The 71,505-nt window shown below is 45.7% G+C and overlaps 1 protein-coding gene across 1 annotated transcript; it reads right to left on the bottom strand.

Annotated features, from left to right (window-relative positions):
* Positions 1-13,907: 13,907 nt before the first annotated feature.
* LOC129082826 (CD177 antigen-like) lies at positions 13,908-21,664 on the bottom strand. The gene is made up of 9 exons (XM_054588564.1): positions 21,613-21,664; positions 21,398-21,538; positions 20,955-21,140; positions 20,146-20,265; positions 19,876-19,992; positions 15,590-15,730; positions 14,728-14,913; positions 14,447-14,581; positions 13,908-14,203 (listed from the first exon to the last, which is right to left on the bottom strand). The coding sequence occupies exons 1-9, from the start codon at positions 21,662-21,664 to the stop codon at positions 13,908-13,910; spliced, it is 1,374 nt and encodes a 457-aa protein (XP_054444539.1).
* Positions 21,665-71,505: the final 49,841 nt, after the last annotated feature.

The raw sequence follows: 71,505 nt of genomic DNA, 5'->3' as shown, positions 1-71,505 counted from the left end.
CAGTTTCAGGGAACACATTCACATGAAGATGCCCAAGAAACATTTATTTACCAAACATTTGCTTTTGCGTCTCCATGAGAATGGCTTTCTTGTCTTTTGAAGTCTCAAATACAACAGTCTTTTCATTCATATTTCATGATATTTATTCATATCACAGACTTTGTACATTGTTTTATTTTAATCTCTCTTAATTAGTTTATTAGCTTAGCTAAAGGAATTTAAAAGATGAGGAAAAAATATCTTTTGCTTCCATAGCTGGCTGTCATGTCCGGGCACATATAAGAATCCACCAGTGAATGCATAAATAAGTGATAACACAAATCAATGTTTCTCTCTGTCTCTGTGTGTCTCGCTTACTCTCTCTCTTTAGAATCAATTTTTTAAAAAGTAATGAAACAAAAATGACCTGGAAGGTGTGATAGGAGGAAATGCAGATGTGGCCCAAGGCCTGGAGACTTCTGAGGCCAACAGGTTGCAGGTGATGTATTGTCCAAGAAAGAGGAAGATGTAGCTTGCTAAGTATGAGATGGATACACAACATCACTGACACAGTCCCACAGGGGGCTGGGAACCTTTGAGGCATCTTCGAGGAGGAAGACCTCTGGGCCTCAAGACCAAAGCGCCAGAACAGGGTGATATCAGGGGAGAAATAAATCATATTAGGAAGGTCATGAAAATTTGCCCTGGCTGGTGTGGCTCAGTAGACTGAGTGCCAGCCTGTGAATCAAAGGGTCACCAGTTCGATTCCCAGTCATGGCACATGCCTGGGTTTCAGGCCAGGTCCACAGTGGTGGGCACATGAGAGGCAACCATACATTGATGTTCCTCTCCCTCGCTTTCTCCCTCCTTTTCTCTCTCTAAAAATAAATAAATAAAATCTTGGGAGAATCAAGATGGTGGAGGAGTGAGTGGAAGTCACACTGACCTCCTCCCAGGACCAACCTGGAATTACAACTAAATTGTGGAGAAATCACCTGGAACAAACAACTGAACAATAGCGAGAGAGGAGCCTTATAACCTCAGAGACAGAAGAATCAGCTTTAGCACAACCTAACTAGTAAGGAGTGCAGTACAGACTCCAGAAGGCCAGCAGGGCGCCCATGGGCGGCAGCACCAGAAGGATATTGAAAGGGCCAGTTGGATCTCCCTGAGAAGAGCAGAGTATAAACCAAAAGCAGGGATCCCCAGCCTACAGCACGAGAGCCCAAGAAGTACACAGAAAACAGCCAGCTGCAAAAAGCAGCAGGGTTGCTCTCTGCCAGAGGCAGGTGGCTGGAGACACAAAGAGCTGTTTAAAGGACCAACATATAAATTTTTATTTGTAGCCACTTACCCTTGTCTCTGGCAAAAGCAGGGCCAGAGTGGGCTAGAGATGCCTGAAGAGAGACTGGGGAAGGAGGCTTTGGGGAGAGAACTGAGAGAGTAGCCAGTGGGATCTCGGTGCTGACTCATCCCCCATGCGGCAGCAGCCATCTTGCTCAGGCAGAGACCACTCCTCTGAGCAGCAACACCATGAGAGGAAACAATAACCCTGCCCCCAGGAGAGACTCCGCCCCACCCTGAGCTGCCTAATCCAGCTTGCTGAGTGCAGCATGACTAGATTAACAGCTGAAGGAGACAGCAACAGACAGTAGATTCCTGGAGGTCTTGAACAGATAGCCTAAGGTCAAATGCGGTCAACATTTGACATTGTCAGAGGCAGATCCGGAAAGAAAAAACAGTAGTCTCCTACCATAGAAGTTCACACCACAAAGTCAGGAAATCAAGACAGATCAACTTAAGAATCAGAAGCAAAAAAGAAGAAACTCACAAATAGTAAGAAGACAAGGAAATACCCCCCCAACTCGAAAGGAAAGGAGGAATTCCCAGAAAGAGAACTAAATGAAATAGAGGCAAGCAAACTATCAGATACTGAGTTCCAAAAAACAGCTATAAAGGAGCTTAGTGAGCTCAGAGAGAATTACAAAAAACTACAGAGAAACTACAAGGCGCTTACTGCAAACTATATCAGCATGGAAAAGGACATAGAAACTATCAACAAGAGGCAAGAGGAAATGACGAATACAATTTCTGAATTGAAGAACACAGTAGAAAGAATCAAAAGCAGGCTAGATGAAGCTGAGGATCAGATCAGTGAGCAAGGTAGAAAAAAGCTCCCAGAAAGAGCAAGAAAATGAGAAAAGACTCAAAAAGAATGAAGAGGCATTTAGGGAAACTCAAGACAACCTGAAATGTAATAATATCCATATAATAGGGATACCAGAAGGAGAAGAGGATAAGAAAGGGATAGAGAACCTGTCTGAAAAAGTCATGATGGAAAACTTCCCTAATTGGAGGAGAGAAAAAGTCACACAAGTCCAGGAAGCACAGAGGGTCCCATTAAAGAGGAACACAATGAGGCCCACTCCAAGACACATCATCATTAAAATGGCATATATCAAAGACAGAGAATCCTAACAGCAGCAAGGGAGAAAGAGGTAGTAACATATAAGGGAGCCCCGATACGGCTAGCAGCTGACTTAACAGAAACACTGCAATACAGAAGGGAGTGGCAAGAAATATTCCAAGTCATGAAAAGCAAAGACTGCAATCAAGACTGCTCTACCCAGCAAGGCTCTCAATTAAAATGGAAGGCAAAATAAGGAGATCCTCAGACAAAAGAATGCTAAAAGAATACACCTCCACCAAATCAGCACTACAAAATATGCTAACGGGACTGCTTTAAGATGAAGAAAATGAATCTATGAATACCCAGTTCCTTTCAGAGTTGCCAATACTTGATATTACCAATATTTTTAATACTTATTAATATGATTGTGACAATGATATGTTCTTTTAATTATTCCTTTATTATTTGTTGAAACTAAACCTGTTTTTGTATATTTCTTGACTATTTCTATTATTTTTAAAAAGCTTGAAATGCCTTTTTGGTATTCTTTATCCATTTTTTGATTAAAGGTTTGTAGAATTTTTTCTCTAAAAAACCAAAAAACCCCCTATTATCCCTTTTTTAGATGTGTGGCAAATACTTTCCCAATCTATTATTTGTCCTTTAACTGTTTTTATATGTATGTTATTAGATAGTCTTACATTTTAATATAGTCATATTGTCAATATTTTACTTTATAGCTTCTGGGTTGGAATATTTTACTTCAGGGTAAGAAAAATATTAGTTTGTATTTTCTCCTAAAACTCCTTAGATTCTACATATTAATTTTTATCTCACCTGAATATTTCTTGTATAATGTGTGAAATAGGGCTCTATATTTGTTTTATTTCAAGTAATAGTGGTTCATGCACCTTATTTGTTGAATAAGCCTTATTTTACCCATTGATTTGAAATATCGACTTAATCATATATTACATTGTTAGACATATATATACATTTGTTTCTGGAATGCTCATTATATTTCATTGATCTACTTGATTATTTTTGTGCTGTTGTCATGTTTTAATGGCTGAGACTTTTTAATGGTTTTAAATGTTTTAATATTTTATAATTGACTTTGACATTTAAAAAATAAATAAAATCAATCTGCATTTAAGAAGGAAGGAAGGAAAAGAAAGAAAGAAAGGAAGAAAGAAAGAAAGATGGAACTCCTACCTTTTGTGACAACATAGATGGAACTAGAGAATATTATGCTAAGTGAAATAAGCCAGCTGGTGAAAGACAAATACCACATGATCTCACCTATGAGTGGAATCTATTCAACACAATAAACTAATGAACAAAATAAACCACAGGCATGGAAACATGGAGCAGACTGAAAGTGACCAAAGTGGATGGAGAAAGAGGACAATGGTGGAAAGAAGGGGAAGGGACTAGACAAAGAACATGTATGAATGACCCATGGACACAGACAACAGAGTAGGAATTGACTGTGGGAGCAGGGGGTGGGGGTGCGATGGGGGGGTAAAGGGGGAAAAATTGAGACAACTGTAATAGAAGAAACATGATTTAAAAATACAAAAACAAATCTTAAAAAAAGGTCATGAAAATTTACATCATAACCAACTAATTTTAAAAGCCCATGACCCTGAACCCCTTAATCATGATTTTTTCTCTTTTTCTTCTTAAAAGACCCTAAATGTAAACCACTGGGGATTTGGGGTATATGAGCATCAGCATCCCATTCTCCTTTCATTGGGACCTTTAAAATATATGCTTTATATTTTTCTGGCTTGTTTGTTTTGTTGATTAGGTTCCACTTATAGGTGAGATCATATGGTATTTGTCTTTCACCCCCTGGCTTATTTCACTTAGCACAATGCTCTCCAGTTCCATCCATGTTGTCGCAAAGGGTAGTAGCTCGCTTTTTCTTTCTGCTGTGTTGTAGTATTCCACTGTGTAAATGTACCATAATTTTTTGATCCACTCATTTATTGATGGGTATTTAGGTTGCTTCCAGCACTTGGCTATTGTAAATTGTGCTGCTATGAACATTGGGGTACACAGATTCTTTTGAATTGGTGTTTTGGGATTCTTAGTGTATAATCACAGCAGTTGAATTGCTGGATCAAAAGACAGTTCCATTTTAAGCTTTTTCAGGAAATTCCAAACAGTTTTCCACTGTAGCTGCACCAGTCTGCATTCCCACCAACAGTGCACTAGGATTCTCTTTTCTCCACCGCCTCACCAGCACTTGTTGTCTCTTGATTTGTTTATGATGGCCATTCTGACCAATATGAAGTGGTATCTCATAGTGGTTTTAATTTGCATTTCTCTGATGGCTAGTGATGCTGAATATCCTTTCATATGTCTCTGGGCCCTGTGTATGTTCACTTTGGAGAAGTGTTTGTTCGGGTCCTTTGCCCATTTTTTAATTGGATTGTTTGTCTTCCTCGAGTGGAGTCATGTGAATTCTTTATGTGTTTTGGACATCAAACCCTTAGCTGAGGTATCATTGGCAAATACATTTTCCCATATGGTTGGTTCCCTTTTCATTTTGCTGATGTTTTCTTTAGCTGTGCAGAAGCTTCTTATTTTGATCAAGTCCCATTTGTTTATTCTTTCCTTTATATCCCTTGCTCTAGGGGACATATTGATGAATTATTGCTGTGTGGAATATCTGAGAGTTTTCTGCCTGTGTTCTCCTCTAGGACTTTTATGGTGCCACGACTTATATTTAAGTCTTTTATCCATCTTGAGTTTATTTTTGTGTATGGTGTAAATTAGTGGTCGGATTTCAATTTTTTGCATGTAGCTGTCCAGATCTTCCGACACCATTTGTTGAAGAGGCTGTTTTGACTCCATTTCATGTTTCTGCCATCTTTGTCAAATATTAATTGATCACAGAGACATGGGTTTATTTCTGGGCTCTCTATTCTTTTCCATTGATCTATGTGTCTGTTCTTATGCCAGTAGCAGACTGTTTTGATTACAGTGGCCCTGTAATATAGTTTGATGTCAGGTATTGTGATCCCCCCTACTTTGTTCTTCTTTCTCAAAATTGCTGCAGCTATTTGGGGTCATTTATGGTTCCAAATAAATTTTTGAAATGTTTGTTCTATATCTGTGAAATATGTCGTTGGTATTTTAATAAGGATTGCATTGAATCTATAAATTGCTTTGGGTAGTATGGACATTTCAATGATGTTAATTCTTCCAATCCACGAACACGATATATGCTCCCATTTATTTGTGTTTTCCTTAATTTCTTTCTTCATTGTTGTCAATTTTCTGACTACAGGCCTTTTACCTCCTTGGTTAAGTTTATCCCTAGATACTTTATTTTTCCCCCTGATTTCTGATTCTGATATTTCATTTTTGGTGTACAAAAATGCCTTCCATTTCTGAATATTGACTTTGTATCCTGCTGTTTTGCCAATTCACTTATTAGGTGGAGTAATTTTTCTGGTGGAGTCTATAGGGTTTTCTCTATATGCGATCGTGTCATCTGCAAACAATGATAGTTTTACTTCCTCCTTTCCAATTTGGATGCTCTTTATTTCTCTTTCTTTTCTGATCTTTGTGACTAGGACTTCTAATACTATGTTGAATAGAAGTGGTGAAAGTGGACAACCTTGTCTTGTGCCTGATGACAGTGGGAAAGCTTTTAGTTTTTGCCCATTGAATGTGATGTTGGCTGTAGGTTTTTCATATATGGCCTTATTACATTGAGGTATGTTTCCTTTACTCCCACTTTGCTGAGTGTTTTTATCATAAATGGATGCTGTACCTTATCAAATGCTTTTTCCACATCTGTTGATATGATCATGGGTTTTTGTCTTTCCTTTTGTTTGTGTGATGTGTTATGTTTATTGACTTGGAAATATTTTACCATCCTTGCATCCCTGGGATGAATCCCACTGGATCATGGTGGATGATCTTTCAATGTATTGCTGGATGTGGTTTGCCAATATTCTGTTGAGGATTTTAGTGTCTATGTTCATCAGTGATTTTGGCCTGTCATTTTCTTTGTTGTGTCTTTATCTGGTTTTGGGATTAGGATGATGCTGGCCTCATTGAAAGAGTTTGGAAGTCTTCTCTCTTCTTGGATTTTTTGGGAAAGTCTGAGAAAGACGGGGGTTAGCTCTTCCCTAAATGTTTTATAAAATGTGCAACATTCTGGTCCAGGGGTGTTTGTGTGCCAGGAGTTTTTTGATTACTGCTTCATTTCACCAGCTGTTATGGGTCTGTTCAGGCTTTCTGTTTCTACTTCATTCAGTCTTGAAAGGTTATGTTGTTCTAGAAATTTGTCCATTTCACCCAGGTTTTCACATTTCTTGGCATATAATTGTTCATAATAATTTCTTAAAATCCTTTGTATTTCTGTAGCATCAGTTGTTTTTTCTCCTCTTTCATTTCTCATATTATTCACTTGGATCCTCTCCTTTTTCTCTTGGTGAGTCTACTTAAAGGCTTGTCGATTTTTTTTATCTTTTCAAAGAACCAACTCCTGGATTGGTTGATGTCTCTATGTCATCCAGTTCTGCTCTGATCTTGATTATTTCCTTCCTTCTACTCACTTTGGACTTTGTTTGTTGTTGTTTCAACAGTTATTGTAGATGTAGGGTTATGTCATTTATTTGAAATGTCCCTTTCTTTTTTAGGTAGGCCTGTATTGCTATGAACTTCCCTCTCAGGACTGCCTTCACCATATCCCATAGGTTTTGGACTGTTGTGTGTTCATTTTCACTTGTTTCCAGAAACGTTTGGTTTATTCTCTTATCTCATTATTGACCCATTCATTGTTTAATAGCTTGCTATTCAGTCTCCATGAGTTTGAATGTTTTTGAGATTTTCCTTGAGGTTGGTTTCTAGTGTCAGGCCCTTGTGGTCCAACAAAATGCTTGTTATGATTTCAATTTTCTTGAATTTGTTGAGACTTGTTTTGTGTCCTATGATGTGGTGTATTTTTGAAAATGTTCCATGTACATTTGAAGACAATATGTATTTTGCTTCTTTGGGATGAAAGGTTCTACATATATTAGTTAAGTCCATTTGATCTAATGCATTCTTCAGTTCCACAATATCCTTTCGATATTTTGTTTGGAAGTTTATTCATTGTTGACAGTGGGGTGTTAAAATTCCCTACTATCAGCGTGTTGCTGTCTATATCTTTCTTGAAGTCCTCCCAGATTTTCCTTATATATTTTGGTGCTCCTATGTTAGGTGCATATAGGTTTACAATGTTTATGTATTTTGATGGATTCTTCTTTTGAGTATTATGAAGTGCCCTTCCAGGTCTCTTTTTATAGCCTTCATTTTGAAATCTATTTTGTGTGATATAAGCATTGCTACCTCTCCTTTTTTTTTCCTGTCCATTTGCTGGGAATATTTTTTTTCCATCTCTTTACTTTTGGTCTCAGTAGGTCCTTTCTTCTGAGGTGGGTCTCTTGTAGGCAACATACTTGTGGGCTGTGTTTTCTAATCCATTCAGCTACCTATGTCTTTTTATTGGAGCACTTAATCCATTTACATTTATAGTTATTATTAATTTTTATTAATTTTTTATTAATACTTATTAATTTTTTTCCCTTTGTACCTGTGTTCTTCTTTCTCTTTTCCTTAATCTTCTTAAAGCAGTCTCTTTAGCATATCTTGCAGTGCTGGTTTGGTGGAGATGTATTCTTTTAGCCTTCTTTTGTCTGGGGATCTCCTAATTTTGCCTTCTATTTGAATTGAGAGCCTTGCTGGGTAAAGTAGTCTTGGTTGCAGGCCTTTGCTTTAATTACTTGGATTATTTCTTTTCATTCCCTTCTGGCTTGTAGTGTTGCTGTTGAGAAGTCAGCTGCTAGCCGTATTGGGGCTCCCTTGTATGTTACCACCTATTTCTCCCTTCCTTCCTTTAGGATTCTCTCTTTGTTTTTGATATTTGTCTTTTTAATGATGATGTGTCTTGGAGTGGGCCTCATTGGGTTCCTCTTGAATGGGATCCTCTGTGCTTCCTGGACTTGTGTGACTTTTTCTCTCCTCAAATTAGGGGAGTTTTCTATCATGACTTTTTCAAACAGGTTCTCTATGCCTTGCTCCTCTTCTTCTCCTTCTGGTATCTCTATTATATGGATATTAGTGTGTTTCAGGTTTTCATGCATTTCCCTAAACGCCTCTTCATTATTTTTGAGTCTTTTTTCATTTTCTTGCTCTTTCTGGGAGCTTTTTCCTGTCTTGTCCTCCAACTTGCTGATTTGATCCTGTGCTTTATCTACTCTGCTTTTGATTTCTTCTACTGTGTTCTTCAATATTCATCATTTTCTCTTGCCTCTTGTTGATAGTTTCTATGTCCTTTTTCATGCTGATATAGTTTGCAATAAGCTCCTCGTAGTCTCCCTGTAGTTTTTGGTAATTTTCTCTGAGCTCACTGAGCTCATTGAACTTCTTTAGAACCATTGTTTGGAACTCAATATATGATAGTTCACTTGCCTCTATTTCATTTAGTTCTCTTTCTGAGGGTTACTCCTTTCCCTTCAAATGGGAGGGTGTTTCTTTGTCTTCCCATTATTTTTGAGACACTTCTTTTTTGCTTCTGATTCTTAAATTGATCTGTCTTGATTTCCTGACTTTGTGGTGTGAACTTCTATGGTAAGATATTGCTGTTTTTTTCTTTCTGGATCTGCCTCTGATGATGTCATATGTTGTCCCTGTCTGACCTTAGGCAGCCTGATTGAGACTTCCAGGAATCTGCTGTCTGTGACTGTCTCCTTCAGTTATTAATATAGTCACTCTGCACTGAGCAGTCAAGCTTAGACGCCACAAGGCAGGGCGGAATCCCCCCCGGGGGCTGGGTGATTGGGTCTTCTCACACTGCTGCTGCTCAGGGGAGTGGTCTGCCTGAGCCAGATGGCTGTTGCCTTATTGGGGAGAAGTCAGCACCGGGATCCTGCTGGCTACTCTCTCAGTTCTCTCCCCAAAGCCTCCTTCCCTCGTCTCTCCTATGGTGTCTCTAGCCCAGTCTAGCCCCGCCTTTGCCGGAGCCCAGGGTAAGTTGCTGCAAATAAAAGTCTATGCTTTGGCCATTTACCTGCCTTCTCAAGTCTCTACCAAACTCCTTACCAGTTCGTTTGTTCTAAAGCTGATTCTTCTGTCTGTCCAAGGTTATAAGGCTCTTCTTTTGCTATTGTTCAGTTGTTTGTCCCAGGTGATTTCTCCACAATTTAATTGTAATTCCAGGTTGGTCCTGGGAGAAGGTCAGTATGTGACTTCCATTCACTCCTCTGCCACAAAAAAAAAAAAAAAAAAAAAAAAAATCACTGTGCATTTTTTAGGACCAGTCTGAGTCAGGCAGTTCCAGCTTAGCAGGGAAGCATCTTAGAAGTATAAAATTACGCCCCTCCAATGCCTCTTCCCCAATTTTTGATAGCAAGGCTAAAATTGAAAGTAAGTGCACAAAAAAGGAGGCACCCAGTAAAGGCTAAGGAGCAGGGCAACAGTGGTTGTTGGGGTGCCTGAAGAAAGGGTGTCTTTAGAGGTGCTGAATCATTGGGGTTTTGATAGGGATCATATCAAATATGTTCACAACTGAGGCTCTGCCAGTCCCTGAACATGGATGTCTTTCCAATTTTTTTTTCACTTTCTGACAGGAACATTTGGTAGTTTTGAGTGTATACATCTTTCACCTCCTTAGTTAACTTTTTCCAAATATTTTATTCTTGCTGCTGCTATTGTAAATAAACTTGTTTTCTTAATTTTATTTTGGGTTTGTTCATTGTTGTTGCAAAGAAATAAGAAAGATGCTACATGCTGATTTTTTTCCTCCTGCAACTTTATTTATGAGTTCCTACAGTTTTTATGTGTATGTGTGTGTAAGAATCTTTGAGGTTTCCTTTTTATTACATTTTATTAATTATGCCATTACAATTGTCCTAATTTTTCCCCCTTTGCCCCCTCCACCCAGCACCCCCACTCCCTCTGTCAATCCTCCTGCAATGTTCATGTCCTTGGGTCATGTGTGTAAGTCCTTTGGAACCTCCATCACCTCTACTGTTCTTAACATCCCTCAGCCTATTCTGTAACTACCAATTTGTACTCTTAATCCCTTTACCTTTTCCCATATTTCCCCAAACCCCCTTCCAAACTGGCAACCATCCAAACGTTCTCCATATCTATGATTCCATTTGCTTAGCTTGCTTTTTAGATTCAGTTGTTGATGTTTATGTATTTATTGCCATTTTAATGTTCATGGTTTTGATTTTTTTTTTCTTTTTCTTAAATAAGTCCCTTTAACATTTGTTATAGTAATGGTTTGGTGATGATGGACTCCTTCAGCTTTACCTTGTCTGGGGAGCACTTTATCTGCCCTTTGATTCTAAATGATAGCTTTGCCAGGATAGAGTAATCTAGGTTGTAGGTCCCTGCTTTTCATCACTTCAAACACTTCTTGCAAATCCCTTCTGGCCTGAAAACTTTATTTTGAGAGATCAGCTGACAGTTTCATGGAAACTCCTTTCTAGGAAACTATCTGCTTTTCTCTTGCTGCTTTTAAGATTTTCTCTTTATCTTTAGCATTTTAATTATTATGTGTCTAGGTGTGGTCCTGTTTGGGTCCATCCTGTTTGGGTCCATCCTGTTTGGGATTCTCTGTGCTTACTGGACTTATATGCCTCTTTCCTTCACCAAATTAGGGGAGTTTTCTTTCATCATTTTTTCAAATAGGTTTCTAATTTCTTGCTTCTTCTCTTCTCTTTCTGGCACCCCTATGAACCAAATGTTGGTATGCTTGAAGAAGTTGTTCCAGAGGCTCCTTAAATTATCTTCACTTTTTAAAATTCCTTTTTCTTCTTGCTGTTCTGATTGGCTGTCTTTTGCTTCCTTATGTTCTGAACCATTGATTTCATTCTTGGCTTCATGCACTGCTAAGGTGGGGGCAGACTCTGTCCTGCAGAACTGCTCCAGGTCGTTGCAGATGGGGAAAATAAAAATAAGCGATTCCAGACACTTTCTTGGTCTGCCAGGGAAAGGGGGTGGTGATTCCCTCTAGTGGAGAATGCCCTGAGCCCCTGTGCACAATGGCTTTTATTGAGAGGGTTATCAATGGGGACTAGGTAGTAGGAATGAACAGGTAATCTCATTGCATTATTATGTTTATATTTACAGAGAATAGGTGATAGTTGAAGAATACAAAGGGCAGGAACACACCAATTTGCATGGGTCTGAAACGAGTAAACATAAGAGCACCAAATGGTTTAGGGTCAGGGTCTGTGAATAATGTAAAATTCCTTCCCAGTGTGAGCCAGCTATCATAGCTTTGACGGAAAAACAAAGCATGCTTCAAGGAATTTACTTCTAGGTCTAATTTCCCTCAGGAACCACCTAATCCATCCCAGGGCTGCCTCCAGTATTGTTTCAAGCCTGAGCCAGGAAGCTGGAGCAGAGCAGCCAAGAGATAAGGAGACTTCTTTCAGATAGAATGAGGACTCCAGCCATATCAAAGCTGAGGGGTGAGGGTCTTTTTGCCCTTTCTCCGTGTTCTCCAAGTCCTTCCCTGATGGTCCCTAGGCAACTGTGTTTGTCTCAGGTTGTGTCTTCCATCAAGAAGTCTTACCTGTCATTGACTAACCAGCCATCCTCCTGGGCCAAGAAGGGTGATGTGAAGGAGGCAGGGGCTATGCCCCTGCCAGGGGAACAGGTTTTGCCTCCTCAGTGGTCTATTTTCCCAAGACCTCCTTGCTTAGCTCCAGCCTTGGGGCTCTCTCACTTGTTGGCGGGGCTACAGTTCCTGAAACCAGGCAGGATGGTTGCCAACACACTCCACTGTTGATTCCCTGTACATTGTTATTTGTATCAACTAGTGTATCCTTCACTTCTGATTCGATCATTTTTATGCTGTTGACTACCCACTGAGTTTCTCGAGCATCCTTATAACCAGTGTTTTGAACTCTGCATCTGATAGATTGCTTATCTCCATTTTGTTAAGCTCTTTTTATGGAGTTTTGAGCTATTCTTTTGTTTGCGCCATATTTCTTTGTCTCCTTATTTTGGCAGCCTATCTGTGTCTTTTTCTATGTATTAGGTAGAGCTACTTTGACTCCCTGTCTTGGCAGTGTGTCCCAATGTAGTAGGTGTCCAGTGGCACAGCCTCCTCTATCACCCAAGCTGGGTACTCAAGATGAGCCCTCATGCATGCTGAATACTCCCTCCTCTTGTAGTTGAGTTTTGATTGCTGTTGGCAGGTCAATGGGAGAGATTTACCCAATCCAGTCAGCTGGTAGGACTGGCTTGACCACTGGCCACCAACCACCTCTGTCTATAGCTTGTAGAGGTGGTGGTGCTCCAGCATAGTTGAACTGTCTGCAGGGTGCACAGGCTCTGAGGTTTCCTGAGTGGGGTAGGCCCAGGTCAGCCACCACCTCTGTTTTGCCAGGGGCCACTTGGCATAAGCTATAAAGCATATGGCTACTGCTAACCCTGGGACTGGGGCCACTTAGCAAGAGGTACAGGGGCTAGGCTCAGCTGTTGCTTGTTTGAGTGCACTTAGGAAGGCCTGAAGCCTGCACCTAGACAAGCCATTCATATGGAAAGGCCATTGTTAACAGCTTGGGTGGATCCCTAAGTTGCAGGGGGTGGAGACTTAGGTAATTACCAGGACAGGGCAAACTGTGTGAGCCAGAATGATGGAGGCTTAGATATGGTGCCATTACACTGTGGCTCTGTGTTGGGGAGGGTTCAGAAAAGGAACAATGGCCACTGCCTGCAGTTCTGTCAGGGCAGAAGATGTCCCCCAGCTCTCATCCTGATGCCAGGCACTTCAGTTCCTCCCTGTATGTCACTGGTGTCCTTCAAGCTGCTGCCTCAGTGCTAGAGCCCAGAGGGAGTGAGTCTGAGTAAACCCATGTGTGGCGCCCTTTAAAAGGAGATGCCTGAAAATCCTGCCTGGGATGGTAATGGAACCTGTGACATCAGCTTCAGGAAACTGCACACCCTCTTGTTTTTCCACTTCACACAAACCCACATGTGGAGGGATTCAGGTGGGATGAGGCCCCTGTTTGTGCAGGGAGCCTGACTCCTAAGTGGAAGCCTCACTGGTCAAAGTGCACCTTCCCCTCCCTGGTCAGGGCGATGCCCAAGGACCTGCAGCTGCAGCGCCCCGAAGCCTCTGCTGCCACCCCGGCTGGAACAGAGATGTGCACCAGACCCGCAAAGGACGGGCCTGAGATGGAGCGTCTCTCCCCAGGTTGCTCTCCTCCCCACCCCCGATCTCAGCAAGCCCTGCCCTCCCCTCCAATAGAGAAACCCCAGCACTGGGAGAAACGACAATGCCTTTATTTTTCAGACACATGTGGCCACTGTTTGAGTGTCCAGCTCCCACAGGGCCAGTTCACCTGCTCCCAGGCCTTTCCATATAGTGCTACAGGTCACAAAGTGCGTGGTTGTGAGTGTAGATAAGAATCCATGGAGAAGACAGAGAAACAACTCAGTGTTTGGTTATGAGGTCAGAGGGAGGGCTGGGTTTAGGGGTCAACAGGAACTAAGAATCACAGGGCAATAGAGTGAGCAGGGAGGTCACCGCACACCAAAGGGCCAGGGACAGCCCCAGCCCTACCACCTGAGCCAGGTAGGGGGCAGGAGCAGCCCCGCTATGGGGATCTTTAGAAGCACCCCCACGTTGGAGGTCTTTAGGAGCAGCTCTAGTTTGGAGATCTTTATTCACATTCTCAGGGAACTCAGCTGTGTGGAACGGCCCAATCCTATTGGTGTGGTTCAACAAGGAGTTGGAAGGTTGGGCCATGCAGCCCTGAATGCTAAGTACAGAGGACTGTCCACCTAGAGAGTGAAGACTGAGTCAGCGGGGTCTCAAAGTAGTACACACTTAAATTCCTAAGGCCCGGGAATCCCAGACCTTAACACTTCCCCACTCCCCTCCACCCTTGGATCTCAAAGTCTGGGTCCTCTGCCCCCTGTAGCCTCAAGTCCAACAGCCAGGGCCTCAAGCACCCTTCCACCTCAGCACCCCTGAATTCCGGTACTCATCCCCTTTGTTCTTAAGATCTGGCCTTCATCACTCACCTTCTTCTTCAAGACCAATATAACCTTTATAACAATGAGTGGTGCCCTTGGGGCACGAGACATTTTTAGAGTCTGTACAGAATCCACCAATCTGCACGCAGGCGGGACACTGCAGGTCTCCTGGGGCAGGGGCAGCTATGGGGCAGAAAGAGGTTTCAGGTACAAACTGAACCTCAAGCTGCTCCAAGCTGAAGCCACCCTCTGTGAGCCCAGAGACTCTTTGTCCCTGGGGCCCCATCTCTCCATGTCCCTTTTCTCCCCCAGCCCCTTGGGTCCCCTACCTGGACCAGGGAGGGAGTTCAGCAGGACACTGGTACTGCTGGCATTGTTGCACCCGTTGGAGGAGCAGAAATGGACATAGGAGGCAGCAAGCACTCCGGGGGGCCCCGAGTGGATGGAGACAGTCTGGGAATCCGGTGTCTCAGCCTTGCCGCAGCCTTTGCTCCCCACAATGAGTGATCTGGGTCCTGTGGGCGGGAGTGGGAGACAGTGAGAGCTGGGCTGAGGAACAGGAGGCTCGGAGGGAGACAGGAGTCAGCGAGTCAGCGATTCCCGGAGGCTTAGCAGGCAGAGGGTGAGAGCGGGTTCCCTGGGTAGAGGAGCATAGGCCGTTGCAGGCCGGGCCCAGAGGAGCCCGAGCCTGGGCCCTCCCCCAGTTCTGTCCCTTCTCAGTTCTTGCTCAGATGTCACCTTCTCAGTAAAGCCTTCCCGATCTCCCATTTTTCAAACTGCAACCTTCACCTCCCTCTGTGCATCTCCTTTCACTCCTGGATTTTCTTTTTCCTCCCCGCCACATAAATGTGCAGGGAGGCAAACCCCGTGATTTACAGATGGGATGCTTTACAGAGCCTGGCCCTCAACAGGTGCTCAGTAAGGCCCAATGTCACTGATGTTACTTGCATCAGCCCTGTTCTCACACCTTTGCGTGGATTATCAAATATTTCATGATGACCCAGGACAGTAGCGTGACTGCCAACACCTAGCACCCAGTTTTCAGAAGAGGAGAGCAAGGTGCAGGAAGAGGAAGAGTGAGGTGGAGCATTCCAGGCATTGGAATCAGGCAGGAAGTACAGGGGACAGAATCCAGGACGGGGGATCCAGGACGCTGTGCAGTGGTCCCACCCTGGTGCACAGCCCACGCACCTACATCTATGAGCAGAAGTGTCTCCTGACACACCTCCTCAAAATCACATGTCACGTTCTTAAATGCGTCCCATTCCATGGGTTCCTTAGTCAGGTTTGGTTTAATCTGTTGCATGGTCCCCTTTTGACAGGTCCGAAATGCTAGAAAGAAGAAATCACAAGGTTTGTGTCAGCCCAGGAGCAAGCCATGCCTGTCCTTCCAGATCCCATGATTGGGAAGGTGATCACGTTCTTGAGTCACACTCAGGTAACCTGGACACAGTCACTTGATCTCAGGTTGTGAAGGGACCTTTGAAAGTTGAGCCCCGCCCCCTTTCCTTGCCACCACTTCTGCTCCAGCATCTGCAGGGACCTTGCTCAACACCCTTGAAGGCTGCTCCTCCCAAGCCCCTCGGAGTGTGGGAAGGAAGGATGGAACGTTCTTAACCTGAGCCCTCTCTCCTTCCCTCCTGAGGCTCAAGGTCCTCATCTGGATAACGAGGAGCGTAGACTGACACCCTACATTCCTTTAACTGAGAAACCCTCTGTGCCAGACAAAGTTCCTCCAGCACCTAGTGTGTGTGCTGAGCATTCACTCTGTGCCCAGCTGGGGTGGTTGCTTTCCATGGATTTGCCCATTTAATCTTCCCGAGGAGCTCTCTCCTCTGGGTTCCCTCATTGCCTCACAGTGAGCACCAAAGTAGGTGGTCTGATTTTCCTCCTCCTCCCCATTTTTGAGATGGAAGACAGGGGCAGAGGAGTGGTGAAGTGATTTCCCAGTGTCCCACCACTAATAACTAGCTCAGCTGGGTTCTTTGGGGTGAGGGATGGGGAAGACAGTGTTTGAAGACCTTGCTCGACCACCTTGGCCTCTGAGGTCCTTGGGAGTCCAGTTGGAAAACTGGGAGCCTAGACCTTCACCTACAGCCATCACATCACCAGCAGGGATTGTGTCCCCTGACACAGGTCTCCGGGCTGATGACACAGCATCCGCCAACATGTGTAACCTGCACAGCGGCCTCATGAAGGAGGACGGCTCATTCCCCCCTTCACACACCACAGCTCGTGCCTCCTGCTGCCCTCCTCCCAGCCTGGGTGCCGCTCTCCCTGCCCCCACCTCCCACGTGTTGGTCAACAGTAGCTCCTGTCTTGCAGTCGCTCATGTGGAGAACATTGCTGCCATTCTTAACAATCTCCATGTCTCACATCTTTTGGTGCACCCATCAGGATATCCTGTGGCTTAGGCTGAATAATACCCCCAGAACCTGGCCATTCCTCACCACCTCTGCTGTTTCCATCAGAGTCCAAAAAGCCAGTGGCTCTCACCTGTTTCGTCCTGAGTCCCCTGGGGGTCCACACCCCCACACCCACATCTCACTTACTCTATTTCTCATTCAGCAGCCTGAAGAATCCGCATAAAAGCTATCAATTCATGTGACTCCTCTGCTCAGAAGAGTCACATAGGTCCCTGATCCACTCACAATAAAATTTAATGTCCTTAAAAAGGTCCAAACGCCCTGCCTCTCCATCCACATGTCCTGCTCTGCTCTCTATTGAGCACGCTTCTGGAGCTGCACTGGCCTCTAGGCTCTGCCTGGAACACCCAGCAGGCCCCCGCCCGCCCCACGGCCGTCCCATGTGCTCCTCTGTTCCCGACTGTCTGGAATCATCCACCCCTCCTTGGGTTTGCTGAAAGAGGTTCCTACATGAGGGGATCCTCCAAAATGGTTCAGGGGCACAGCCCAGAGAGGGACCACATCTCCCTGACTGAGACCTCGGCTCTTAGCCACGGCGCTCCCCTGCCTGTGCCGACCCACCGCCCTCACTGGCACCGCGGCCCAGTTCCTCAGGGGGCCAGGCAAGGCCGCTCTCGTTCCAGCCCTTCGGTTCTCCTTCAAGGGGCTCCTGCTGTGGCCTGTTTTGGGCACCTGTGCTCTGGCACCCAGCTCACTCCCAGCCCCAGGCCTTCACAGGAGCTGCCTGTCACCCAGGAATGGCCTTCTGTCTCCGTGACATCTTGTGCCCCAGCTTCTGACGTCTGTTCTTGCCATGGCCCAGTAAGTGTTTGGTAAACTGCTGAACTGAACCAAACCATCCACGGGAAGGCAAACGCATCTCCCAGGATCTGACTCCAATGTTGAAAGGTAACAGAATAAGTTTACACATTAGGAATACTTATGTGTGGCATAGTAGCTGTTTTTTATGTGTCATGTGTGTGGTTTGTGTAGCATCTGTGCATGGTATGTGGGGAACTGTATGAGGGTGGGTGTATGCGGTATGTGACATGTATATGATGTATTTGTATGGTATGTGTAATGTATGTGGTATGTGTAATGTATGTGGTATGTGTTTGCTGCTAAGGTGTGGCACAGTGTCAGTTTTTTGTGTCTGTGTTTAGTTTGTGTGTGGTGTGTGTGTCATGTGATGCGTTGTGTGGTCTGTGTGTTGTGTGTGGTATGTGGCGTATGAGGTTTGCACTGTGTGTTAGGTGAAAGAAAGCATGAGTGTAGTAAGTGATGTGTTGTCTGCATGTAGCATTGTGAGTCCAGTTATGTGTATTGTGCATGTGTGTGTCTGTATGGTATGTTGTGTTGCACGGGTTACAGTTGATTTGGTTCAGGAGCGCCTTCTGGACTAAGAATGTTACCTAGTCCCAGAGAGAAGGGTCACACAACTAAACAGAATTAATCAAAAGGAGAGACTCAGACTGTCCCTACGTGGTCAACATATTTCCATGTTTCTGCTCCCAGGAGAAAGGCTAACTCCTACCCCCAGCCTCCCTGCCCACTCCCGCACCAACACCCATCCCAACACACGCCAGGCCATGCCCGGCCTCCCTGGCCTTGCACCCCTGATCCTGCTGCTGGAATAGCTCTGCTGAGGTCACCCACGCCCACCTTGTCCACCTGAAAACTGGCAATCACTCCCCAGGCCCAGCAGCACCCGTCCTCTTGACGAGACCTTCTCAGGCGGAGCCGGGGAGCCCTGCCTGAAAACAGGACGCTTATTCCCAGGGCCGGGCCTTTGCACATGCTGCCTCCTCTGCTTGTTCACATCCTCTTCCTCTTCTGCTAATAAACTGCAGCTAATCTTTAAGACTCGGCTCATAGGTCACCTCCGCTGTGAAGCCCTCCTCGGTGCCCCACCCTTGGGACATTACTCTTCTCCCCCTCGGAGCGCCCCAGACCCCCTCCCCCCAGCCCTGTGACCATCTGCCTCTGCGATGTCTCGGCTCCCCGTCCTGGAGGCCCTTGAGGGCAGGGCCAGGGCCGGAGTCCTCTGCAGCCTCCGAGGGAGACCTCGGAATCCTGCACTTCTCGTCCTGAGCTGGCCCTCCTGTTGCCTCAGGCGGGAAACCTTGGTGTCGGTGACACCCAGGCCCTGTGCCTAAGGCTCCCAGCCTCGCCGGAGGGGTCCCAGCACGGAGGACTCTGCTGAATCCACTCAACATTCCCCTGGAAGGCTTAAGGGCTGGGTGCTGTGGGCGGATGAGGAAACTGAGGTTCGGACAGGAAGGCCCTCTTCCCGCTCTGCTAAGTCCCCAGTCCCCTCCCAGCCTCCTGTGCTTCTCACTGAGACACTCCAGCCCATAGTGAGTCTGCCCAGTGCACGGTCAGGCTGCATTTGTGTGGGTGAGTGGGGACACCCCCACAATGTCCCTGCTTGGCTCCTGCTGTCCCAGTCACACCTGAAGCACCCTCGGTTTTCTCTCTGACTTTTCTTCCTAGGCTGCAGGGGTGCTCTAGTACCATGGGTGGGGGATGGGTGAGGGTGGGGTAGGTAGGGTGGATGTGAAGAGGTGAGAGACCCAGGGCTACTCCAGGTCGAGAGTGTGGGGAGAATAGAGCTGAAGGCAATGAGTCTCTCCCAGCAGGAGAACCAGGCACTCTGCACTCGTTTAGCGTCCAATGAATAAGCAGAATGCAAAGCAGCCAGCCCTGTGTGACATTTGACCTTTCTCTTTGTTCCTTGCTCCCTCCCTTGTGGACAGTCTGCCCTAACTTAGTTGGCCAGTCCCAGTGTCATTTAAAAACATACCAATGAGCTCCAGTCCCTTATCTGTCCCCTGGACTGTGTGCCCTCTCTCTCCCCTTCAGCGGGACACTGCGTTCTGTCATCCTCTCCTCAAAGCATCAACCAGGACAATCCCACATTTTGCACATGACCGAGTGAGTAATAAACTTCTTAATTGCTTGTGGAGGCTAGTGCTGGTGGGATGTGTTGGATGCTGGACTTTCACAAGGGTCATTGTATCCGAAGGCTGTGGGGGGCAAGGCACAACCTCATCTTCCGGGGGTGGGACTCACCATCAACATCACAGTTTTCACTCACAGACAAGGGCCCAATTTTCCGAGTCTCATTGAGCAGGTTGCAGGCTGCTTGGGACATGCATCCTTGGACTCTCAGATTGGGGTCGACACCCTCTGTGAGAAGGGACCAGGCAGAGTGAGAGAGGGTGAGGTGCCGCTGCTGGGACCATCCAACCCTGAGGAGCCAGACCCACCCTCCTCTGCGCCCCAGGTCTCAGCTACCCTCCCTGCCTTCAGCGCCGGCAGGGACCCGATGTCCCAGCTCACCTCCCCTGAGCTGCAGGATCCCGTTGTAGCAGTGCGTGTGCCCGACGGGGCAGGTCACCTCTGTTGCAGATTCACAAGTTTCCATAGACAAGCAGACTGGGCACCGCACGGTCCCTGGGACTGGGAGGTGAGAGGGAGGAAGAGAAGACTGAGCTGTCTCTGTATTTGGATCTGGTGCCTTCTACCCACCCTCTTTTGCTGGCCCCCTCAATCAACCTCCTCGGTCTCCCCAGACTTGTCCTACTCAGGTTTCTCTCACATAGGCCTGGAATGCAGGAAATTGGGGTCATGTGGCTGGAGAGAGAACAAGAGTGGGCATGGGGTCTGGGAGGGGCACCAGGGATTGATACAGGAGGAGTGTCCTGGGCATAAACAGGGCAGAGTTCCCCTCCAACTATCATTACACAGTCCAAGCCGATAGGATGCCCCAAGGAGCAGTGAAAGGCAGAGCATCACCCCAAACCCAGTTGAGGATACAGACAATGACAGTGTGAAGTAATAGGCTAAGTTCACTTTGGAAGAGGAAATACTAAAACCCTAAATGAACATGAGTGAACCAAGCCCAACAGCACAGACAAGGGAGCGTGGCCCAGGTCCGGGCCATCGCCAGGGTCGGAGGTGCAGCCCTGGGGGCTGCCCAGGCCTGTGAGAGGAAGCTGTGCTGGGGGGGGGGGGCGCGGCGGGGAGAGTCCTGGGGAGTGGACACAGGCCGGGTGGCAGGGCGGGGTCTAAGGGAACAGTCCCTCTTTGCTCCCCTCCTCCCCGCAGCCCCTCTTCCCTCCCCCTCCTTCTCTCCCCATTTGTCTCACATGTAGGAGGAGGTGGGGTCGAGAGAGAGCGGGTGCTGGAGAGGTCATTGCAGAGGTCCTCACGGCGACACACACGGGTGTAGGAGACAATGGACAGGCCAGGGCCTTCCCGGTGCCGGGTGACACGGGCCTCATGGTCCTCCTCCTGGGTACAGCCCTTGGTGAGCACTAGGAGCACCTGGGGTCCTGGATGTCAGAGGAGGGGCCGGGTGAGGATCAGGACTCCGGGGCCTAGAGGGAGGGTCTGTGGATGGGGTGGGAGCTGGGGAGGAGGTGCCTGGGCCCCCGGGGATCCTCCTGTGGAGGCGGGGACAGCTCCTGGTAGGAGGGAGGGGGTCTCCTGAGTCTCCACACAGAAGGCAGGCAGGACGGGTCAGGAGGAGGGCGATGCCTGCACAGGTGAGGGTGGCGGTCACGCTTGGGGTCTGTGGGGCCCCCCTCACCATTCTCTAGGAGCATCACCGTGTCCTGGCAGCCCCAGCCCTCCCTGCAGTCCTCCTCGCCAACGGTCCACGTCAAGGGCAGTTCTGTTGCCTCCCTCACAGCCATTGCTGATCCTGAGTGACAGGTCAGGGTCTGTCCTCCTGAGACGAGAACAGGAAATCCACCTTAGCCCACCCTCCCAGGAAATCCCCCCCAAGACGGGGTCTGCACTCACCGGGCAGCACCAGGGTGAGGCCCAGGAGGGCTGGCAGCAGGGCCGGGCTCATGGTCAAGGCAGCAGCAACTGCTCGCTCCTGCTCTTTCTCCCAGGAGACTGAGCCCTTTTATACCTCTCCTCACCCAGGCAGCTGGGGAAGGGTGGGGAGCGGAGGGCCTTGCTGAAGGAGGCCTGGGCCTATCCTCTGATTCTCACCAGCGTAAAGGTTGAGAAACCTGAGTCCTTCCTCCTCCCTCAGACCCAGAAGTCCAGCCCTTTCCTCCCGCAGACCCAGGAGTCCAGACTCCAGACCTCACAACAGTTAAAAACGGAGGCACCCTGACCCCCAGCTTCTGTTGATCCAGACCCCCAGCCCTCTTTCCTCCTGAGCCCAGCTGTGCAGTCCCCCACCCCCTCCTTGTTCCAGGGTAGTTTCTGAAGGCAGTTTCCTCATTTTTCCTGGCAACCTGGCCGCCTTCTGGCCCAGGTGGGGAAATGGCCCAACTGCCCATGAGGACATGGAGCCATGGGTCTTGGCTGGTCCCTATGGCTTTTGTACCTTAACGTCTGCTCCCCACCCCCAAGATTTATACCTCTCTTTTCTTTCTCTTTCCTTCCAGTATGGCTTCCCTTTTTCATGACCTTCCTCATGCTTTCTCTCCTTCTTTCTTCTCTTTTTCTCTCATCCCGCTTCTTCCCCCATCACCTTCTCCTTCTCCTCTTCCTCCTCCTTCTTCTTCTGTTCTCTCCCCTCCCAGCACAACATGGGCTTAGGGTTTTCAGTTCATGCCACCTGGGAGAAAGCTGAATATTAAGGGGAGAGTTAACAGCTAGGAAAGAACTAGGATATTCCTTGACAAAGCAGTTTATCTGCTAGAAGCAGATGGGAACAGCAGTGTGCTAAGAAAACTAGGTTTTCAGAAAAACAGTATCAACAAATCCTGCCTCATAATGTTGGCCTATTATTGTGGTGCAAATACTCCTGCCACTTCTGATTTTGAAGCCAGTTTAACAACCAGCTTGCCAAATCCTAAATATCTAACAACAGGTTTTACAGGCGTGTACAAATCACTTCCAGCCCACTGGGTAGGAGGGAGACAGGAAAGGGTATGGAGCTTAGGTCAGGGAATGCAGAGGCTGCAAAGGGGGAAAAGTTAGGGCTAGAACAACAGGAGAGGGGAAAGAGAAGTAAATGGGTAACTCACAATGGTGTGTGTATTTTTGACATTTTTATACACTCTGTTTTTATTTAGTTTGCAACTTTCAGATGTGCCACACAGACACAGGTGCTTCTCTTATCTCCCACAGAGTCTGCACAACTGCCTTGGCATATCGTGGGTGCTCAGTAGTACTGACTGGATGGATGGATGGATGGATGGATGGATGGATGGATGGATGGATGGAGAGGAGGAAAACATGGCCCTCTCTTGTATAGATTGTACACTTTTGAAATACCACCCCCTTCCCAACGATTCACAAGTTTGCTGTGTGAGTGGCGCCCTCTGATGTTGTGCGTGGCCTGAAGCAGGGTCCCTGGATCAAGAAGGTAAAGAAGGTCGGCAAATGGGCACCCAGGGTCACAGGTCACCCATTAAATGTCTTGTTTTAGTAAGCAAATATTTACTGAGGCTGGACTTTGTGCCAGGCACTGTCCTCTTTGCTGGGGACACAAGAAGAACAACAAGAATAAGGGCCCCTTTGATTTTGTTGAGCTCACAGTCTAGTGAGGGAGACAGACACAAAACAAACACATGAGCACAAAACAATTTTAGGTGGTGCTGGGTGAGGGGCAGGTAATATGACAGTAAGTGACTCAACTGGGAGCAAGGAGGGCCTCCTTGAGGAGGTGACTTCTGAGCTGAGGGAAAGGTAACAAGAAAGAGCCTGCCATGGAAAGACAGGTGGGAAGAGTGTTCCAGGCAGAGGGGAGAGCGTTTGCAAAGGCCCTGAGGTGGGATCAAGCTTGGCTTTTGTGAGGGTTAGAAAGAAAGCAGGCCTGGGCTGCCGTGGCGGAAGGGGGAGTGCAGAAGACAGGAGTGGAAAGGCTGGCAGGGGCCCGGCCAGGCGGGCTGAGTCAGGAGATTAAGGCAGCCCTTCTGGGAGCCCTGCGTCGGTCCCAGGGCAGATGCAAAGGCTGGGTGTGGCGCTGTTTTGCAAACGACCTGACAGTCCCTGGTGTAAAGTTCTGTTGGCTTCCTGGCCTGATTCTGCTGCCCCCTAACTATGGAGTCTCAGGGCTTTCACTTCCCGTCTCTAACTTCATCCTTCTCCTCTGTGAGGTCAGTGTAACGATTATCTGCATGTCATGGCTGGAGGATAATCTCTGCATAACCTAAAGTGGATACTCAACACATGATAAAAATAGCTAATATTATGAGCTCTTATTCTGTCCAAGCTGTAGTCCAAGCTTTGTATGTTTCAACTCATTGATTACTGCCTACAACTATGAGGGAGGTCCTAATAATTATCCAGTTAAATAGGTAAAGAAACTAAATTCCAGAAAAGTAAAGTAACTTGTTCAAGGTCATATGGTGTGGCAGAGATAATTACCCACCAAAGATCTCTGCTCCCTTCAGGGTGTAGAGCTCTTACTAAGTAATGAATGGCCAGCTAAGAACTACACTTCCCAGCTGCCCTTGCTTGTAGGTGGACCATTTGACTAATTTCTACCAATGGGATCTGGGCAGAAATGACAGGTGTCAATCTGAGCCTGAGTGATTAAGAAGCAGGTGTCCCTCCCTCTCCCATCTACGTGGCCGTCAAGGGTGACTTTGGAGCGACACTCAGAAGACAGCACCGCCTCCATCCGCCTCAGTCCCTGAAAGTGTGAGGAGAGCGGAGCACCCCTCCCCCCGCAAACCCTCCCCCGAGGGGACATGTTGCAAGTGAGAAAAAAATATATATGATGTTAAACCACAAAAATTTAATTTCATGGTGTATTTGTAGTAGCAACTAGAATTTCTAATACATGACACACAGCTTAGAAATGCTTTTTTTGGGGATAAATGTCCTAGAAGCAGAGCCTGAGACAGAACTTTTTCTTCAAGCGCTTTTCTGAGGGAGTGTTTTCAAGGAAGGGGAGTGAGGGAAACAGGTGGGGAGAACAGGGACGCTAAGTTCAGTCCCACACACGGCACCACACAGTTGGAGCAGCCGTGAAAGAACACCACCCTTTCACACCCCCACTCCATCAGCCATTGGCCAAGGTCTGCCCCTGAGTGGAGGGAGTGGTGAGTGTGTGGCTAGTGGCTTCCACTGGGTGCGGTCGATTCTCCAGGGAACAGGCAGCTGTGAGGTGTTGTCAGGCCAAGCCAGCTGGGCAAGGGCATCTGGGTGGGACACGGTGCACCTACTCCAGGGCTGGGGAGGATCTGACCCCAGGGGCCAGGCTCTAACCATGACACCTGCGTGGAGTTCTGTGAATTTCTAGGAATATCAGCTTCATCACAAGAACACAAAAACGAACAACGACAAACACTACCTTACGTCACCAATTGTATACAGCGCCAGAGTCGAGAGCTCTAATGCGCTCAGCCAGCTGTGCCAGGCCTGCTTTCTTACTTTCCTTTCCTTTTCATTGGCTGCGCCAATGCCCACAACTGCCTGCTTCCACAGAGGAGAGGATCCAGCCCGCCAAGGCCTCCAAGTTGCCTGTGTCCCAGGGAGAGTCAGTTCCGGGCCCCTCAGCTCACAGTCTGGCAAACTCATTCTGCTTTCTTCTCCTTCCCTGGCTGCTCGGCTCGCCAGGTAGGAGAAGGCTGGGTCGTGCCAGAATCTGCTCTCAGGATTTACCTACAGATGACAAAGCCAGGCCCTTTAGCATTTCCTTGGGGCTGCCTCGATATTTATCTCCTGGAAACACACTTCCCCCTGAGACTTCCTTAGTGACTCACAGGTCAAGTACTTCCCCTTTGGGTTTCCCCAGAACCAGTTCCTACCTCTGTCACTGCCCTCATCTTCCTGGGCAGTGACTGTCCCCTTCTCTCTTCTTGTTTCTAGGTCCTGAACAAGACCCCACACAAGGCCTTGTTCACATAGGAGAACTATTGGAGGGTCCAGAGGGGCCACCTATCTTTAAAGAGCTATTTCTTTTTGTTACCTAATGTTTTTATTTGGAATATTTCAACTTACCAAAAGGTGCAAGGACCCTCATTATCCTTAGATTCACCAATTATTAATATTTTGCTGTATTGGTTCACACACAGTTTTAAAATATTTTCAAATTTAAAATACAAGTTGTAGACTTTGCTAGTCTTACTGCTAAGCGCTTCAGCAAGTACCCCGTTAGGAATAAAAACCGTGTGCTATGTAACCCCAAGCCCGAAATCATACTGCAGTAATTTACATCAGTACAATACTGGGATACATTTGGTCTGTTTTCAATTTCCCTCCTTTGTACCAATAACATCCTTCACATTGTTTTTGTTTTCGACCAGGGAGACAACCCTGGGTCACACACTGACTTCACTGGCTCATCTCATCTCTGTGGCCTCTTTCAGTTCAGAAGTGTCTCCATGCCTTTGTCCCCAGTGAAAATGAGTGTCACATTTCACTTACAATGTCCCCCATCCTGGATTTGTCTATTTCTACTTGACGAGTCACTTAAATTGTTTTCCTACATGAGGGACACTGCGTCTCTCCCAGTGCATCACATTGGAATTGTAACATCACTTTGCTCCATTTTGGGCTAGTTCATAAGTAATCTGTGGGGTGAAGCACTGAGGCCATCTGAACACTCCAGTCCCCACCAAGGATGACAGTCCTATTTCCTTGCACATCCTGTCCCAGAAAGTTTTCAGAGAATCCATCCTTAACAACCCCAGCTACATAACAGCATATCAGTCGCTGATGTGCAGAAGGTCACAGGAGAGTCCAGAGGAAGGTCAGTGTCGCCAGAGAGAATCAGAGAAAGAAAAGATGCTCCTGGCAGCTCCCGTCCACCCGGGGTCAGCCCGGGGATTCTCTCCGGGAGTCGATCAGTAATAGATGCCTCTTCCCTGACCCGCTCATGTATCCTAAGATTTAGGTCAGACGCTGTGAATAGTTTATGGTTAAAACACTGACAACCTGGCAGCCAAGAATTTGTCCTCCCCCCTGAGGAGAAACAGAGGCCCAGGGAGACACAGTCACTAAAGCAGAGCCACACAGACCACGAGCAGCTGGTCACAGTCCTCCAAGGCCTGTCAGCGCTGGTAGCCCTGCGCCCCCCTCTACACACTGGGTACCTTACTATGCATCTGTGGGTCCCTACACCAGCCCTTGGTTCAGACGCTTTCTTCTTAGGCGTCCTGAGCTCAGAGGGAGAGATGCTGGTCTGGGAAGTGATAGGAAATGGAGGCTTCACCTGGTTTTACTCCAGAACCGAAGTACCTGCCGTAACAATCAGAGTCCGTGCTGGGAATGCCTAGGCCCCCTGCCTCAGGTGGCCGATCCACACCGCCCTGCCCTGGACTTGAAGTCACTTATTTGTTGCCTGATGTGTTGGTGTCACGGTGACTAGATATGAAGAAAATGACTTTCCAATCTCCCTCCCCACTCCACACCTGCAACCAGCTTAGTGACAAACCTGTAACAAACACTTAGTACTTTTAATGAATTAGAAAGAAATAAATGGTAAATGAATGAATGAATAAATGATCAAATATCTCCTCAGAGACTGGAACCTGAATGCACAGGCCTTAGACTTCTCACTACATGGGACAGGCTTCCTCTCCCTCCAGAGGCTGAGACCCGTGTCTCAGACCCTTTGCTGCTCTCCAGAGAAACATACCTTCCTGCGATTGGTCTTAGGCCCTGAGGTATTAATACTAATTTTCACACATGCAAAAACTGTACGTTTTTAAAAAATTTTTTAACTCGTAATCAACCCAACACAAATGGTTCACAAGGGCCAGAATTTCAGCAAGTCTGTTCAGTACTCTTGCTGTCTGTCCACCCGCATTTGCTCACACCCTCCCCTGCCTTCCGCAGAGGGAGAGTGACTTTGGTGACCAAGGGCAGAGCCCATGGTTCTGCGCCACACTCAGCTCCTGTCTGACCCCCTCACTCTTTTCCAGATCATTCCTTGGACTCCGATCTATCACTTATTGGCTCAGTGGTTCCTGTCAGTCACACTCACTGACTGACTCATGGTTAATCCTGACCCAGGTTTTGGCCCAGGAACCTGTGTGGTCAGCGGACCACCGGCTGGCTCCTGGTCTCTGTGTGTTATTTCTGCTCCAACCCCAGTCTCTGGGACGTCCTGGGAAATGGCGCCTCATAGAGACACACCTCAGCCGGGTGACGGAGGGCGGTGCCGCCTGAAGGAACAATGCCTTGTTCATCGGGCAAGTCAGCTGGTCAGTGAAGCACCAGGAGACGTGCAGGGGTGTCTCTGAGTCCGAGACCTATGTCCTTCCATGATCAAACCCTGATACTTAACCGACACCTGAGGAATTCTGTGCTTTGTCCCAAATATAGAGCTGGAGGACATATGTTCTCTGAATGCTCAGATTCTATGCATTTGTCTTGTGATACACACACCTGCCTTATTCTTTTATAGACTTGAGTTTTCTGAATGGTGAGAGATGCCAAATTTAATTAAAGAATCCTTTGGAGGAATCAAAGGTACCACGCAGGGCAATGTTCTCTCTGCTACCTGGATAGAGAAGTCACCCACACCCAGAATCACAAGCAACACCTCGGATGCTGAAAGTTTTGATTTGCATTTTTGTAATGGTAGTGAGGTTGACAATATTTACATGTGCTTCGTGGCCTTTTGCATATCTTTGTTTGGAGAAATCTCTATTCAACTGCATTGCACATTTTTAAATCAGGTTATTTGGTTTTGTTGTTGTTGTTCTTTGTATATTCTGGATATTAACCCTCATTCTATATATGATTTGCAAACTATTTTCTCTCATCTTACAGGCCACCTTTTACTCTGTTGATTGTGTTCTTCGATGAACAGAAGCTTGTCATTTTGACAACATCCAATTTTTCCAATTTTTCTTATTTTGCCTATGTTCTTAGTGTCATATTAAGAAAAATCATTGCCAAATTCAATGTAATAATGCTTCCCCCTATATTTTTAAGAGTTTTATAGTTTTAGGTTTTACTTTTAGGTTTCAATGCATTTTGACTTAATTTTTGTGTATGATATAAGGCAACGGTCCACTTCATTTTTCTGCATATGGATATTGCTATTCAACACCATTTGTTAAAACAATGTCCTTTCTCTGTTGAACAGTCTTGTCTCCATTGCCAAAAAAAAAAAAATTGTGTCTTTTGATGAGTAGAAGTTTTTTTTTGTGCCAGTGTCACCCTATTTTGGTTTCTTTAGCTCTGTAGTGAGCTTTGAAATTAAGAAGCGTAAATTATCAAGGGCAGCTCTCTTAAAGAGGAATTATTACTTTATATTAACATCCAGAGCCATTTTAGTTTTTTGTTTATCTTCAACCATCCTCTATATGCAAATTTTGCCCTCTTAAGTCTGGAGAGAATAAGAAATATGCCCATTGTTGAATCACATACAGAAGATTGTTTAGGAGTCAGCACACCAGAACCGTCCAAATAACATAATCTATGATGACATTCTGTGATCACTCATTTGAAACAAACAAACAAACAATAACAAAGAAAAGATGTCAAAATAATTGAAGACTTCTGTGCTTTACCGCTGTGGGTAACCACAGTGGCCCAGCCGTTATTATGTGAGCTGGAAAGTGCAGACCGCAGAGACAAATGAAAGTGAAAAACTGAAAAATTTCAAATCCAAAATATCGTTAACTGTCATGAATAGTAAAGTATTAATCAGGATATAGCCCAGTTGTACAAATTACATGTCACCACATTTTTGGGTGCAAATCAAGAAGAATTTTCCATAAGTAAAATATGCATACATGTTAGGATTGAAGGTTATTTTATATCATTTTAATTATATATGTTTGTATTAAAATTTGAATTACCTGAGTAAGAAATAAAAAGTAAAATAACAAAAAAAAAACACTAAAATTCCTTTTCTCTCTCTCTTTCTCTCTCTCTCTCTCTTTTGGTAATATCATTGCAACTATTTGAAGGTACATTAAAATTCCATGTGAATTCTAGAATAGATTTTTCTATTCTGCCCAAAAGTTATTGGGAATTTGATAGGGATTTTATCAAATATGTAGATAGGTGTGGGTCTTCCAATCCATGAACATGGGCATCTTTCCTCTTGTTCGTTTCTTCTTTACTTTCTTTCAGAAACATTTGGTAGTTCTCAGTGTATACATCTCCCACTTCCTTGGTTAAGTTTATTCCTAAGTGTTCTATTCTTTCTGATACTGTTGTAATTGGAGCTGTTTTATTAATTCAATTTTATGATTATTCATTGTTGTTGCAAAGAAATAGAAATGATGCTGAGTGTTGATTTTGTCTTTTGCAACTTTATTTTATTTGTTAGTTCTATTTGTCAGTGTTTCTTTGTATATGTGGGGAACCGAATATTTAGAGTTTTTGACATCAAATTTTGCTGTCTGTTAGTAGAGGCAATGTTTCTTCTTTCTTTCCAATTTGAATAACTCATTTCATCTTCTTGCCTAATTGTCCTGGCCAAACTTCCAGGACTATTTTGAACAAGTAGGGGAAGGCAGCATCTTTGTGTTGTTCACGATCTTAGTAATACTTTTGGTGTTTCTCCATTAGGAGTTGTGTTAGCTGTGGGTTTTTAGGCATGGTGTTTACCACATTGAGAGTGGTTTCCTTTTATTCCTACAGTCCCTGTATTGTGTTAAAACCATAACCATTTCTCTCCAGAGACTTAATTCACTGTGACATTCAATCCACAGGCAGGAAATAGAGTCCTGTTCAGACTAAAAAATCCTTTAGTTGAAACTTCCTTTAGAAATGTAATTGCATTTGCAATTGCAGACACTTTCTCTGCTTTTTTGAAATATGCATAGATTTTCTTAAAAAGCTTCTTGCCAGTTTTATGACCCAGAGAATATCTGTGCCAAGGGCCTGGGCACATCCCTTGAAATTGAGTCCTCCTGGTGTCCCGAGGTTTCAGTCTGTGAGAGCGGGTAGGAGCCTAACTTGGGTGAGCAACTTCACATCCAAGATGTAAAACAACCTCCTGTCAGGATTTCATGAGAATCCTGTGTATCTTTTGTGTAGAACCAATTAGCAAACACAGATACCTGTAATTCTTTCTGTTGTTCTTAAAATCTCCCCAGCCTTTTGTTTTAGCTGTGTTGTGTTCAGTCTCAGTGCACTATTTCATGGTCTTGAATAAAGTCTTTCTTGTTTCTTCAAATTTGTGTGATGCATCTTTTACTTTGACATCGCCTAACTGTAATTAGCCTATCTGTTCATTTTGCTCATAGTGTCAATCTTTACCATATTTTCAAATCTCCCAATTTCTTTCTTTACCTGACTACAATTTTTCAAATAAATATTTCCAATCTTCCTGCCTCCCTTCTGATTTGGTATTTACAGCATCACCTGACTGCCCAGATCCTTCTGGAGCCCAGGTGGCCTCCGTGTGGCCTTTTTCTTGGAATCTGAGAAGACGTGCCAGCACGAAAGGTCACACCTTTATGGTGACCTAACCATCAGCAGTGCTCTCATTCCACACACATTTTCACCGCACTTAGGCATTCCTTCTCTCTTCACCAGGGATGTTTTTTGTCCTTGCTTTTAGAGAGCGAGAGAGAGAGAGAGAGAGAGAGAGAGAGACACACACACACACACACACACACACACACACACACACACACTGATGTGAGAAAGAAACTTCGGTTGGTTGCCTTCCATAAGTGTCCCAAATGGGGATCAAACCTGTAACCTAGAAAAGTGCTTTGACTGGGAATTGAAAATGAAACCCTTCGGCTGAGGGCTGATGCTCCAACCACCCGAGCCACCCTGGCAAGGCTTCACTGCACTTGAAAGGAACAAGATCACAGAGATTTTAAAAAATATTCTGTCATAAAAGTCAACTACTCTATTAAACAATCAAGTCCCTGTCATATCAGCCAGACCCAGGCCTCCACTTGACGATCTTATTTTGTTCCCTCTGTAAAATTGAGCTCAGGCCAGACATCATTGTCCTCATTCTTTGTTTTCTTTGTTGTTTTCACAAGCTCCATGTGGCTGTCTGTAGAGGGTCCGCAACTTGAACCTAGGAAATGGGAAGTAAATCTCTTCTCTGGTTCAGTTTTTATTTATTTTTTTTCTGCTCCTTATGGTCTTTGGGGTAGTTGCCTAAAATATTTGGAGACCCAGCCTGAGGTGAATTGTGGGTAAGCAAAGGTCAGCATATGGGGGGCTTAGGAAGGATGGCGTCTGCTCAGAGTCAGGATGAGAAATAGCAAAACCTTGGGTATTTGGGCATGTTAGGCATTGTATGGGTTCAAGGGGACCTAACCGTGCCATGGAAGAGGGCTCTTTTTGAAGGGTCTCATGACAGGATGAGAAAAACGAAGGAGAGGCTGACTTATCTGGTGAGGGAAGAGCCCCTGGAGCAGGCGCAGTGAAGTGAGGGCACTATTCTCCCAGGCTCGGATGAGCAAGAGTGGTGAGACACAGTTGGGAAAAGGATAAGTTTCTTAAGGACTCAGAATAGTGCCCTGACATAGGAGCGAGGACCACCAGATGCACAGGCTGGCAGAGGACATAGGACAGGGGACATGGGAGAGGGAAGAAGAAGGGGAGCATGAGCATCCAGTGTGGGGCTCGGAGTCTGGAGAGCAATGAGGATTTGTAGAGATGGGGACACCGTGAATATAGAAGATGAGCCGAGGGAGTTTGGGGATTTAAGTCAGGAAAGGAGTTGGGGAGCAGGGTAGTCAGACTGGAAAAGGGGTTGTCCTGGAGCCTGGGACAGGTGACAGATGCAGGGAAGACTTGGGAGTGGGGACCAAATAGAGGGCCAGAGGTGTCCGGCCTCCAGTGCCAACCCAGTAGAGATGTGTGCAGCTGGCTCTCAAAGTGTGGTTTGAAGGCAGCAGTTTCCACATAGCCTGGGAGGGCTGTGAAAATCCAAGGCTTGCTTTCATACCTCAAGACGTGCCTCAGCTGAGTCAACAAGTTAGCCACACCCCAGGGGATCTGTAAGTCAGTGAGCAGGGCTGACTAGGAGCCTGGGGACAGGCAAGGGGGTGGCTGATGGTATGTGGGGGGAGGGGAATTGAGGGCCAGGATAGACCTGGAGTGAGGGAAGCCTTTTCCTCCTTTATTGACTAGTCAGAGTGGACTTTCTGTGATTCTACAACTGAGAGCTGTGCGACAAGTCACAGTGCTGAAGTGGTGGGTGACAACGGTCTCGGCCACATGTCCTTGTCTCATCCAGGATATATCACTTCTCTCTGTGTTGGATGCTGCTCCTAGGAGTCTGCATGTAATTCTCTTATTAGGTCCCACAAGAAACTCACACTGTGCCTTTTATTCTTATAACATTGATTATATGGAGGTACGAGTACAGAGTAAGTTCCTTACTCTGGAGGGTACGTCTGGTATGGCCCAGACTATTGGAGCCATACAAGCCTCATAGAGGTGACAGACCCCTGAATAGTCACAGATGTGGGTGTCCCTAAGATTCATGTTTTGCTAAAATTGCTGATCAGTAGAGCTGATTTTGTTGCTGGTGTCACTGTCCTCACTGATGTCTTAGAGCGTCAGCATTAGCAGGCACCCACTTCCACCCTTCAGAACACATGTGTCTTACTAAGGCATTTAGAAAACTTGCTGTTTTGTTTATCTGTAGTGGGAAAACCACTAGCTCTCACCATTGACGATGACAGTCACTGCAGGTCTGTAAGATATTTATGACTTAAATTTGGCCTGGAATTGACTTGGAGGATAAACACATCCATTTGCCCTACTGGGGAGGGTCGGTTTTATGGGCTTGCAATCTGTGCAGCCACTCAGAAGGGCCTGTGGTAGGTTTAATACTCTGCTTTTGTCATCCCGAAATTATTAATAACTTCTGAAGAAAGAGCCCTGGATTTCCACTTGACGATGTCTTTTCTTGGTTCTGTCCTTAGGAATAACCCTGGGTTGGAAAGAAAGATTTAACCCCATTGGGAGGCGCAATATATAATGTGACCACCAGAGGGCGGCACCACACCAAGGTAACCTGGAGGAGGTTTGAAGGGATGCGGAGGAGTTTTAGGCTTTTTCGACACTGTATCATTACCAGTGTTTAATGAGCAGAACCATCTCATTCCCACCTCTGTAGATCACAGAAGGAAGGTTCTCTTTCTCTAATGTAATTCAGATAGTCAAATTTCAAGAAAGCACAGCTAGTTGACTCAAATGTCAATAGCACTAAACAGACACAATAGAGTCTACACTAAATATTGTTTGGAAAATACTGGAGAGATGGCATTCGAAAAGTGTGTGTGTGTGTGTGTGTGTGTGTGCGTGTGTGCGCGCGCGCGTTGGTGATGGGAAAGAAAACAGCTGAGTCGTCATCTTCGAAGAAGTAAGACCATGGATTAGATAATGTCTCAAAGCATGTTATTTAGAGAAGGCTTTGCTTCCTTCTTGCCATGTTTAGAGGCACCTGTCCTCAGCATGTCTCAGACAGGGAAGCCAGGACCTTCCTGTGATCACTTTGAGCACATGGAGACTCAGGGCTTATCACGGCAACAAGCAGTGTTGCCGCAAGTACAAGGAAGAACATCCCTCAGGAAGGAGTTGTGAACCGGCTTGGCTGACAGTGTGAATATCAGACTTAGAATAATAATTTTAGGTTATGCTTGCAGTAGGAGTTAAAATTTCCTTGGAGTTGTAGATGTTCACGTCAAAACCATATACTCTCTCTAGGTTTTACACACTGATTAAGATTTGTTCTAGAAACTCAAACTTCTCAGGTTCTTGTCCAAATGACACTTGATGGGCATCGACATGTTCTCTGTATTTCTTTTTTTTTTTATATCAGGAACATATAATTAAAAAATAATTATCCCTGCTTCATAAACCAGTCCATAAATGGTCTGCCTCTCTTTTGTAGGAAAGTATTACTTATTTAACTTTTTATTTTATATTTGGAAATAGACTGAATTTGCAAGCTTCCAGAATAATCTCCAAAAGCAATAGTGGAGATTTACCTCACTAAAGAAGCTGCTGCTACTTCCTGGATTAAAAAAAAGAAAGAAAAAACTGAGAAAAGGACCGGCTGCATTGGTGTTGGGCCACAGCCCCTCTGCAGCCTCTGTAGCAAGTCTGCGACCCACGAGCTCCATGGCCTTGAGAGCCAAGAGAGGCACAACTCACATCTCACAAAACCTTCTCCTGTGAGTGTTGGGTCTTACATTTAGATCTTTAATCTATTTTGAGTTACTTTATGTTTGTATGTGGTATAAGAGTCCTTTACATGAGAATATTCAGTTCTCCCAACACCTTCTGTGGAAGTCTGTTTTTTCTCCATTGAGTGGTCTTGACACCCTTTTGAAGATCATCTGACCATGTACAAGAGGGTTTATTTCTGGGCTCTCTATTTTGTTCCATTGGTCTTCATGTTTGTCTTTACACCAATAACACTCTATTTTTACTTTTGCTTTGTAATGTGTTTTGAAATCAGGAGATGCAAGTCTCTATATTTGCCTTTTTTTGGAAGATTGTTTTGGCTCCTCACGGCCTCTTAAGATATAATATGAATTGAAAGTAATATTTTCTATTTAAAAAGCATCATATAGATTATAGTATACTACAATGAATCTGTAGATTGCTTTATGTAATATGGACAGCTTAACAATATTAAATCTTTCAATCTATGGCTTTATGGCTAATGAGGATGAATTCTCAAGGAAGCAGTTACTCTGGTTCCCTTCCCTGCAATTTCTTTGGACTCAACCTTCTGCTGGGGTTCACACACCTCTCCCACCTGACTCGGTGACTCTCTGAGGTGAGAACAGAGCAGGAGGTTCCAAAGCTTCATACCCAAGGACTGTGTGAGGAGATTAAGCAAGCTGGACTCTCTTCCTGCTCCTTCCATTTATTTTCTATCTTGTTTAACCATTGGATAACCTAATGGATGATTCTATTCTGTAGTCCATTGTCTTTTTTTTGTCTCTCCCAACTCTAGCTCAACTAGAACAATTTTGTCTGGTACAAAAGAACTTAATAATAGTAATAATAACATTCAATGAAGAAAACATCTATTTTAAGAATGTTGGTGGTGGTTCATTAAACACATCACTAATTCTTCAGAAATTATGATGCAGCTCCCTAGTCTCCTCTGGGAACCTGCCATGTCTACGGCCATACCACCCTGAACGTGCCCAATCTCGTCTGAACCCTGCCAACCCTGATCCCTGCTGGGGCTTTCGCTGAGGTCCTGTCCTACTCTCTATCTGCTCATTCCCATCTTAGCCTATCACTCTGTCTTGGGCATCCACAACCCTACGTGTTTGCTGAGCTCCATACTGCCAATTGGGACAGGAAATGGACAGGGTGTGTGCGTGAGCATCCAGGTTCCTAAGTGTCTCCCTGGCAGAGCTCAGAGATCTTCCTAAGAAGAGAGGGCTCAGGAGGGCCTTACACTGTTGACCACTCTATGCTCATAGAACTTTAGGCTCCTTCACAAGGACAGCCAGGCCTCCAAGACGGTCATTTCCCTACTCCTCCTTGTTGGGAGCTCTATGACCAGGCCATGTTCCTGCCCCAGGTGCCACTAACCACAAATGAACATTTCCCACCTTGATGCCCTGTCATTGCAACATGCCATGTTAAGTCTAGAGCATCTTTCCCCACACAGTTTTCAGCAACTCACTCCTCTTTCCACAGCCACCTAACATGTGGCCTTTGCATGTCCAATCTTTGCTGGTCTACTCTTCCTTGAGACTTTGTTGCCTGGGTCCATGGGCCTTTGCGGGACAAAGGCGGAGGCGTTCTTCCTGGTTTGGAATAAGGAATATTGGAAAGACTAAAGAGGGAGCAAGGGATAAAGGGAGGATGAGGACTCCAAATTAAGGATGGGGTGGGGATGGAGGCCCGCCCTCCAAGGAGAGCGTCACGAGCTGGAAGGAGGTGGTGGGAAGCAAGACCGGGACATTCTTCAAGGCATGGGTGTAGTCTTCAGGAGCAGGATGGCTTTTGGGAAGAAACAATAAGATCCTTGAGTACGCTTGATACTGGGACCGAACACTTGATCTGGGGCATCCCTGGTGGAGCGTGCACCTCTATAGGTAAAAACAAATGCAACAGAAAAAGGAGAGAGACAGAGAGAGAGAGAGAGAGAGAGAGAGAAAGAGAGAGAGAGAGAAAGAAAGAGAGAGAGAAACTCAATGGTGGGGTGCCATACTGGGGAAGAGAAAATGCATCTCTAAGGAGAGGTAGCCGGAGAAAGAAACATGTGGTTTTAACTACTGGGGTGCTGGAGCACAAAGTTTAAAATTGGAGGCCCAGAAAAAGAGGGGACAAAACCCTGAAAGAGGGATGAGAGAGAAAGTGAGGATGAGAGTGAGACCAGGGAGCAAGGAGGGATGGGAGGGCATAGGGACCACATACTAAGATGAGAGCCGAGGCACGAAGAGATTCCAAGAAGTGGGGAAGTCCAGGAGTCAGGGTGCGTGAAGTCAGATCTGAAAAAGGTTACAGAACGTCATTCTGGGGGAAGGGTGGGAGAGACAAGTCAGCTGGTGGTAGGGGGAACACGTGGGCTACAATCCAGGGATCTGCTCTTCTAGGGTGAGTTCCAATGTTTTCAGTGTAAGGTTCCATCCAAGGGGAGGCTGGCTCTGCTTTTCCCCCAAAGCCGGCCTGAGTCAGGCACGTTAAGCTTCATCAGAAAACCCCTTAAAAATGCAAATCGTCACCTCCCCTGTACGCAGGGACTTCTCATGCCAAGGCTGCCATTGGGTGAGTGCCCACAGAGGAGACACTGAATGAAGGCTGAGGAGCAACCTGGCAGTGGGTGTTGGGGCGTCTGATAGAAGGAAGTGGAGGCAGGGTGTCCCTGCAGCTTTTTGAATCATTGGGTTTTTGATAGAAATTGTATCAAGCCCTTTGCCCATTTTTAAATGGGGTTGTTTGTCTTCCTGGAGTGGAGTTGTGTGAGTTCTTTGTATATTTTCAGATCAAACCCTTGTCCAAGGTGTCATTGGCAAATATATTTTCCCATACAGTTGGTTCCCTTTTCATTTTGCTAATGTTTTCTGTAGCCGTGCAGAAGCTTCTTATTTTGATGAAATCCCACGTGTTTATTCTTTATGTCCTTTGCTCTAGGAGACATTTGTGAAAATATTGCTGCATGGGATATCTGAGTTTTCTGCTTATGTTCTCCTCTAGGACTTTTATGGTATCACAACTTATATTTAAGTCTTTTATCCATCTCGACTTTATTTTTGTGTATGGTGTCAGTTGGTGGTCGAATTTCACTTTTTTTGCATGTAGCTGTCCAGCTCTCCCAACACCATTTGTTGAAGAGCCTATTTCTACTCCATTTTACGCTTCTGTCCCCTTTGTTGAATATTAACTGAAATAAGCCAGGTGGTGAAAGACAAATACCATATGATCTCAGCTATAAGTGGAACCTCATCAACAAAACAAACAAGCAAGGAAGATACAACAAGAAACACTGAAATAAAGAACAAAATGACAGTAACCAGAGGGGAGGGGAGAGGGGGGTAATGGGAGAAGGAAGGAGGAGGGTGGTCAAGGAATATGTATAAAGGACCCATAGACAAAGCCAAAGGGGAGTAGGATCGAGGGCAGGAGGTGGGGTGGGTGGGGCAGGGTGAAATGGTGGCAGGAAAATGGAGACAACTATACCTGAACAATACTAAACACACCAAAGAAATTGTATCAAATATGTAGACATTTGGGAATCTTCCAACCCAGTAACATAAATGTCTGTCCATTTGTTTTTTCTTTATTACAGAAACATTTGGTAGTTCTGAGTGTATACATCTTGTACTTTTCTTGATTAATTTTATTCTAAGTATTTTCTTTTTTCTAAAGATTTTATTTACTTTAGAAAGAGAGAAAGGAAAGAATGAAGAGAGGGAGAGACACACACTCTCCGATACACCCCAGACTGGGAATAAAATCCACAGACTAGGCATGTGCCCTGACCAAGAATTGAACTGGTAACATTTTGCTTTGCAGGACAATGCCCAACCAACTGAGCCACACCAGTCAGGAAAAGGTACTTTTTTTTCTTTTTGTGCTATTGTAAATAAAACTCTTTTCCTAATTTCATTTTGGGTTTTTTCATTACTGTTGCAAAGACATGAAACTCATGCTGTGTTGATTTTGTTTCCTGCAATGTTGTCTTATTTATTAGTTTTAAGTTTTTGTGTGTGTGTGTCAGAATCATTAGGGTTTTCTACATACAAGATTATGTTGTCTGTTAAAAGAGATAACTTTTCTCTTTCCTGTTGAATTTGGATACTTCTTATTTTATCTTCTTGCTTAATTTTTCTGGCCAGGACTTCTGGTACTACGTTGGATAAGTGGGAAAAGCAGCATCATTGTTTTGCTCACAATCTAAGTAACTTTTTTTTTGTGACTCTTCATACAGAATTATGTCAGCTGTAGGCTTCCCTGTATGGCCTTTACCATATTGAGTAGTTTCCTCCTACCCTACAGTTCTTGTCTTTTGTTAAAACCATAATTACTTTTTCTAGAGGTTTATGTCATCATGCTATTTAATTGCCTGGGCAGGAAATAAAGCCAGGTTCAGACTGAGAAAACCTTCCGATGAAACACCTTCTGGTCTCAGGTCATGAAGCCTGGCTTGGGCAATCTTTATTTTCTAATAAATTATTTAACAAGAGGTCAATGCCTTCCCACTTACTGTAAAGTTCTCTTAATCCCAGAGATAGATGGGTGTGGTAAGCCTGCCTTTCCCAACATACCCAGAAGTTTATGTAAAGGAATAGGACAGGATCTTTTTGAAGTCCAAGAAAGTTCTAGGGAAGGATAAATAAAAGCTCTTGAGAAGGAAATTCCATCTATGGATGAGGTTCTAGGACACAGGGGCTGGAAATAGGCTCCCTGTGCTGATACTACAAAGGTCCACAGGAACATGCCTGGGTCACTCTGGGATTATCTGGGGTCAGGGAAGATGTGCAGCCCTCTCTTTACACATTGTTGCCTGAACAAAGACACTCATTCTTCTGCAGAGGTGAAGACCATCCTCTGATGACCTTTACTAAGCTCACTATGAGCTGTGCATAGCTGAACTATCTGAGGAGGCAGCGGGGTCAAAGAGTGCCATCCCTTTAAACTAGCAACACCGCAATCACAGGACATAAAAACGTCATGGCCCTGACCTGCTCCACAAGGGGAATCTCTTCCCAAAGATTTTTCAAAGGCATGAGTCTGTGGCTCAGTCAGAGGATGACGCTGTCCCAGGGCCACAGAGCCCTCACCATGGACCCCATCAAGAGGAAGGATGCCATGAACGATCTCTTTGAAGTCACCAACACCATCAGTGTTCATTAATGTAAGCCCCTTGAGCTGGGTGTGAAATACAAATGAACTTTCTCTCTTCGCTGTGTTGTTGAACTCTGAATAATTTCTGTTGCACTTTTTAAATAGGTTTGTTATGAAAGTGAAAAAATTTTAGAAGGCTTGCATCCAGTCAATCAATACTCAAAAATGTGAGCTGACACAGTCACTATTGTTGACTTAAGGTCACGTTCCACAGCAGATCCCACCAGTGGTTGGTCTCAGTTGCACCATCTCCACAGTGTAGTTGACACCAAGTCCATCAGAGGAGGAGCGATGGTCCTGTGATGATGGATGAAACATGTGATGAGCTAGAAAAAAATCTGGCTCTGTCCCTCCCCCAGGGGGACACGTGGACAGCGCCTGGACACTGCTGTGGAGAATAGGAAGGACAGGAGGACACTGCTTTGGGTAGCAACACGGACTTATTTTTTTCCTGTTGGACTTCTCCCAAAGAATTCTAAAGTCTTTTTGAGTATTCCCATTTTCATGGCAATAGTCTTATTTGTATAAGTTTAGTACCTGTATGACTCTGTCCCCCTCTGCCAATAGGATATAGTAAAAAATATTGGTGATACAACCAAGGCTTTGACTCAAATGTCCTAGTTCAGGCTGATGCCCACAGAATCAGAAGTAACTTCACCCTTTATGGAATCAAGTTAGACCTGATTCCTCAGGTCTAACTCAGGTATGTTGGTCTCTCTTGGAGAAAAGGACGTCACCCAAAGCAAGAGAGACTGCAGGTGAAGTGTGAAGGTGAGGCTTCCTTACATCAAGAGGCTGTTACAACTCCCATCTTAGGTCTCATAGAAAAACCTGCCTCAGAGCAAACTGTGGTGAATGTCGGCTCCTCTGCACTTTGGTAACTAGTCAGTCCAAATTGCATCACAGTAACCGTGTTGTAGAATCAAGGATACTCTCCTTTTTTGGAGATGACATTTGGTCAAAGGGAAGGTGACTACAGGGAAAAATAAGATGTCTCCATTAAATGCTTGAGAAGCAAAGCCTTCTGGGAGATTAGATCCTGGGTCTGTTCAGAAACTTTCAGCTACTTTTCACCTGTTTATAAATAACTGGGAATTTGCACCTCTTTATAAATTGCAGGAACTGATAGAGATGCAAACTGGGTCTTGGCTAAAACAGCCATAGTTGGATTTCCCTCCACTGTGTAGAAAGCACTTTCTTAATGACCTGAGACCTTATTGTTCCTTCTCAGTCACCAACCTTTAGACAGGTGGTTTTTGCTTTTTTGTTTTTTGTTTTTGTTTTTGTTTTTTGCCTATAGGCTTCTGATCTCTATTTTTTAGAATTTTTTTTTTAGAAATGTGATTGCTATTTGTAATTCAGATTCTTTCTGTGCCCTTTTGAAATATACATAAGTCTTCTTAAAAGCTTCTTGTCAGTTTTATAACTCAGAGAATATCTGTCTAGAAGATTTGGGCTCATCCCTTTGAAATTTAATCCTCCTGGTGTCTCTATGTCCCAGCCTCTGAGAAAGGGTAGAAGCCTAACTTGCGTAGGGACTTTTTCCACCAAGATGTAAAACGACCTTTTGTCAAAATTTCATGAGAATTTTTACTTTTCTTTTGTGTAAAGACGATTAACAAGCAGAGATGCCTATGATTCCTTCTGCTTTTAAAATCTCCCTACCCTTTCATTTCAGGGGTGTTGAGTTCAGTCTCACAGTCCTATTGCATGGTCTTGAATGAAGTCTTCCTTGCATCTTAAATTTATCTGATGCATGTTTTACTTTGACATCAACTGCTTGTAATTAACTGACCCTGTCATCTTGCTCAAGCATCAGTCCTTACCGTATTTTGAAGTCTTACAATATTTTAAAATATGGTTACAATCCTTCATAAAAGCTTTTTCAATATTCCTCCCTACTGCTGGAGTTGATGTTCACAGCCAGAGGTCACCTGATTGTCTGGGTCCTTCTCAAGCCCCAGGACTGGCCTTTGCTCCAGAATCTGAGAATGCCAACGTGAAGGACGCACCTCCGCAGCGACCTAACCATCGACAATATTCTCATTCCACATCCATTTTCACCGTGCATTTAAAAAACAAGATCACAGAGATTTTAGAAGATACTCTGTCATAAAGCTCAACTACTCTGGCAAACATGCTGGCCCCTGTCACATCAGCTACCTGCAGGCCTGCACGGGAGGACCCTGTTTCAGTGCCTCCATGACCTGCAGCTCCGGGCAGACGTCAGTGTTTTTTCACATACTTTGTTTTCTGTGTTGTTTTCACAAACTCCACATGACTGTCCACAACCTGGGAAATAGAAAATAATTCTCTCCTTTGGTTCTGCTTTCTTTCTTTGATCTTTGTGGTTTCTGGGTTAGTTGGCGAAATTCTTGAAGACCCAGCCATAGAAAGATTGTGAGTATGTAGAGGTGGACATAGAGGTGGGGGCATGGGAGCTTCTCAGACTTAGGATGAGAAATTGTAACCTGGGATGTTTTGGGGTGTTAGCGACTATATGGGTTCAAGGACACCTTGGGGTGCCGTACAGGAGGGCTCTTTTGGAGGGCCCAGAATGAGGCTCAGGAATATGAATGAGGGGCCAAGATGCACTTTGAAGGAGGAGCCACTAGACCTGGTGTGGTGAAGAAGGGGGTGCCATCCTCCCAAACTTGGGTGGGCATGAGGGGTGAGGCATCGTGTTGGGAGAAAGAAGACTTTGAAGACTCAGATTAGTGCCCTGACATTGCATCAAAAGAAGGCATTAAATGTAACAGGCTGGCAGGGTACATAGAATAAAAGACATGGAACAGGGGACAAGGGGGAGAAGGGGACAGAATTCATATTGGTAATTTCCCAGGGTCAGGAAATGGGAGAATGAGGAGCCATCTATCAAGAGGTACAGGGTTTTTATTTGGGGTGATGAAAATGTTTTAGTCCTAGGTAGATGTGGTGTCTGCACAACATTGTGGCTACACTAAATGCCACTGAAGTGTTCACTTAAAAATAATTTCTTGTTATATGAATTCTACTTCATAAAAATAATTATGCTGAATGAAAGAAGACAGGCCAAAATGAGGACATACTATGCAACTCCACTGATATAAAATTTTAGAAATTTAAAACTAATCTATTAGGAAAGACAGAAGATGAACGAGTGTTTCGGGAACGTGGGGGCTGAGTGAGGTGCAGAAGGAAAAATTACAAAGGCACGTGAGAAACTTTTGGGTGAAATGGATACACACAGAGCATGTATACGTGTCAGCAGTCCTCAGACAGTACACTTCCCATATGTTCGCTTTATTGTTCGTCACTTGTACCACAGTCAAACTCTAGTCAAGTCTTGATATCACGAATTGTTTGTGTGGTAAGGAGGAAAGAACATTGTTTTTTATTACTGCTGTTCCCAAGTGGACACAGACCCTTGGTGTACCCACAAGAGTTAAATAATGGCAACAGTTATTTTTTTTTAAGTATTCACTGTGTACAGGGCACTTTATGTATATTATCTCATTTAATCACTTTTATGAGCCAGTTGAACTCATTTACTTCGCTCAGCTTTTCCACCTCTTGGCCTTTGCACATGCTGTGTCCTCTGCCTGGACCTCACACCAGTCAGAATGGCCATCACCAGTAATTCAACAAACAAAAGTGCAGGCAAGACTGTGGAGAAAAGGGAACCCTTTTGCACTACTGGTGGGAATGCAGACCAGTGCAGCCACTGTGGAAAGCAGTGTGGGAGATACCTCAAAAAATTAAAAGTGGATTTCCCTTTTGGTCCAGAGATCCCACTTCTGGGAAGATACCTGAAGAAACCCAAAACAATAATCTGAAAGAACATAGACACCCTTATCTTCATTACAGAGTTATTTACAGTCGCCAAGGTATGGAAGCAGCCCAAGTGCCATCAGTAGATAAATGGATAGAACAATTATGTGGCCTTTACACAAAGGAATGCTACTCAGCCATAAAAAAGCAGAAAATTTTACCCTTTGCAACAGCATGGGTGGACCTGGAGAACATTATACTAAGTGAAATAAGCCAGTCAGTGAAAGACAAACACCATACTATGTCATTCATATGTGGAATCTAATGAACGAACTGAACTAACAAGGAAAATAGAGACAGACTCATAGGTAGAGAGCAGATGACAGCTACTGGGGAGGGGAGGTTAGGGGATAGAGGGATCAAGTAAAAAGCAAAAGGAGTCATAGACATGGGCAACAGTGTGGTGATTGCATGGGGAAGGTATAAGTGAGTTAAATGGTAATGAAAAATCTAAAATGAAAATTAAAAAAAAAGAAAAAAACATGCTTTAAAGCAATATGAAACAAAATCCTGTGGAACTCTGTCTTTTTGGAAAACCTTATGGAATTTATGTACATCTGACTTCCTGGTAGAATGATTACATCAGTACTTCTGGAATGAGAGGTTGGGCTGTAGAAAATCAATTAAATGATTGTATCTATGAGAAAAGATTAAGTTTTTAGCTTTATTATATCTTGTAATTGGAAAGGAAAACCCTCCATAAATCTGCCTGATTATGTCCCAATAAATAAGCTTTAATTAACAAGCAAAAAGGAAAAACAAAAAGATAAAAACAATGCTTCAATGGGGTGTCCTACAATTCATTTCAGTTCTGACTCTGACACTAACTACCCAAAGTCTGTGTAGACCCCACAGGTTCAAGGCTCAGAAACACAAGTCACTGAAGATGCCAACTGCAAATGGGGTGCCCAGGCTGTTTAAATTTCTGCTTGGCAACCACACATTTAAGTGTACCCATGACCCCCACCTCAGGTTTTATAATTATCTAGATTTCCTCACACAGCTCAGAAAAGGGCTTTACTTACCATCCTTGGTTTTAACAATGATACAACTTAGGAACAGCCAAATGGAAGAAAGGCATAAGGCAAGGCAGAGGGGCAAGATGTGGAGCTTCCGTACCTTCCCTGGAATCCTTTTTTCCAGCACCAATGAGAAAGCTCTCTGAACTCCATTTTTAGGGTTTTTTATGAAAGTTTCCTAAAGGTGGCATAATTGATTAAATTACTAATGATTGACAATCATCGCTCGCTCCTCTCTCCTCCCAGGAGGTTAACACATTTGGCTGTGTGGATGAAAGAGGGGCCACATACTAAGCCTGACAAGCCAGTGGAGGCTTGCATGGCAGGGCTCACACACTCAGAGACATGAAATAGCCACATCGGATAATCTTAAATTAAAACTTTGTAGCTAAAATTGAGTTATGATGAGCAGCCATGTTCTCGGCCGGTACCTGATCTGACAAAAATCAGTCCTTAACTGAGCCCATCTGCTGCATTTGCATCTACCATAACACACCTTTGCAACGTCAGGGTGACTTTTTCTGAACCCTCACTGCACCAGAGCAGAAACCACCGAACTGCTTGTTGTTATTGTCATCATGTTAATTGATAACTGCTGACTATTACGTACTCAATAATGTAAAAAAAAGGGTCTATTTGTTTTACTTTTTATTTAATCCCAGATAACTCCCCCAGTTTGCTTTCTCTTGCCTCTCTATCCTGTCACCAACGGATTTTATGTAACCCTTTTCATCTCCTTTTTTTTATTGTTATGTATAAAACATGGGGCAAAAGTGCTATTCTCTGGAGCATTTTCTCAAATTCCTTGAGATTTTGCTTCTTGGCAATTATTGTCAGTTTGGGTCAAATAAAATCATAAAAATATTCTCCAGGTTTAAACAGTAGATATGTTGACATTTACTTGAAGCAGGGTTCCAGAGGAGCCCACCCAGGACCACCTCGCAGACCAGGGCTTGCGGTAGGCAACAGCAGGGGCCCACTGGGCCCTGCCGACACCTTGCTTTGCATCAGGAGAGCTTGGGTGAATTTTCCTCAGAATTCTGGGCTTCCAGTTTTAAAGTAAAAGCCCTGACTTCCGTTGTTAAATACTTCATGTGGAACTAAAGGTTAATGGTTGAGAGAACTCACACTAAAGGTAAGAGTTGAAAACTCAGGACAGGAATAAAATAGGTGGCTGGTTTTTAACTTTGGCTTTCAATTGGAATTGCTTTCCTAAAGTCTGAACAGAACCTTTTGCTGGATAAATACAACATTGAAGTCATTTGGCTGCAAAGATTGGTGCACTTTTTCTCCAGTTTGAATCTCAAGTATTAAACTGAATGAAGGGGAAGCTTACCTTTATTGGAAATGAGAAGCATCTAAAATAAGCGCAGATAAATTCTCTGTCTCTGAAAAGAAGATAATAAGAACTTTTAGAGACTGTCTCAATGGAAGAAGCCTTCTGAGGTTGATGAATGCCAGCACTCCATTCCTGCCACCATTACAGCTCCTCCGTGACATTCTTTGCTCTCTGATCTTTCCTGTCCAGAACTGTTCTCCCCGCTTTTTTTCCTTCTTGTTCTATCTCCTCTATATTTCCCTTATTATCACTCCCTAATGACCTAGGGAAAATGAGAACAGAAATTCAGACAGCAATTATCCAGGAATTTTACCAGCTTCCTTCAGGGAAAAGCCCATCTCAGGCAGAGAGAAACCAGTGATTATGTATGTTTTTTGGACTGGAACAGAATTAAGAGATCTACCAAAATATTTACTTGATTTTCTTTGGGACATTGATAGGTTCATAAAGGAATTTAACTGTTAGAATATTCCTGGCTATTCGAACATATTCCAATCAATATACCTACTGGTTTCTGGGAGCCAAGCAACAGAATTACTAAATATGGTTGCTGGGAAACTCCTACGGAGGAGTCTATTCACCTTTAGAAGGGTTGTAGAAAAGTAAAGTGAGATTTAGGAAAAGAGGAGAAAGCCTCAAGCATATGGTTGCTCTGAAGACTATGAGAGGATATTTCTTCTTCTCCTTATTAATACTTAAGGGTAAATTAAAATTACCTTAAAAGGGGAAATCACTAAGGCCCTTGCAGATACTGTGGATACTTTGTTGTTAACAACACCCAACTAAGTTATCTTTTTCCTCAAAGCAAAGCTGCTTTGCAAATGGTAGGGATATGTAATCAACCAATGACTGTTTTTAAATCACAGCCTGTTCCTTTCCACCTGGGGCATATTAAACAGCAACATATATTTTTACTGGTCAAGTCAGCCCAATTCATCTGATAAGAAGAGATTTTCTTAAAACCCATACAGCCCACACATTCTTTTCCCAGAAAAGTGAAATATATTTAGGACTGAAATAATTCAATACTGAACCAAGTGGGAAAATAATTATTTTAAAGGAATTTACACTAGAGCAAAATAATCTTGAGACTGAACATTTGTTGCAGGATGTTCTAGTGCACCTTTGGGCCCTTTCCAGTATGGATATTGGCAAAATCAAGTTAGGCACTACTGTTAACATAACTATTGATTATACTTTGCCTCTACCTATTATTTTACAATATATTTTAAGACCTGAAGCACTAGCTGAAGTTAAGCCCATTATACAAGGTTACTTACAAAGGCAACATAATTTTATCATAACCCCCTGTGATTTTCCTATCCTTCCAGTAAAGAAACCAAATGGAGAAGGATAGAAATTGGTACAGGCTCTCAGAGCTGTGAGTAAGATGGTTATCCCCAGACATCCTGTGGTTCCAAGTCCACATACCTTCTTATCAGACACTCCTGAGGACTGCCGATATATTTCATAATGGGCTCATGTAGTGCCGTTTGCAGCATTCCAGTAAAAAAAAAGACAGTCAATATCTCTTTGCCTTTACCTGGGAAGATTGCCAACTGTCTTGGACTAAAATGCCCCAGGGATATATACAGAGCCTCACCTATTTCTCTGAGATATTAAAAGCTGATTTAAATAATGTTAGATTTTCTAGAGAGTTTCCCGTAATTCAACATGTGGATGATTTTCTTCTATGCTCTAGGATATTACTAGGGTCTCAAAAGGACATGGTTTACCTGTTAAAACAGCTAGCTATAAAAGGAGACTGGGTTTCAAAGAATAAGTTTCAATGATGATTACCTCAAGTAAATTACCATAGCTGTGTCAATCTGAAAACTATCCCTGAAAGCCTCAGAGGAATCCTAGCTTTCTCTCTTCCACAAACAAGAATGAAGCTTAGAGAACTCCTGAGTTTATGACTGGGTGCTATCTCACTTGGGTACCAAATTTTCCATTAATGTTTCAGCCTTTGCATGTTCTATCAAAATCACATTGACCTGATCCAATTCAGTGGAACCCAGAAGGGAAACAAGCTGCAAAATCTTTAGAGAATTATCTAAAGCTCCTGTTCCAGAACACCTTAAGTATAAATTTTCTAACTTTTTATATATAAAGGAGATATTTTGGAAATAACTCAAAGACATAGAGATCTTAAGCCTATCAAATATTTCAGCCAGCAATTAGACTCAGTAGCCAGAAGGCTCCCTTCCTGTATGACAGCCATCTCTAGAATAGATATATTATGCTAGCAAACAGAAGATATATTTATAGGCTCTTCTTTGTTTGTTTCTCATTCCATCAAATCTCCACTAAATTTCCATCACCCTCAACACTTTAGTCAGTTGACTGAAAAATTCAGCTGACCTCAATTCATAGTTATAGTCTTGTCCCATCCCTGACGGTCCATCATTCAGCAAGTCAAATGCTGACACTGATGCTGTCTAAGAATGAGCCTTCCCAGAATTGCGAGACCACATGTCAAACCAACATCTTGGTCATCAGTGTCTTCTTTAGGTTGATTTATGACAAAAAGGGGGAAGTGTTGATGAAAAAGGGGCATGTACTCAACTTGACAAGCTCAGCGGAGGCCTGCATGGTAAGACTTACAAATTAAAAGACCTAAAGTAACCACAGAAGATGGTGTAAAATCAAAACTTTTTAACTAAGAAAGAGTAATGGTAGGTAGTTATGTCTTGTGAAGGTATCTTTTCTAACAAAGGTCAATCTTCTGAGTTTGTCTGTTGTCTTTTTACATATCATAATAGACCTTTGGTATGTCAGGGTAAATTCTTTTTTCCAAAGCCCTTACTGTAACAGAACAGAGACCACATAATCACTCATTGATGTTGTTATTGTATTGTTAACTGCTAACTGTCCTGTACTAACCATTGTAAAAAAAAAAAAAAAAAAAGGGATGTGTCTATTTGTTATAGTTTTTATCCAGTCTCAAAGATTTCCCCATTTTGTTCTTTCCCCCATCCTTAATTTATCACCAATAGATTTCATGTAACCCTTTATACCTTTTACTTTGATTATAATGTATAAAATGAGTTGCAAAATTGCCATTCTTTGAAGCATTTTCTCAATCAGTTAAAATTTGGCTTTTTGGCAATTGTTGTCAGTCTGGCTCAAATAAACTCATAAAAATTCTCTACAGGTTTGAACATTTCTTACGTTGACAGCTGAAAATTCCAAGCTTCTAAGTAAGACTTGTTTTTCTAGTGACTTGCCCTCAGCCTGCAGTTACCCTGAGGCCTGTCGACAGTTGTCTCATGAAGACAAAAGACACCCTTATCACCCTTATTATTCACAAGATTCCAAGAGTTTTAATTGCTCTATTCTAAGAACAAGAACAGTAGACCAAATATGTTCTCATATCACATGAGGAAACGGAGGCTTCTTGAGGTGGAGTCACTCACCCAGAGGCACACAGCCCGCAGGTGGACTCAGACATGCTGTGTATGTCTATTGGCATTTGACATCTATGCTCCATTATTTTCTATGTTCCATCTTTTATCAAAGGACCTCACAGATTAAATACTACCTTTTTTTCCCCATCCAGTGACTGAGAATCTGTATGCGAATTAAATTCAAGATGCACTTGTGTGTAATTTGGAAGCTGGAGGGAAGATGGGGCCATTGTTTCTGCTGCTGAGCGGCTGCTGGGCGGGCTAGGGCAGACGCAGCTTCAGGTGAAGAAGCAGGTGTTTCTTTCCCTCTGGGTGGGGCTGTGGCCGTACCACCTTGAGACCAGGCTTCTGGTGGCAACTCCCTAACTTCCGTTTCTCTAGCCCTTCAATGGTTTTAGAAACACCTAATTATTTGTGTCAAAGATCTGTCTGCACAAATGTCCAGGGCAGGTTTACTTGTAATAACCCCAAATTGGAAACAACCCAAATGTCCATTAATGGGTGAATGAACAAACAAATTTGGTGCATCCCTACAATGGAATAGAACAAAAAAAAATAGCAAACTAAGAAGTGTTTTTAAGTAACTCGGTTGAGTCAAGAAGCCAATCTCTACCCAAAATTATGTATTGTATGATTCAAATTTTAGAAATTCTGGAAAATGCAAACCAATATGTAATGATAGAGAGCACATGAGAGTTTCCTTAACACTGGGAGAGAAAGTGGGAAAAAGGTAGAATAAAGAGGTGCAACAGGGCCTGAGTAAACTTCAAGAGTAAAGGGACATGGTCATTATCTTCATTGTAACAACCCTTCTGCTACAGGCATCTGGCAAAACTGAATTAACTGTATAGCTTTAACATGTTAAGTTTATTATATGTAAACTACAATCCAATAAATATGTTGAAAGTTATATATACAGATATGAAACATTGCTTAAAGTATAAACTAAATGTAAAATCAAAACAAAAATATATCTAACTTGAAAGTGACTTTTTTGAACAGTTTTCTGCCAGCAGAGGGCGGCAGAGCTACGCCACAGCCTGTAACCGCCCTTGGGGGCTGCTGACACTCCTCTGAAACACCAGCAGCTCAGCAGGGTCCAACCTCACCATCACCTTTCATCCACAGTCCTCGCTCTCCAAGCTGCCCACAGTGGACTCCGTCAGCTCCTGCAACCAGCCAGGCATCTGCCCACCTGAAGCCGAGCCCTCTGCAGGCCCCTGGCTCCTCATCAACCTCTGCACTTCAACAGGGCCAAATGACCACTAACTCTTCAGGTCACAACCAAGAAGTCGCTTTCTCAGAAGTGCTCTCTGTGATCCCCAGACCAGCTGGGACTCAAGTACATGCTCTGGATGCACCGATTTTCCTTCACAGCCTTTCTCTGGATTATAATGGACTCTTTAGTGCTGTGATTGATCTTTCAGCCCGGCTCTGTGACAAGGTAAACCCTATGAGTGTGGGGGCCATGCATGTCCTGTTCCCTGTGGGGTTTCCAAGGCCCACCCTGTGACCTGACACATCACAGATACTCAGTAAACACTCATTAAATGGATGATGGATGCAATGCAATGGAAGTGGTCCCTGTGTGACACTTGTGGTCAGAGCATGTTCCTTATTGACAAGAAGGCATTGGTACTAGGATGGGAGGAGTCCACTGATTGCCCAAGACTGTCCCAGGGTCAGGTCTTTACTCTCTTATACAGTCAAGAGAAAGAACAGGGACCTCTTAATAGCCAAGTGTCAGAACTTTTTCATTCCAAGAAAATCAAAACTGTCCCCATCCCCACCCCCTGAGTGACATCATGTCTCCCCCGGGCCATGGCAGCAGCTTGTGTCCTTCTAATTCCCCCTGAGACCTGACCTGGCACAAACTCTGGATCCTCCAACCCACGGAGAGTTACTACCAGAGGAGGCGGGAGCACACTCTGACCTTAATAGAATCAGGGGATGATTCCTCATTCTCCAAATTCTTAGTCTGTCGGGCAGCTGCCTGTGCTTCCTGAAGACACCTCACCAGCCCACGATGACTTGGGAAACAAAGGTGCTTGTCATGCAGGATTGGACAAGGAGACCCAGGATCTGTGATTGCTTGTATCTCAGAGGGGCTGAGGGTTCCATGGCAGCCTTTCCTCTCAGAACAGAAGAACCCACAGGGGCCCCTGGGTGAGTCTCCATGTGGAGCTGCTCCCGCTCCTGGGCCCTGAGGGGAGGCCTAGAGCAGAGGACAGGCAGGGACACAGACGACTTGGATGCAGCGCCCCAGTGTTGTGCTGGAGGCACACAGGGCTTTCGGTGTCAGGACTCCAGGCTGGCACTGTCTTCCAAAATCCTCAAAAAAGCCCTCACTAGGCTTTTTTTCTTTTCTTTCTTTCTTTTTTTTTTTTTTTGAACCTTGGGGACAGAGAACTCCTGAAACAACAAAAATCTCCTGGGGGGACAGTTCTCATGACACTAGACTCATAATACTCTGGACAATGTCTGTCCTGGGATGGAGTCAGGAGGCCTCAGACCCACAGGGACAGAGTCCTGACTGGCTGTTCTCTCAGCCTGGGAGTCAGAGCCCATCTCTGTCCAGGGTTCAGGGTTGGCGCCCACCCTCTGGAGCCTGCTCAGCATCTCTTCCTGCAGGTTTCTTTCTGCCATCTGAGTGGTGACACTGAGACATGCAGTAGATTCGCACAGGAACCTGGCTTTGGCTAAGAAGATGGAGAAGGAGCCTGCTTTTAACTTCCTGCTTCAACGAGCACTTCTGAGGGCCTCCCTTGTGCCTGCTCTGTCCAACCTGCTTCTGCTTTTTACTGTGAGTAAAAAAAAAAAAAAAAAAAAAAAGGGTGAGCACATGCAGTAAACCTGACAAGCTCAGTGGCCAAAATTAATCACACGGGATCTTATGATAACAAATTTCTAATTGGGGAGGTGATGGCTGGTAGTCATATTCCATGCCTATCGCTTTTTTAGCAAAGGTCAGATTTGCCCTTAAGTGAGCCCTGTCCTCTCTTCTTATGCATCTTGGATTATATACCTTTGAAACATTAGAGTAATTTTCTTTGGTAGATCATTCAGAAGCACAGCATCTGGCACCTGACTACAAGACCAAAGAGCCCCTCATGTTATTTGGTTCCCTGCATATCTCTCTGTGTGCTGTAAATGTTAATTATCCTGTACCCACCAATGTAAAAAAAAGTCTGTTTCTTCATTTTGCCTTTTATCTAGTTCTAGAGATTTCTCCACTATGCTTTCTCTCACCTCTTAATAGATTCCATGCAACTTTTTAAACATCTTCTTCTTCGATTATAATGTATAAAATAAGCTGCAAAACTGCCATGCTTCACAGGATTTGAGATATTGCCCCTAGGTGTATGTTACCAGTTTGGCTCAAAAAAAAAAACTCATAAAAATTCTCTACATATTTGGACATTTCTTACTTTGACGGGGCCTAGGAGAACCTGCTCTCGCAGGGTTTCTGTGCTGCTCTGCACCCCATCCCTGGCACCATCCAGGTGTAAGGTCAGGTTGCCATAGGAAAGTCCCCAAGGCAGATGGCAGAAGGTGACCCAACAGACAGGGAGCACAAGGACAGGCTCAGTTAACAGCCAGGGAGAGGGAGGGTCTCCCTGAAACCGTCCCTTGAAGACCAAAGAGCCCACAGCCACCTGACCTTTGACCAGGGCTCTTCCCAGGACGTGCAGGGCTCCTTCTCCATCACACCCAAGAACTGAAGGTCCTTTTGACACCTCTGGTTTTGGATCTCTGTCCATGGAAGAAAAATCCAGGCTGGTGACAACCTGAGATAAGAGTGTGCCCTCTGCAGTCATGTCTCAGCTTTCAGAGCATTTGAGACGTTGGGGAAGACCCTGTGCTTAGCTGGTTTCTGTGTCATGAACAGGAATAACCCTTAGGTTCTGGGGGCCCTGGGGCTCTCTGTGTGTTGCTGACAGACCCAAGACCAAGACACGACAGAGGCGCATGTTGGGGTGAGTGGGCCATCATCTGAGGGTGACGCGTGCCCCCATCAGCCTTGCTGTTTTAAGGGAACTCCCCAGGCCAGTGAGATCAGCCTCCCCTGAGAGTTTGTCAGATGCAGAGCCTCTGCTCTGTTACAAACCTGTTGAGTCAGAATATGCAGTTTAACGGGATCTGGAGACCCTCCCTGTGCACAGGTGAAGGGGGGAGTCTCCCCTCCCCTCCCCCCACATCATGGGCTCTCATTTTGGCCCGGCATCCATGTTAGCTGGATAGCTCCTTATGTAGCATTTTTACTGTGTTGCCCAGGCACTGCAATCTTTATAAAGGTTCACAGGTGATCCCTGTGACAAGTTTCCTGAGGTAGCTCCAGAACTCTGGCTTAAAAGGGAAGAGTCAAATGTGAAAGAAAGTGGGCTGCAGGGAAATTACTGTGCACCTGCCAGGGAAACGCCTGACACATGGATGCCTCGGGCTTGTGCTTTTCCAGATATGGCATGAGAGTGTGTGCCTGTTTGTGAACTGGTATGTGTGTGGTCAGAGGCTTCAGCAGTCCCGAGAAAACAAAAATAAGAGGAGACGGTAAACTTGGAGTAGGGAACACAGGTGGCAGGAATAAAGGGAGAGCACAGACTCTGCCGCCAGCCCAGGCGTGACCAGGGAAATGATCTTGCCCCAGAGGAGGCTCAGGGTGTAGGGACGAGGGACAGCAGATCCCACCACTCCAGACAGAGGTGGCTGTGAGCCTTATTGGACCTCAAGCTTCTCTCACAAAAGGAGAAACACAGCAGACGGCAGACACGATGGAGTCCCCTCAGTCCCTACACACAGAGGGCTTTTCCACTGGCAAGAACTCCTGCTGGCTGGTAAAGATGGGACAATCCCCGTGGGGCACAAGAGGAAGAGACAGAGGCTGGCTGGGATCTTCAGGAGAGGAGAGTGCTCTGAGAGGGAAAGGGAGGTTTCTCTTGGGACTTGAGGGGAGAGGACAGGGGAGCGGAGTAGGAGGGGGAGGGGGCTCAGCAACAAAAGACTCACGCTCTGGGAGTGGAGAGGGGATGGGAAACCTTGATGTTTATTTCTTAAGTTAGTCATCACTGAGAATTGAATTTTGAAAACTGATGATGATAATGACAACTTATGTCAGGTGACACCAGAAAAGTCTTAACTATAGGGCTAAACATTGTCCTTTCCACCAACCTCGGAAAGGGGCAAATACATCCCAGGAGGTGCAGGACCCTGGGGTCACTCATTCCTTCACCCGCAGGTAATTCTAGCCTGTTGCAGGCACTGGGGGTACAACAAGATCAGACAAGACCCTGCCTGCGTGGAGCTCATGTTCTAGGGGAAGGAGACAGACCAAAAAAAATCTAGATGTCACGTCAGGTACCCACAAGTGCCATGAAGAGAACAGAGCAGAAGTAGGTCAGAAAGTGAACACCGGGTCTTTAGATGGGGTGGTAAACAAAGAAGTCTCCCGAGGACACCCCTGAGTGTCAGAAGGGGTCTGAGGGCAGTGAAGAAATGAACTGGAAAGAAAACTGGGGAAGAGTATTTCAAATAGAAGAAAAAAAAAACCAGTTTCAGACGTGCTGAAATAATGGCGGCCATGCTGCTGACATTGACCATGGGAGACACACACACACACACACACACACACAGACTCACATGCAGACCAAGGCTGAGAGAGGAAGAGACCTGCTCAGGACCCAAGCCTTCATCTTTTCTTCCCAAACATATATCCAAACACTGATCAAGTTGTCTCTTCCGTCCTAGTCTCACTCTTAACCTTTTGGAGCCTGCCCCCCACAGTCCGACTCACTGTTGTGTCCACCAGTGCTGCTGCAGGGGAGGATGTGCGCCTACATAACTACAATATGCCTCCCAATGCTGATAAAGTTTTTTGGTACAGGGAGGAGAATGCAAATTACAACAGTTTCATTGGATCCGTTATGCAGCACATAAAACAATACGGAACAGGGCCTGCAAAGAGTGGTCAAGAGTCAGTAAACATCAAAAGATAGATGTTGATAAGGAATGTTACCCGAGGGACTCAGGAATGTACACAATAGTTGTCTACCTTCATGACACAAGTACACAAATTGGATTTGGACAACTCTGTGTGTACCATGAGTGATTCCTCTCTGGCCTCTGGGTGTCTTGTGGGTGAATTCTTCACACACAGGCCTGACAGCCCTGGACTCTGCCTTTATTCCCCTGCATCATGTCTCAGGTTGGGTTTTGGCATTTCATGTAGGACACACATGGTGAAGACAAACTTCTCAAAATCAGAGTTTCCTTCCCAGAGCCAGCCCTGCAGACATTCACCACAGAAAGAAGGACCAGTTTGATTGGAGAAACTCAGCAGAGGGAGACCAGATTCAGTTCAGCCCCCTGGGCACTTCCCCATGACCAATGGCCCTTCAGGGCTTGGTAAGGGCTGGCCTGTGTATCCCCTCTGGAATTCTCACAGGGAGTCTCAGTCAGGATTCTTCCGAAGGGTCGTGACTCAATGAACTCTAGCAAGCCTTTGTCATGTTAGCTTTTGCCTCCTTGAAAGAGTTAAGGAACGTCAATGGTTTCTGGGTGACCAAGTCACAAGACTCCTGAGCTGGTCACCAGCCAGGGCTCAGCCCCAAGGGCCACATCTGGGCATGGATGAAGCCTGGTTCTTCACCTGTGACCGTGCGTGGAAAGCACAGCTGGACAAGGTGCCTAGATCATTAACTGACTGTCCTGTGGTTCATAGTAGAGTCTAGAAGAAGGACTCTACCCTGGGAGCAACTCAGGGAGAAACAGAGAAGAAAAGATGCTACTGGTGGCTCCTTGTCCACCAGGGATCATTCCAGGGGATTCTCTCTGGGAGTCGATCAATAATAGATGCCTCTTATTTGAGCAGCTCTTCTATCTCAAGATTTGGGTCAGATACTTGTGAATAGTTTATGATTAATACACTTGACAACCTACTTGGCTCTTACAGGGAGCACAGGACTCCTGGATCTAAGGGTCACTGTCTGGGGCCAGCTGAGGTGGGAGTGAGGACTCTGATCCTGCAGAGGCCATCCCAGGATTATCACAGATGGCACAAACAAAATGAGTCATCGCAGAAAATTTCTGTTTGCCAGGAGAGGGGAAGGGCTCTTCTCTGTTTGTGGAGAAGCCCTGAGCCCCCATGTCCAAAGGCTTTTATTGAGAACAATATGCACAGGGGTATGGAACAAAGCTCATCAATCAATGTCAAAAGGCTATGTTTACAGAGAACAAATAGAGATCACAGATAACAATTGGAGGAAGACAAGAGATCTTCCTCAGGTCAGGGTCTATGAAAAATGAAATCTCCTTACCAGTATGAGCTGATTATCACAGCTTTTGAGAGAAGAACAAAGCATGCTTAGAGGAACTTACTTCTAGGCCTGATTGTCCCTGGGGAACTGCCTGATCCAGTTTAGGGCTGAACCTACCTTTAGTATTGTTTCAAGCCTGAGACAGGCAGGCAGGGCAGATCCACCAAGAGATAAGGAGACTTCTTTCAGATAGAATGAGGACTCCAGCCTTGCCCAAGCTGAGCTGAGGGGTGTGGGCCTTTTTGCCCTTCGTTCGTGTTCCCCCAAGTCCTTGTCTGCTGCTCATATTGGCTGTGTCTGTCTTAGGTCGTCCCTCCTCTTGAGGAATCTTACCCGTCATCGACTACCAACCATCACAGGGCCAAGGAGGGTGATGTGAGGGGGCAGGTTTTGTCTCCTCAGTGGCCTGTTTTCCCAAGGCCTCCTTGATTAGCTCCAGCCTTGGGGCCCTCTTGCCTATCAGTGAGGCAACGGTCCCTGAAACCAGGGGGGACAGTTCCCAACACTTGGCAGCCAAATATTCATCATTTTTCATTGAGGGGAAACTGAGGCATGAGGTGATATGGTCACTACGGCTAAGTCACACAAAACATGAGCAGCTTATTGGAGTCAGTCATGGTCTGTCTGCAGATAAGTGAGCCTTAGATGTCCATGGATCCATAGACCAACCATTGGTTCAAATTTTTTCTTATTAGGCAACCTCAGCTCAGATGGATATATTCTGATGTGGGGAGTCACAGCAAAGGGAGAATTAAATAATTTTTATTCTAAAACAAAATTACATGCAGTGACAATCAGAGTCAGTGCTTGAAGTGTCCAGGCCTCCTTATCAGGTGGCTGATCCACACCTCCTGGGCCTGGAATTGAAATCACTTGTTTGTTTCATGATGTGTTGGTGTCACTCCCACTAGAAATAAAAAAAAAGGGACTTTGTTTTCTGACTCTCCACTCCACATCTGCAACCAGCTCAGGGAGTATCATGTGACAAACACTCAATTTCTTTTGATGAATTATAAAGAAATACATGGTGATTGAATGACAGAGTGAATGATCAAAAATCTTGAAAGACTGGAACCAGAATGCATGTTACTGAACAAATGGACCTGTGAGGGGGGCATCCCCAGATGCTATTACCAAAACAATGACACTCCCCTTCATCGGGGTCCCTCGGTTGTGGATCCTTTGCCCACCACCCTTGGAATTATGGCTCTGAATGGCAGAGTTTGGTGAAAAGGAAAGGAACTATTTATTCAAAAGTTATACAGGTTTGATGAATGGCTAAATGTTGCCCTTAAACCTCAAAATCCTTTTAAAACAATCACCAGCACACACACAGTCCTGCCTTCCCCCGCTTTGCCCAGTCAGGCCAGTCAGGGTACTGTCCTTCAGAAGAAAAAGAACAGAGGTCCGGAGCACAGCTAGGCAGGCCTCTCATGGTTCTCAGTACCATCTGCTGCGCTGCTGCGATCTCCAGTTTTTAATCCATAACCATGTGGCCCTTCTCATGGCCCCCTACCAAGAGTCCTTTCTCCCCTCTTTCTTCCCGTGTGGTCTTCACACTGTTCCCCAGAGTCTGTGTCCCTTTGTTTCTCCCACAGGCCCCTGTCTCTCCTCCTTCCTCCCCCAGTTACATTCTGTATTAAGTCTTTTAAACCTTCCTGATTAGCTTTGGTGATATGCAAAATAACCCTTTTTGCATATGAGGAATGAAGCTATCCTGTTATCGATATGCAAAAGGACTCTCAATGGCCATCCTCAAGGCTCCCATCCCCCATGGTGGCCCGCCCTGGGGTCAGGAGAATATATTTTTCTTGGACACCCCAGTCTCTGGACCTGGTCACAAATACCCTTTGGGGGGGATGGCCTGGATGTGCCCTGTTTACATGCAGAGTTCTTAGAATTCTGGTCACACAGGACAGCCTTCCTGTCCCTCCAGGGGCTGAGACCCATGTCACAGACCCTTTGCTGCTCTCTGGAGAAACCTTCCTTCCTATAGTTGGTTTTAGGTCTTGGGGTATTCATAAAAATTTTCACATATGCAACAACTTAAACTTCTTTCTAAATTTCTCTCTCAGTGCCACCCAAAACAAGAGGTCTACAAGGCCAGAAATGCAGCAATTCCATGCTCCCCACTTGCCGTCCGTCATGCCTTCTGCACTTGCTCAAGTCCTCAACTGCCCTCAGCAGAGGGAGAATGACTTTGATGACCAAGAGCACAGCCCATGATTCTGTGCCACAGTCAGCTCTTGTCTGACCATCTCACTCTTTTCTAGATCATTCCATGGACTCTGCTCTATCATTTATTGGCTCACTTGTTCATGTCGGTAACACCCGCCTGGGAAGATCTGATCTACCTCTTGGCCCGGGGCCTGAGCAGTCAGCGGACCACCAGTTTGCTCCTGACACCCATGTGCTATTTCTGCTCAAACCCAGTCTCTAGGATGTCTTGGGAAATGGAGCCTCATAGAAACACACCTCAGCTGGGTGACGGAGGGTGGTGCCGCTGGAAGGAATGGCCCCTGGTTGGCCAGGCAGTCAGCTGGTCAGTGAAGAACCAGCAGAAGTGCAGGGGTGTCTCTGACTCCCAGTAATATGTTTTTCCATAACCAAATGCTGATACCTAACTGACACCTGAGAAAGTTAGTGCTTTGTCCCAGACATAGAGCTGGAGGCCCTATGAGCCCTTATTCTATGAGACCTCTGATTCCCATGCATTTGTCTTGTGACATGCAGACCTGCTTTATTCTTTTAAAGGCTCAAGATGGCTGAGAGGTGAGAGGTGCCAGCTCTGGCTGAAGAAGCCTTTGGAGGACTCAAAGGTACCACACTGGGCAATGTTCTCTCTTTTACTTGCACAGCAGAGTTACCCACACCCAACATCACAAGCAAAAACTGCAACCCCAAAAGTTTTTATTTCATTTTCCTAATGATATTGGTATTGAGAATGCTTTCTTTTTTGTTGTTTTAGGGAGAGAAGATAGGGAAGAGAGAGAAAAAAGTCAAGGGCAAAAAACCAATGTAAGAGAGAAATGTCAACTGATTGTCTTCCATAAGTGTCCTGTCTGGGGACTGACCCTGAAACCTAGGTACATGTTGTGACCAAAGACTGAGCCAGCAGTATTCTGGTGCAGAAAACAAGTCTCTAAACAAGTTAGCCACCCAGACAGGGTGGGCATTTTTCATGTGCTCATAGGCCATTTGTCTATCTTTTTAACATGTCTGTTTAAGTGCTTTGCCATTTTTAAATCAAGTACTTGGTTTTGTTGAGCTGTAGAAGGTTCCTTTTTTTTCTTTTTTGTTGTATTCTGGATATTAACTCTTCATTTCATATATCATATGTAAAGTATTTTGTCCCATTTCATAGGTCACCTTTCATTCTGTTGACCGTGTCCTTTCATGAGCAGAAGTTGTTTTTTTATTTTGACAACATGCAATTCAACTCATTTTTCTTTTTGTGCCTTCATTCTTAGTGCCATATTTAAGAAATCCTTGCCAAATCCAATGTCCTAACAATGCTTTCCCCTATATTTTCTTTCAATAGTATTGGAGTGTTATGTTGCACTTTTAGGATTCAATCTATTTTGCCTTAATGTTTGTATGTGGCATATGGTGATGATCCACTTCATTTGTTGCCATGTGATATGGCTGTTCGGCACCATTTGCTGTAAAAACTGTCCTTTCTTTACTGAACAGTCTTGGATTTTCTGTTAAAAACACTTCATTGTGTCCCTTGATGCGTAGACTCATGCCAGTGTCACACTATTTTGGTCACTCTAGCTTTGCAGTGAGCTCTGAGATTCGTAGATATGAGACCGCCAATTTCTTTTTGTTGTCAGATGCTGGAATCCACTTGGAATTCACTGAAATTTCACATGAGTTCTAGGATGGATTTATTCATTCTGCAAAAAGTCATTGGGTTTTTGATAGGGATTGTATCAAATATGTAAAGAGCTGGGGACCTTCCAATCCATAAGCATGGATATCTTTCCACTTATTTGTTTTTTTAATCTTTGTTTCAAAAACATTTGGTAGTTTTCAGTGTATACATCTTTCAAGTCCTTAATTAAAAATATTCCTAAGTATTATATTTCTTGTGATGCTATTGTAATTAAAATTGTTTCCTTAATTTTATTTTAGGATTATTCATTGTTGTTTCAAATAAATGGAAATGATGCTGACTGTTGATTTATTTGTCCTACAGCTTTGCTGAATTTATTAGTTCTAATAGGATTTTTGCTCTTTGTTTTTTTTTTTTATGCATGTGGGGAGTTACTTTTTTAGAATTTTGTACATACAAGATAATGTTGTGTGTTAAGAGAGAAAATTTTTCTTCTTGTTTTCCAAATTGGATACTCCTTATTTCATCTTTCTGCCTAATTTTTCTGGATAGAACTTTAGGTACTACATTGAATAAGTAGGAAAAGCAGCATTTTTGTCTTGTTCCTGGTCTTAGTAATAGTTTGGTTTTTCTCCATGGTGTATTGTGTTAGCCATGAAATTTCCTATATGGCCTTTATTCTATCAAGTAGTTTTCTTCTATTCTTAGATTCCTGTCTTTTGTTAGAACCACAACCACTTCTCTCTAAAAATTTCCTTTATGGTGATATTCAATCTACAGGCCAGGAAGTAGAGTGCTGTTCATACTGAGAAATCTTTTAGATGGAACTTCTCTTAATCCAAGGTCATGAAGACTGGGTTGGGTCATCTTTATGACAATAAATTATTCATCAAAAGATAAATATCTTCCCAGTTACTGTAACTTTCCCAGGGAGGGACAGAAGTAGTAAGCTGGTCTTCCCCAGCACATAGGGAAATTTACATGAGGAGTGGGATTTGATTTATTTTTTTGAAGCCAAAGAAAGTCTTTGAGAAAAATAATGTTAGCTGATGACATGTTTATAGGGCACATGGGCTGGGAAGGGGTTCCCTGTGGTATTTTTGTGGGAACAGGTCAGTGGTCACTCTGAGGTAACCTGGGCTTAGAAAGAACATGCAATTCTCTTATTCCAGGTTGTCATCTGAGCAAAGATAATGGTCCTTCTGCAGAGGCAGGATCATGCTCTGGTGACCTTTACAGAGCTCACTGTGGGCTGTGAGAGGCTGAGATCTCTGAGGAAGCAGTGTGGTCTCAGTTCTCAAGCCCACTCACAATAAGTCACGTTCTTTGTTTCTCCACAGAGCCCATGAGACTGTCTCCTCTTTTGGCCAGCAGCACCAGCCACAGGGCACAGAATTGCTGTGGTTGTGACCTCTACACAAATGTGGTTCAATGCATGAAGCTGCAGCTCCAGGAAAAAATGAAGTTGTTCCAGAAGCACAGAAAACTCAACATAGACCCCATCAGGAAAGAGGGTCCTGGGAATGACCAGTGTCAAGTCTCCGACCCCCTCAATTGCGTTGAAAGTGTGCCTCTCGAGATGGATGTAAAATGTGAGTGACCCTCTTCCCTCACTTTATGTTATTGAACTCTGAATAATTTTTGCACCTTTTCAATAGACTTATTGTTAAGATGGAATGTCCTTAGATGGCCTGCATTGAGTAATTAAATACTAAAAAATGCGAGCTGGCATTGTCGTTATTGTTGACTCAGGATCACATTTCACACCAGATCCCATCTCTGCTTGGTCCCAGATTCACCATTTTTACTGTGGAGGTGACACAGAGTTTCTCACAAGACAGGAAGTGGTTGTTTCATGGCTCGGGGGAACTCATAATGAGCTGAATTGTGGGTTGTGGCTAAGCAAAGTTGGGCCAGGTAGGAATGGGGTCTGCTCAAGTCAGAATGAGAAATTGTGAAGTCTGTGGGCTTTGTGGGTGTTAGGCATTATATAGGTTCATGGAGACTTATCGGTGCCATGACAAAGGGCTTATTGAAGGGTCTCATCATAGAGCTGATGAGTATGAGTGAGAGGCTGACCTACATTTTGATGGAGGAGTCACTGGAGCTGGCGCAGTGAAGTGGGGGTTTCCGTTTTCCCAGATTTGAATGGTGTAAGAGATGAGACACAGGGTTGGGAAAAAGAACAAGGTTCTTGAAGACTCAGGTTAGTGCCCTGATATTGGGACAAAAGGAAGCAGCAGATGTGCAGGCTGGCAGGGGACATGGGACAGGTAATGTGGGAATGGAAACGAGAGGGAAAAAAGATGAACATCCAGTGGGGGCTAAGAGTCTGGAGAACAGTGAGGGACTGTGCAATAGGATTGGCAACACTGTGAATGAAAGAGATGAGTCAAAGCATTTTGGGGACGTTAGTCAGGAAAGGCGTTGTATGTGGGGTAGTCAGACTAGAAAAGGGTTGGGGATGGAAGCTGAGGGAGGTGGGGAATGCAGGGCCGGCTTGAGGGCCAGGAGGAAGTCGCCCTCCAGAGGTATCCTGGCTCTACTATGACCCAGCTGGACACATGGGCACTGGTTCTCCAAGCCTGTGGTCTGGGAGGCAGTTTCCACGTGGCCTTGGAGAGCTGAAAAACTAAGTATTTCCTCCGTTCCACAGATGTGCTTCAGCTAAATGAACAGGTTAGTCATGTCCTAAGGGATTTATCAGGGAGTAAGGCTGACTTAGGAGGCTGGGGACTGGCATGGGAGTGGCTGAAGGTGTGTGTGTGGAGGGGAGGGGACTGAGGGTGTGGGTGAGCTTGCAGCAAGTGGAAGCTTTTCCTTCTTTGTTGATGTGTCAGGGTAAAGTGCCTGTGATTTTACAGGTAAGAAGTCTGTGACAGGTCCCAGTGCTGGAGGGGTAGGTGCCAATGGTCTGGGCCATGTGTCCTTGGTGTAATCCAGGACGTGTCACTTTCATCTATGATGGATTTGATCTTCCACCTGACTTGATGTTAGTGGGTGCAATGGAACCCAGGTCACGATGAGGAGGTTGGGCGAGCTGGTCACAGTACAGCCCACGGTCAGCCCCTCTGTCTCTCCCAAGGCCTGGAAGCCATCAGGAGCTGCCACTCTCTCGCCGCAGAAGGCTTGGCTGCACTGCAAACCCTGGGAGTCTGCGCGTCATTCTCGTATTAGATCTCAACAGGGCATCACAAAGCACCTTTTATTCTTCCAACATATATTAGATACAAGTAAAAGGAGAGCAACTTGTCCTTTTCTGTGGAGGGTACGTCCAGTGTGGCCCAGATTATTGGAGACACAAATGTCTCATAGATGTGGCAGATCTATGAATGGCCACAAATGTGGGTGTCCATACATCTCATGCTTTACTTCAACGTTGATCACTGGAGCTGATTTTATCACAAGTGTCACTGTCATCACTGATATCATTGTCTTAGAGTATCAATGTTAGCAAGCATCCCTCCCAACAATTACAGCACATGTACCTTATTAAAGCATTTAGAAAACTGGCCGAGAATTAAGTATTTCATAAGATTTCATTGAAGTTTTCAGATAAACTACAAAGCATGAGATGCAATCACATATTGATGTTTCTCTCTTTTTCTCCCTCCCTTTCTGTCTCTAAAAATAAGTATATGAAATCTTAAAAAATGGAAATCATTGCACCCTGGCTGGTATAGCTGAGTGAACTCAATGCTGGGTATGGGCAACCAATGCCTCCACTGTCCTGTGAGCACAAGGGAAGCCCTGGAGGGCACTCACCAGGCAGGAGACGGTTAGCTTTTGTCGTTTGCGTCAGCTCCACGCGCCTGTTGCAAAGAGAGTGCTCGGACAGGATACAGGTTGTTGGAAAACAGATACTATCTTCTGGGTTCTGTTGGGCTTTGTCAGCTCCGGTTGGCTCCTGGGCAGACATCAGACTCCTCGAGAGAGCTGCTGGCTGGATGCCATTGAGAAACGCAGGACCATCACGGGCCAGAAAATGGGGAAGGTCCTGGAGAGAAGGAGATGGGGAAATGTAACGAGTGGAGAAGCAGAAACGACAGGAAGGGTATGTGTTGTTACCTTGGTTTCAGGTGAGGAAAATGTAGAGAGAAGGGGGAGCGGAGCAGAGTTTCAGGAAAAGGCTGAGAACCCCCAACGGGAAGGAGAGGTCGCAGCCCCCTGGAAGATGAGAGTCCGTGGAGCTGGTGGAGGCACGTGGAAGGAAGAGGCGGGTATTCTCCCAGCCTTGGGCATGGTCTTGAGAGGCAGGCGGCCTTTCTGACAGACACAATAAGACACAGGCAGACTCAGTCAGATGAGTTCCCTTGATACTGGGACCAAACACTTCCTTAGGGGAGTCCATGCAGGGTTTGTGCGCTCCTATGGCCGAAGGGGAAATAAACCACTAGAAGTTGTCAAAAATACGCAACGACGGCGACGGCGACGTCGACCACGACGACGACGACAAGAGCAACAACAACAAAAGCCGAAAGAACACACCAGAAAGCTGGGTTGGGGTTGCAGTAGTGCTGGGAGTGGAGGGAGTGGATGTGTCCCTCGGCAGAGGCAGCCAGAAAGGCATGAGGGCTCTCACCACGGTGGTGCAGGAAGTTGCCTGTCAGGACTTCGAGTCCCAGGTAAGAGGCCACAGGACTTGAGGAGGGGTGTGAGAGGGAGTCACAGGGGAGAGGGAGGCTAGAAGCTACTGAGGGAGCAGGAGTGTCGGTAGCAAGGAGAGATGGGAGGGTGTGAAAACCGTGCCGGGAAGCCGAAGGAGAAGAGGCAGTTAGAGATTCCAAGAAGAGAGGAATTCTGGGAGTGTCACGTCAGCTTTGAAGAGGGTTTTCAAACTGCATTTTGGGCAAAGGTGGCAAAGGAGGGCAGATTGGTGCTAGGTGCAGCGTGCAGCCGGAGTCAAGGGGTCTTGGCTTCCGTAAACGACTGCAGTCCGGGGTTCTGAGTGTGTGGCTCTGGCCTGGGGCAGACTGCTGCTGCTCGCTCCCCAAGGCCGGTCTGGGTCCAGGAGTTTCACCTTGGCCTGGGAACCCCTTGGCAATGCAAAATGTTACCTGCCCAGTCCTCCTAGTCCTCTGACCCTAAGAGTGCAATTGGCTGTAAGTGCCCACATAGAAGGCATAGAGGGCAGGGAGTGGAGGCTGGGACGTAGCCTGGCGGCGGGCGTTGTGGCGCTTGATGGATGGACATTGAGGCAGGCTGTTCTTGCAGTTGGCTGAGCTTAGGACATTGAGAGAAAGGGGAGTGAGGGTTGTGTGCCCAGGTCCTTCGATACCTGCGCTAAAACAGGACAAGGTCCTCTCCGGGGTTCACAGATCCTTGGGCCGTTTTATTCCTTCTCACATCAAGGACCGCTGCAGTATACTGTGCTCTTCTCTTGTCTTCTGAACAGGCCCATTGTTGCATTGTTTGCCCAAAAGGTCTGTTTGCATGCTATACCAAGGAGGGTTCAAGACTTTTGTATGTGGGAGAACATGCATCTATTGGTCCACTTGTCATTACTGTTCACTCTGGGGAGCATGCAGTTCATGGCTTTTCCTGAGGAGCTGCTGAGGATACTTTCAGAGGTGGTGGATCCAGGTTTCCTGGGTGCCAGTGTCCAAAGGCTCACATCAGGAAGCCTTTGGGGACTTTCTCTTCACCCTAGGCATTCCTTCACTGTATCTCGAGGCTCTCATTTCTCCTCCGGTCCCTTTCAGGGTCCTCTCTTCAGGTCAGGGATTGTCCGGTCCAGTCCCTCACAGTGTAAATTCGGCTCCCCTGGAAGTTCTCCTAGGAGGAAGGTGGTGGGCAAAGTCCCTCGGACACCTCACTCAGCAATTAGCCTTTGGTCTTGCCCTCCTGCTACGCTTTCTCTAATTTTGACCCAGCCTCCAGTGCCTGCGCAGAGAGCTATTGTCCTAGCTGGAGCTCCTACAGAGTTCTGTTCTGTAAAGGGACTTCCTGGGCTCAGCTCTGCTCTCTGGAGGATGCCCACCACTTGTATTCCAGGTTCTTGTGATTCTTGGTGCGGGTGCACAGGGAGGCAGCCAGCAGAGGTTTCTCTGTCACAGCGAAGTTTCCTTGTGTTCTCGGCCCTCTCATTTCCCCTGTCCGTCAACAGCAGTGCTAGAATGTCCTTGGGGAGGTTAAAATACCACAAAGAGAGAGACCAACTTTAAACAAGAAAAGTGAGTGAAGTGTTCTTGCTTGGAGCAGAAGAGGGTCCCTGGCTCCACGGGGTGGGAGTAAGAGCCAGTGAGAAGCTGGTGGAAGTGGTGGCAAGACGGAGCTCGGGCAGGGTTTTCAGTTTCAGCTCTCAACTGTGACCGAGCCTGCACAGTTGCTCAGAGCTGGATCTGGGTCTGGGTCTGGGTCTGGGTCTGATGCCGGCAGTGCTTCTCTTGTGTCAGACAAGCAATGCTGAGCTGCGGGACTCGAGCCGTACTGCAGCCCATTCTTCACGGGAGCGCATGTTGACATGTGTCAGGAAAGCTGACCGAGATCCTGTTTGGAGGCTGAGGAACATGCCTGTGCAAGGTGAGCAGTCCCGGGTAGGGAAGGAGGGCGAAAAGACCTTTGGGTGCTCAGAAGCAAGAGGAACCAAAGGCGGGGGTGGGGGGGGCGGAGGAGGGGGCGCTGGGCGTAGTGGGTTAAAACCCAGGAAGAGCGCAGAGTGTAGTGTGAAAGTCCCCAAAGAGGTAGAACGTGAGGGGTTTCGGTAGGCTGTCCAAACCGAAGAGTCCAGGGGCCTGAGAAACCAGACAGACCTAGAAGAGGCGGAGAGTGAAGAGCTGGGTGCTGAGAGACAAGCAAGCGACTCTGGTGTGCGCAGCCCAGGGGAGTCAAGAGACCTGAGGTGGGTGTGGGCTCCAGGGGCAGAAAGTTCTTGAGTGTGGGGGGCCCAGAGGAGCCTGAAGGGGACGGGTGCGGGGACATGGGCACAAAGGCAGGGGGAGGAGACGAAGAGAGGGGAAGTGCCCTCGAAAACCCGGGGTGAATTTGGAGGCTAGCGATTGCTGCGCCGTGGTGGACACTGCTCGCCCTCACTCGTCTCCCCTGGCTGGCGCCTCCAGCGGCCTCCGCGGAACCGCACCCTGTTGCAAGTGCCGCGGTGAACGGTCCCTTCAGCGGGGCAGGGGGGCTTGTCAAGTCCACGCCGGCCCCCTCCGCAGGCCCGTCTTCACACTTCCCGGGGATCTCGCGAGATGCACAGCTTCCTCTTCCCCCTTTCCTGACCCCGACTGATTCCTTGAAGCCCTCCCGCCGCAAGGGCCTGGGCGGGGCCCGCGTCGCTGCGCGGACTTCGCCGCGGCGGCCATTTCCCGTCGCGGGTCCATCGGGCTGGCGTCCTCCTGCGAGCGCGGAGACCCCCTTCCCGGGCACCGCAGGCTGTGCCCACGGCCTCCCCGTCTGCCCTGCACACTCAAGCGGGAGGCTCCCGGCGCCTCGGCGGGACCGGACTCCAGAGCTTCACCTCAGAAGCTCCTCCCTGGCCCGAATGTCCCGAAATGCCCCGAAGGCTCGCAGCACGGACACCCCCCGGGCCCGGGAGGCGCCCTCCCGGCTCCCCGCGCGCGCGCGTCCCCTGCCGGCGGGACCCCTGCGCGTTCGGAGCGCTGCCGGCCCGGGACAGGAACGACTCAGACACCACGTTGTTGTTGGCCAATTTGTTTTATTTCCTTTCTGTTTTCTCGCTTTCTAGTTGTCTCTCGAAGCGGGTAGGTAGACTTGTTAGGTCATAGAGGTAAGATGAGAATAAAAATACCGTCGTCCGTGAGCGTGGAGGCTCCGCAGCAGGCATCGGCCCGCGGGACAGTGGATAGGCGAGTGCGTTCTCCCTGAGGACGGTGACACAACAGGCCCGTTGCATAGGTAGTGAAAAGTTGTTGGCAGAGGCTGTGTGCTCTTTTAATTTTTCGCAGTGTATCATCTCCGGAAAGAGTATGTTAGGTGTGTCGTAAGCATTCATAAGAGTGAGTAAATAGAGGCCTGATTCGTTAGCAGAGATTAAACCACAAACACTCGAGCCCGTGGGCGCCGCAGCATCACTCCTTGCAAGTACTCTGTAAGTTTCGTTTTTAAATATCTCAGGTTTAAACGGTTGTAGGCAGCTGACAGGATCTTCTTCTCCACCAATGCCAGCCCCTCGCTGAGTAGACAGGGGATTATTAAGTCCAGGAGAATCAGGGCTGGCCCCCATCCCCTTGCCTCTAGGTCAGGCCTTGCAATGTTCCAGATTAGAGTAGCGAGAGATGTAGGGCGGGAACGCACTAAGTTCTCCAGGGCCAGGTTCATCCCAAAGGAAGTAGGCAGATCCCACGGAGTAACGGAGTAACGTAGCCCTGCCCCTGCTGCGGCGGTGGAAGCAAGGACCTGGCTGTGGGAGAGTCAGCCGTCTTTAGAGAGAGCTGCTGGACAAGCTCCTCCTCCAGGAAGCCTGGACCAGTGCCTGTGTGCCACGTCCCCAAGAAGGGTTGTCCTTCCTGTGTGTTTCTTCTGACAGAGATTTGCTGTTTTTAAGATATCAGCCTCTGTTTTGAAGCTGGTATGTGAAAGGCCTTCTCCCTTTCCCGGAAGGGAGAACCCAACTCATTTTCTTTGATAGTTTCCTTTTGGTATGTGAACCCCATCACATCATCACATTGATGATTTGGCTTAACCCCAGGGAACTTAACCTCTAATGTTTCTTAAAATATCTCACCACCAATCGCTTGCAGCTTTTCTCCTCTTGTGGAGTGTGCCTCTTTTGAACTCATTCAGAAATCCCCAGATTTACAAGAGCCTTCTCTCACGTCCGGTTTTTAGAACAAATGTATTCACGTGCCATACACTTTCTGTTACTAAACACGCCCAGTGTCTTTGAAAGTTCAGTAAAATTCTTCTTTATGTGGAAGAGTCCTTTCCCCTTCAAGTTTCTTAAAAGAACGCATTTCCGAAACGTATACCTTGCATTACTTAACACAGAGTCTTTTAAACCGAAATAAAATGCTTTATGTGGGAGAGTCCTTTTCGTCATCATTAAAAAAAAGAAAAGAAAAAAGAAAAAGATGTGGTTCTGTACCATAACCTTGTATTTTCAAAAACATACAGTTTCTTTGAAACGTAGGTAAAATTCTTTTTCTATTTAGAAGAGTCCTTTTTCTCTTCCCTCTTTAGAAAAGAATGTCATTGTGTACCATATATGTATGCCCCTTTTATTTCCAAACAGATACAGTTTTATGGAAAGTTAAATAAAATTCCTTCATTCCAAGAGTGACTACTGTCTTCAATCTTTAAGGAAAAAGTATTTTTGTCCCGTAGCTTGTCTTTGTAAACACGTAGAGTGTTGGCGTCAGCGTGGGGAGGTCGGAATGCTCGTGGACTGTCGTGGGAGTGGAAACTGGCAGAGCTGTTTGGAAGACAGGGTGGCAGTTCCTCCAAAGGTGAAACATAGAATCCCATATAACTCAGCAATCCCACGTCCGGGTATAGACTCACCAGAGTGAGGAGCAGGTTTTCCATCTCTGCAGCGGATTCACTCACAAGAGAGAAAACCCGAATGCCATCCTGGGGTCCAATGACAGATCAATGGGTAAGCAGTAGGTGGCGTACAGAGGCAACGGAAGATCAGGCAGCCTTTCGTAGAGAAACATCTGTAATGTGCTCCGACGTGGATAAACACTGAGGACGTTCTGCTCAGTTAAGGGCATCAAGCAGAAGAGGTCCACTACTTTATAACTCCAGTTATCCACGGTCCTTAGAGTAATCGAAATTATGAAGACCCCAAAGGCAACAGTGGTTGTCGGGGACTGGAGGAAAAGAGAGTAAGGACTGTGAAAAATGTATTAGGCAGCGTGTCAGTTTTGTAAGGTGAGGAGAGCTCTGGAGATGGGTGACGGCGAGGGCTGCAGCGCAATGGGAATGTAGTTAACCCCATTAACTGCACCTTCAGAGGCTCCAAACGGAAGCCTTACGGCCTGTGTATTTTAACACCATGAGAAGTTTTTAAACCTTCTGTCCCTGAATGTGCACGTCAGTGGCATTGACGCGTCCCGAATGAAGACTGTCGGAGGTGCGTCCGTTGGTTCTCCTGGTGGCCAGAGTGGCGGATTTTTTTCAGCAAACGGTCGCTCGGCGTCCTCTCTCTGACTCAGCGCTCTCAGCTGTTCTGAGAGGGTTCATTGTTGCCCTCCGCTGAGGCTTGTTCCTGGGAGGGAGGTAATCAATTAGTACGTCATTTGTGCCCCTCCTAATTGTCTCCTTTGCCTTACCCATCTCTTAATGCCGTGGGTAGCTCGCCTCCTTCCTCCTGGCTTGCCGTAGTTGACATGCTGCCACCTTAGGGCACTCACTCCGTTGACTGTTTTCAGAAAAGGCCAAAGTTTCTTCAGCACAAAGAGCGCTACAGTGGCTGCCCGGGACCACTGACTTGGGAAGTCCCCACAGCTGCCCATCTACGGTGTCTCCCTCCTCATCACCCCTGTCCTCATTTGTCCTGTAGTTTTCACCTTCCAGTCTTCGAGTCTCTTCCACCTTGGATTTGTCCACGTCTCCAGACTCAGTCTCCTGGACCAGTGTTCTGATCCCTGCTAGACCTTTCCCTCCCACCTGTGCCCTTCAGCTACTGAGGATCATCGGAGCTTTGGGCCTCCTTTTCCATAACGTGCATTTGTTTGCGAGGCTCAGGCCCCGAGACCAACTGCCTGAGAGTGACAAAAGTGGTTTCCAAGAGGAAATAAACGCACAAGCCACACTCTTTGGATTAATCACGCGCAACTTCTGCTGTTAGGTTAGGATATGCTCAAAAACCTCAGGGTTC

Source organism: Pteronotus mesoamericanus, unplaced genomic scaffold (assembly GCF_021234165.1).
Source record: "Pteronotus mesoamericanus isolate MK-2021 breed Mesoamerican mustached bat unplaced genomic scaffold, CSHL_Meso_final scaffold_137, whole genome shotgun sequence".
Taxonomy (NCBI): Eukaryota; Metazoa; Chordata; class Mammalia; order Chiroptera; family Mormoopidae; genus Pteronotus; species Pteronotus mesoamericanus.
The sequence above is the reverse complement of the archived record's forward strand: the minus strand, read 5'-3'. Positions and strand labels throughout refer to the sequence as shown.

Coding starts and splice junctions, on each gene's coding strand:
- LOC129082826 (XM_054588564.1), bottom strand. CDS start 21,664: ATGAGCCCGGCCCTGCTGCCAGCCCTCCTGGGCCTCACCCTGGTGCTG. Junction 21,539..21,612: donor CCTCACCCTGGTGCTGCCCG/GTGAGTGCAGAC, acceptor TTCTCGTCTCAG/GAGGACAGACCCTGACCTGT. Junction 14,914..15,589: donor ACTTCTGCTCATAGATGTAG/GTGCGTGGGCTG, acceptor TCCCGCCCACAG/GACCCAGATCACTCATTGTG.